The 60,948-nt window shown below is 38.8% G+C and overlaps 2 protein-coding genes across 5 annotated transcripts in view; one reads left to right on the plus strand and one right to left on the minus strand.

Annotated features, from left to right (window-relative positions):
- The window catches only part of LOC129689457 (complement factor H-like), a 109,459-nt gene extending 99,851 nt beyond the window's left edge, over positions 1-9,608 (plus strand). For both annotated transcript variants that reach the window (XM_055624681.1, XM_055624682.1), the window contains one exon: positions 8,928-9,608. In XM_055624681.1, the coding sequence (XP_055480656.1) occupies positions 8,928-9,127 (200 nt within the window). In that variant the 3' untranslated portion in view covers positions 9,128-9,608. The remainder of the gene's footprint in view (positions 1-8,927) is intronic.
- Positions 9,609-32,633: 23,025 nt separating this feature from the next.
- On the minus strand, positions 32,634-59,128 carry F13b (coagulation factor XIII B chain). 3 transcript variants are annotated; one of them, XM_055624503.1, is made up of 12 exons: positions 59,009-59,128; positions 56,228-56,428; positions 53,836-54,021; positions 52,575-52,751; positions 52,053-52,229; positions 49,664-49,843; positions 49,272-49,457; positions 48,078-48,260; positions 42,402-42,602; positions 41,576-41,758; positions 33,759-33,972; positions 32,634-32,901 (listed from the first exon to the last, which is right to left on the minus strand). In XM_055624503.1, exons 1-12 carry the CDS (start codon positions 59,070-59,072, stop codon positions 32,868-32,870), a joined length of 1,986 nt encoding a protein of 661 aa, XP_055480478.1. In that variant the 5' UTR covers positions 59,073-59,128; the 3' UTR covers positions 32,634-32,867. The 3 variants fall into 3 exon arrangements, with proteins under 3 accessions (XP_055480478.1, XP_055480480.1, XP_055480479.1); XM_055624505.1 differs by having other exon boundaries at positions 56,236-56,449; positions 59,009-59,087; XM_055624504.1 differs by having other exon boundaries at positions 56,228-56,449; positions 59,009-59,087.
- Between the last annotated feature and the right edge of the window lie 1,820 nt (positions 59,129-60,948).

Consider the following 60,948-nt stretch of genomic DNA (forward strand, 5'->3'; position numbering starts at 1 on the left):
ATTAGGAGGGTATGGAGGGAGGGGGAGCAGGACATGAAGAGAGAGAGAAAAAAGGGAAGGGGCGCCGAGAGAGAGAGAGAGAGAGAGAGAGAGAGAGAGAGAAAGTAAGAGAGGAGAGTAAGAGAGTGTAAGAGTAAGAGAGAGTGTGTAAGAGAGAGACCACGTGTTGGGGTTGGCCCTTTAAGGGGCACCGTAACCACGGTAACCACGCCTTCCAGGTGTGGGCATCTGGCGGGTGACACAAGATGACATCAGAAGTTGCTGGGTAACCCAGGAGCAGGTTGTGTTCCAAAATACTAACACTTTTGTCTTATCCCCTTTTTTCTATATGGAATGGGCTGTTATGCCTTTATAGCCAAACTTTATATAAACGCTCTTTTATCTTTAGAGTTTAGGCAAACCCTTGGCATTTTGTACCTGGGTTTTTACATGCTGTGGCTCTTTGAATTCTCCCTTTTTCAGACATGACTAACATTTGTCCCTAGTGAAAATGTCTCACTTTCAAAAGTTAAGCCAGCTGCCAGAGTAGTGTGACACCATCTGTCCTTACATAATCCTAAAACTGATCTGAATCCAACCTCTAGTTGGTAAGGACATAACATCCATTAAAAAAAAAAAAAAAAAAAAAAAAAAAAAAAAAAAAAAAAAAAAAAAGAAAAGAAAAAAGAAGTTACATAGATACCTTAAGGAAAAATTTGTCATTTTTTTGTGTTTGCAAGGGGTAATCAGGAGAGGTTTCTGCCCTTACTTTATTGTGTAAATTAGGCTGATCCAGAACTCAAAGGTCTGCCTGTTTCTGTTTCCTTTGTTTGATTAAAGGAATGTGCCCTCACTTTCATATGTAAATATTTCATCTCAAATCCATGTCACTATAACTCAAAACTTTTAAACAAAAATCAAGCAAAGAAATACTAATATTTTAAGTTTTGGGCCAGTTGTGCCAATTTAGGCTGTAACAAGCAAAGCCCGGTTTTATCATTTCTTTTTTTGGAATTTAGTTGTTGTTAAATCATATTAGTGGACCCTTCCAGAAAGAGCTGACAAGCATCTTGCGGCCAGAGAGCTTTGAATTCCAGCCACTATTTCGATCAGGAAGAGCACCCCTTGTATTGTCCACAGCTTAGTATTCCATCACTTAGCTTTCTTCTCCACTTTCTTCCTGAACTTCTGTAGAGAGGACATGGCAAACTGTAATCGCCATTAAACACATTGCAGCTAGGCCCATGACTACAACAATGAAAACAAAGCCAAAAAAAAAAAAAGCTCCAAGCACCGTCTGCTATGGCACTTTCCATTTTGGGTGCCAATTTAGACCTAGCTCTGTCTAAAAGGCTGCAGGTCTCCCAGTGTCACCTCTCCAATCCAAAGAGTCCCCACGTTTCTTCTACCATTACTGATTTTGGTGCTCTGTGAGAGCTAAGCAAGTGGAAAGCAGCAGCCAGCTTTGTTTTGTTAACTCTGCTCTGTTAGTCTCCTGGCGGCTAGCTGTAGGCTGGTTTTGTTTGTTTGTTTGTTTGTTTTGTTTTGTTTTTTTCTTGTGGGCTTGTTTAAGAATTTATCTTAAAGAGACAGTAGGAGACACATTTTGACATGTAAGTTTTAAGGTTTTAAGCTTGGGTTGTTTTACTGGAAGTTTATTCACCCTGCAAAACTGTGAATGATAAAGTATGATTTTAAGGGTGTGGATATATAAATTTAGTTGGGCACCATATATTGTTGTAAACAAAAATGGTGTTAGGCTATATAATGTTTAGTATTAGCCCTATGATTATTATGGTGGTACCATTTAGCCCACTATCACAATCAATAAGACTCAGACACCTGTTTGATTTTATAATTGCCTTATTTACCTTGGACTGGGCAGATATTTCACCTATGCTGTCCCAATAACCCCTCCATCCACCTCCCAGGCCCCATCCAATGCCAACCACTTTAGCCATTTCTTTCTGGGCTACCTTCCATCCATGATTTTATAGGAATATCCAAGCAGTAACCAGATCTTGAGGACCAGTAATTAGCATCAAAATACAAGCCTCAGACCAACCTCCAACAGTCCCAAGAGTAGTCAGAGTGAGAGACCCACAAGTTAATATCTATAATATATACCAAGAGGACCTGTTGTAAAACCACATAGGCCCTGTGCTTGCTCCTTCAATCTTTGAGCTCATATGTGTCTTGCTTAGTTGATTCAGAGAACATTGTACTTTTGGTGTCTTTCATCTGTCCTTGCTCCTACACGCTTTCTGCGTCCTCTGCTGTAGAAGTCCCTGAGCTCTGAGGGGAGGGATTTGATGAAAACCTCCAATTTCACTCTCATGATGTATGGCTGTGGGTCTTTGCATCTGCTGCCAGAGAAAGCATCTCTGATGATACATATAGTCAATTCTTTAGGGCATTTTACATATAGCACTAGGATGGTGCTACTACGTATGTTAGGTGTACATAAGCCTTTGATAATTCTGCTGCACTATCTTTTTTTTGTAACTAATATGTTTAGTCATTTTAATCCTGAATATATGTAGAATTTTATCATATGCTTTCTCTGTAACTATTGAAATGATCACTTATTCATTCCTTGATAACTTATTCATTCCTTGAAGGTGATGCAGTACATTATTAATACATACATACATACACACATATACATATATAGTATATATGTATATGAATACATTTATATCATATATATCCATATGATATATAAGTTGAATTATCCTCAGTTTCTTGGGATGCGATAAAAGTTGATTGTGGTGGATCATCTTTAAGAATTCCCAAGGAAGCACATTTAAAATCTTAAATAAACTTCAAGAAACCAGCAAATAAATTGCCTCTTCAGCTCATTGGCTGATTTACAGTCTCGTTTACTTAGCTTTGAAGTTCTCTACATCTTTATAAATTATAGCTTTTACCCTTGTCTGATGTGTCTATGCTAAAGATTTTCTCATAGTTTGTTTGCTGGCTTTGCTCTACTGAATGCTTCTTTGTTGTACAAAATCTGTCTTGCCAAAGTTCGGCAGTCAACTTCTTTACCTTCAGTTTTCCCAGTTTTGCTAGAATATGGTCTGCAGGTGAGGCATGGTCAGTCACCCAGTGGCTGGCTGCCACAATGGAAGCAAACTCTATTTGAAGGATCTTTGATGTCCATCATCTTCTTTGAGGTAATTTGGGGATTCTGCCAGGAGTGACATGTCTCACTGTAGAAAACAACAACAACAACAACAAAACTTTTTTTAATAATAAAACATCTAGCCAGGCATTAGCACATGCCTGTAATTCCAGCTCAGGGAGGCAAAGGCAGGTGGATCTCTGTGAGTTCAGGGCCAGCCTGCTCTACAAAGCAGATCTGGAACAGCCAAGGCTACACAGAGAAACCTCATTTTTAAAAATAAAATAAAACCTCCCCCAAAAAATAATTAATCATCTTTATTCTATAGATTAATCTATAGTTTATATTATTATAATTATAGATTATATATATATTAATCTATAGATTAAAGATATAGATCTCTGGGGTTTAGACCATCCATCTATTTACAGTGTATCGAATAAGCAAATATTGCTTGTTTTAGCTATTTAACTAAACTAGTAAATAAACATGACCATAAGTTTGATTGACTACTAACTGGCATTCTTTAATTAGCCTAAACAGTTTGTATTAGCAGCTTACAAAAGAACTAAACTTCACATTACATTTTTAATGAGTTACATTTCATTTAAATGAGTTACATAGTCACACTACCTTATACAGGAGTTCAAACAAACATATATACAGTATATTGTAACAAAAATAACTATAAATTTGTTTCAATATAGAATAATATATACCAATGTAAAAATATCTGAGACTAGTAGTTTCTCTTTAGCTTAAAAGTAGATTCAAGAATCTATCCTTTTATCCTATATCCCCCTTTTTTCTTGTCATTCTGTCTCCCCCTTTCTTAACATTAAGTAGGAAAGAAAGGATAGAGGAACAAAAAAGAAAAAGAAGAAAAATTTCCCTGAATCTAAGCTCCTTTATTTTGATAGCTGCCTGGCCAAGACCATTAACAGCTTGCAAACAACCCACCTTAAATGATGACAAGCATTCATCACCCACTGAATGACCATAACAACCCATCCCACATTTTGGGAATCAGGCATTGTTCTCTTAAAATTGCTTCCTGCTGTCTGTGTACTGTTATGCCTGAATCGCACGACCCCAAAAGACCACCACCAGGAGTCGAGTCCATTGCAAAACACATGAGGATCTTTTTATTACAAGCTGCAGCTTTGGCCCACACTTCCACCGCCAAAGCGGTGAGAGGCAAGAGCCCCATGCTCGGGTTAGTTGGGTGATTTAAATATTCTGGTCCCTCCCAGCATGCCCAAAGCAGGGGCATTCAAGCCTGGTAAGCAACTATTGGTCAAGACACAAAAGGGATGTTGCATTTTGAATTGATTGGCTATAGGAAGGTTCCCAAACCATTAGTGGTCTCCCATCCCTTCCTATGGGGGTGGGCCAGTTTCCTAGCAACTGTATCTCTAGTGGGCAGGAAAAGAAGGCAGTAAGGCCAGTTCTTCCCCTCAGGGCATTAAGGATGGACATTTCTCCATTTGTCTAGCCTAAGTTCAGGTTTTTAAACTTTAAAATAATAGCCACTGATTTTTAATCCTTTGGTCTCTCAGTACAATATTCCCTTTTGGGAGCCCTAAGAAAATTGGGATAAATGGCACATCTTGAGAGAGCTAGCTTTATCAATTGTTGTTCGGATGGAAAGGTACAGGGCTTAACTACAATCCTGGCTGGAACTGCCTGTGATTCTGGATGATCTAGCTAGCTATATAGAAGCTTCTTTAGATGAAGATTTTTGAGGAAATACCTGTTGAAGCAATCTGTGGGGCTGAATCGCCTGGGCTACTTGGCTTTGTTGTCTGGGTCTTTTGCTCTGTAAACATATAACCTTTTAAAGGTAATACACATTTTTACATTAACACATGTATGGAATGTGTAGTGTGCAAACAGTTAAAGATGATTCTCTGCTCTTTATTTGAGCAGGTAAAATGCATCTTTCTTTCTTTATATGTTAGTTTGAACACTATAACTAAACTGTATTATAAATGTCCATCCATGCCATATGAAGGGATGCCATGATAAGTCCTGAGGACTCTGTAGCCACCAAGATTTATTGCTATGCAAAGCCATGGTCTCATGCTTCAGCCAGTCTCAGAGCTGTTCCCATGAAGGGGGATCAGCAATTTATGTTTCCTGTTTTGTTGTTTTTCTTAGTTTCTTCATATCTACAGCCTAGATCTTCAGGAGATCTCTCCTGAAAAAAAATCTAATCTTTATTAATTTTTAAGGAATCTATAGCTTTTCTTCTTCTGTTGAAACAAAAACAAAACCTCTCCCACTACATAACACATTTGCTGACTCCCATTCTGGTGCTAGCACATATACAGGATGATCTAATTCAAAATCCAGTGTTTTTCAGCAGTTGTGCTTAGCTGTCTCATTTGACATTTAGAAAGTTTCATTTCCATAGAGCGTAATATCCTCTTTCTGCTCTTTGAGCATTTTCTTTAGAGTCCTGTTAGATTTCTCCATAATTGATTGTTCTGTAGGAATGTAATATATTCTGTTTGTAGGTGGGTTGGTGTTCCCCACCCGCCACTAAGGAGTCCTGTCTAGTTAGAGCATGGCCTCTTCATTCTCCATGATCCCTGCTACTAGATTCACCCCTGTATCCTCCTTGGAGCCTATCCTGTTGTAGGTCTCCAGCTTGTCTCAGAAATGCCCCCTCCCACAGTTTCTCTTCTCTCTGCAAGCTCCCTTCCTGCCCAAGCTCTCCCATATCCACTCCTCACCCTTGTTTCCCTCTGCACAGAATAAGAGAGATTATTCTGTTCTGTCTCTTCAACTATTTTTGATGCCTATTCTATTTCCCCTTCTGGGTGAAATTAAAACATCCTTTCTTGGGCCCTCCTTCATACTTAGTTTCTTTGGGTCTGTGAACTATAGTATGGTTATACTCTTCTATGTGACTAATATCCTCTTATAAGTGAGTACATACCATGTGTGTCTTTTGGGGTCTGGATTTCCTTACTCAGGATGGTCTTTTCTAGTTCTATCCATTTGCCTGCAAATTTCATGATTTCCTTCTTTTTAATAAGTGTGTAATATTCCATTGTGTATATGTATCAATTTTCTTTATGCATTCTTCAGTTGAGGGACATCTGGGTTGTTGCCAGTTTCTGGCTATTATGAATGAAGCTGCTATGAACATAATTGAGCAAATGTCCTTGTATCTTAGAGCATCTTTGGGGTATATGGGCAGGAGTAGTATGGCTGGGTCTTGAGGTAGAACATTTTCCAATTTTTTAAGAAATCTCCAGATTGATTTCCAAAATGATTTATACTTCTAGCAGCAATGGAAGAGTGTTCTTTTTTCTCCCCATCCTCAACAGCATGTGTTGTCACTTGAGTTTTTTATCTAAGTCAGTCTTATGGGTATAAGATGGACTCTCAGAGTGATTTTGATTTCCATTTCTTGATTTGCATTTCTCTGCATGGTACTGGCATAGAACAGACTGGTTGATCAATGAAATTGAATTGAAGACCCAAAAATAAACGCACAGACCTACAGACACCTTATTTTTGACAAAGAAGGCAAAACCATACAATGGAAAGAAGACAGCATCTTCAACAAATGGGTGCTGGTCTAACTGGATGTGTACATGTAGAAAAATACAAATAGATTCATATTTATCACCCTGTACAAAACTCAGGTCCAAGTGGGTCAAAGAACTCAACATAAAATCATAAACACTAAATCTATTAAAAGAAGAGAAAATAGGAATAAGCCTTGAACTCATTGGTACAGGAGACAACTTCCTGAACAGAACACCAACAGCTCAGGCTCCAAGGTCAACAATTAATGAATGTTACCTCATGAAACCGATAAGCTTTTGTAAGGCAAAGAACACTGTTAACAGAACAAAACAGCAGCCTACAGTTTAGGAAAAGATCTTCACCAACCGTACATCTGACAAAGGACTAATATCTTCAAAATACATAAAGAATTCCAGAAAGCAAACACCAAGAAACCAAACAATCCAATTTAAAAATCGGGTACAGAGCTAAACAGAGCATTCTTAATAGAGGAATCTTGAATGGCTGAGAGGCACTTAAAGAAATGCTCAGTGTCATTAGTCATCAGACTCCAATCAAAATGACTCCATCTTCAAAAAGCCAAGCCTGGGCCTCTGCTGCAGTTGCTGAGTTATGGAGCCTGAATTCAGCCTCTTTGTCCCAGCTGCCAGGGGAAGAGTAGCCTTTCCCATCACACAGCAGTCTAGGGTGTGTACCTCCCCTATCCCTGGCCCCTCCTCCGACCCTTTTCCTCAACTGCACAAAGCTTGGGAAAAATCACTGCTCTTAGCACAAGCTGAAGCCAGTCCCCTGTACTGGATAGCATGAGGTTGGTTTCTCTCTCTCTCTCTCTCTCTCTCTCTCTCTCTCTCTCTCTTTCTCTCTCTCTCTCTCTCTCTGTCTCTGTCTCTCTCTCAGATCCTATGCTTGGATTTCTAGCCAAACTTTGAGTACCAAGTGTAGAAAGAAAAATAAGTTTTTTTATAAGCCCATTGAAGCTCCCAAATGATTACATATAAAACTATTAGATTTTTTTAATAATTTATTTACTTTTATTTTATGTGAATTAGTGTAAAGATGTCAGATCTCTGAAGTTACAGACAGATGTGAGCTGCCATGTGGGTGCTAGGAATTGAACCCAAGTCCTTTGGAAGAGCAGACAGTGCTCTTAACCACTGAGCCATCTCTCCAGCCCACTATTAGATTTATTAATAAGCTTTAAAACACTATAGCTGGGCTGGTATTCATCTATTCTAACATAACATACTTGCCTTGCTACTTGCTACCCACGTGCCCCATGTTACTTGCCATCGTAGTCTTGTCTTGGCTGCTTTGCTCCATCAGTCTGTCTTCATGGTGAAGTCCTTATGGTGACCGCCTCCTCTTTTTCCTCAGCTTTCTCCCTGGGATAGGAAGTTCAGCCCTAAAGATTCTGCCCAGCTATTGGCTGTTCAGCTATTTATTAGCCAATCAGAGATGATGGAGAGCAATTTTGACACAACATTGAGCCAGGAGATTCTTCATAGAAATAACAACACAGACTTCTGGACTGCAACCAGATTTCTGGACACAGAAATCAGCATCTGAATACACAGAGCACAAGACCATCCCCAAAACGTTGGCACCCATCTGTAACACTTAGTCCCAGTCTCTCCAGTAGTACATGATCATCTGTGCTGTGACGCAGGGTGCCACACTAGATGTGTTGGTGGGAGACATCCTGACCCAGGACACTACACTCTCCTCCCTTTCTACCAATGTAAGACTAGAAACCAGGGGAGTTGGTGGACACTATGCTTTTCACTTGTCTAGTGTGACAATTTGATAGATTTTACTTTTTACACTATCAAAATAAAATTCATTATGTAGTAATCACTATCCATAGTTACAACTTTGTGTGCAAATGATAAACATTATAAAGGTAGTTATGATTTTTCGTCCTAATCACAGTATTCTCATTGTAGTACTTAACTATAATTATCTCACTGAACCTTAGATCAGAATATCATATACAGGCGAAGCTTCAATTTTTGAACCTTTGCCCAGTACGTTAATCAATGCAGCCAACCGTGAATGTCCTGAAATACAAGTGTCTTATTTCATTGATGTTAGGAATCTTTGTTGTTGAAATTTAATTATCACACCAAACATGTTTTAACATCATTTGCCGTTCAATATAAACTAATTCAATGTGGTGCTTTTATACAGATTTTAAAAACAGTTGGATAAATAATGTTCAAAAGCTGAGTGTCTCTAGATTTATGTATTATTTAATGAACTTTGGTAATTGTTTTTTCAGTTGCATGTGTAATACCAGAAGAAACTATGAGAAAACATAACATAGTTCTCAAATGGAGAGCAAATGAAAAGATATATTCCAAATCAGGAGAGGCTGTTGAATTTGACTGTCAACGTGGCTATAAACCAGCAAGACGATCACGTGCTTTTCGTACAACGTGTATTGATGGTCACATCAATTACCCAACTTGTGTAAAATAACAATGTAATTATTGCTACACTTTATGGATGAACCTTTGTTTGGTAATGGGCATACATAATAGTAATAGAGTTTTAATTTACATTTGAAGTATTGTTTAATTTCTTCTCATAAGTATAAACTTTTGTTTATGTGATGATTAATTTTGAACCTGAAAGGCTGTTACCACAAATGCAAAACCAGGGTATTCAAAAGTTCTAATCCAAAATGTGATGTGTCCTAGCACAAACATCAGTGGCAAAAAGACATGTAACTTCTTCAGTGTCTGTTTCTATCCAGCACAATCTCAAATCTTCATGGATACCTTTTGATCTAAGGTTCTGATTCACAGTAAGTGGAAGAAACATTGTTTCAGTCTTCAAACTATTTTGATTTGACAAATATGTAACAGCAAAAATGTCATATTTAACATTACTAATGAATGTAAATAATTACTACATACTACCTTTTATCAATAAACAAATTTAAGAAACTTTTCGCATATGAGCTTCTAAACAGTAATTTGGTACATTGAAATATTTATGCAGTTATACAGTGGGATTTAAATTTTAACTTGGAACACTATTCCATCACTGTCATAATATTGACATTAAAAGCTATAAATATTCTGTATCACTTAGGGCCTTAGGGTTTTATTGCTGTGAAGAGACACCATGACCAAGGCAACTCTTATAAAGAAATACATTTAATTGAGGCTTGCTTACAATTTGAGAGGTTTGGTCTGTTACCATCAAAGTGGGAAGCATGGCAGCATCCAGGCAGACACGATGCTGGAGAAGAAGATGAGAGAACTGCATCTTGACCTGCAAGCAGCCGAAGACTGTGTGCCACACTGGGACTAGCTTGAGCATAGGAGCCTTCAAACCCTGTCCTACAGTGACACACTTCACCCAACAAGGCCACACCTGCTCTAACAAAGCCACACCTCCTAATAGTGACACTGCCTATGGCCAAACATTAAAACACATTAGTCTATGGGGGCTGTATCTATTCAAATCACCACAAGCACATATTTTTCCCAAATTAATAAAAAAGTAAATATAATAATAATTATAGTCAATTTTATAAAAGTGTATTTGTCTTTAGAGTTAATAGTAGAGTAGCTATTTATTTTTTAATGTTTCTTTTATTTAAAATTTTTTATTTTATTTAAGTTTATTTACTTTACATCCCAAGGGTGCCCCTTCTCTCTTCCCAGTGTCCCCTTCCCCCCTTCTTCTCCTTTCCCTTTTCCATTCTCCCCAGAAATGGATAGCCCGCTGCTCCTTCTACCTTATCATCCTGCCCCAGCACATCAAGTCACATCAGGACTGAGCATCTCCTGAGGTCAGGCCAGGCAGTCCTGCTAGGGGGAAGTGGCCCCCAAACAGGCAATAAAGTAGATGTTAAGAACAACCCCACCCCCCTCCACTTGACAAGTGACCCACATAAAGACCAAGCTACTTAATTGGCCACATATGTGCAGGAGGCCTAGGTCCAGACAATGCATGCTCCTTAGTTGATGTCTCAGTCTCTGTAAGCCCCTGTGGAGCTGGGATAGTTATCTCTGCTGGTATTTTTTGTGAGGTTCCTGTTCCCTCCAGGTTCTTCCATCTTTCCTCCAACACTTCCACAGGACCTCTGGAGCTCTGCCCCATGCTTAGCTGCCAGTCTCAGCATCTGTCTAGATCCTCTGATGGATGGAGCCTCCCGGATTACAGTCATGTGAAGTTCCTGTCTGCAAGCATGGCAGAGCATCATTAATAGTGTCTGGGGCTGGCTCTCTACAGTGGGGTGGATCTCAAGTGAGGTCAATCTTTTAGTGGACATTCACTAAATCTCTATTCCTTCTCTATCCCTGCACTTCTTGCAGGCAGGGTAATTTTTTGGATCAAAGGTTTTGTGAGTGAGTTGTTGTTCCCCTCCCTCCACTAGTCCTGCCTGGCTAAGAGGTGGTCACTTCAGTCTTCATGTCCCTCTTGCCACCCTGTCACAGTCCTCCAGCTTGTCAAAGAGATACCCCCCTCAGTTTCCCTTCTTGTTCCCAACACTCTCGATTCCCACCCCATTTTCCCCACATCTTATTACCACCTTTGTTTCCTTCCCCATTCTATCTTCTACACAGTTCCCTCTCTTCATCCACTTCTGTCCATTCTAGTTCCCCTTCTGAGTAACATTCTAGCACCTTCCCTGGGGCACTCCTGTTCCTAACTTTTTATGGATTGCAACCTTCTGTGGATTGTACTATGGTTATCCTGTACTACAAGTCTAATATCCACTTCTAAGTGAGTATATACCATGTGTGTCTTTCTGGGTCTGGATTATCTCCCTCAGGATGATCTTTTCTAGTTCTATTCATTTGCCTGCCAATTTCATGATTTCCTTACTTTTAGTAGCTGAGTAATATTCCACTGTGTAAATGTGCCACAGTTTCTTTATCCATTCCTCAACTGAGGGACATCTAGGTTGTTTCCAGTTTCTAGCTAATATGAATAAAGCCACTGTGAACATAGTTGAGCAAATGACCTTGTTTTATGGTGGAGCATCTTTTGGGTATATGCCCATGAGTGGTATAGCTGGGTCTTGAGGTAGCACTATTCCTAGTTTTCTGATAAAGCTCCAGATTGCTTTCCAGAGAAGATGTACAAGTTTGCACTTCCACCATCAATGGAGGAATGTTCCCCTTTCTCCACATCCTTGCCAGCACATGTTGTCACGTTTTGATCTTAGCTATTCTGACTAGTGTAAGATGGAATCTCAGAATCGTTTTTTTTTTCTTTTAATTTTATTTTTCTTTTTAGTTACATTTTGTTAACTCTGTGTCCCAGCTGTATCCCGCTCCCTCATTCCCTCCCCAACCCCGCACTCCCTCCCTGGTCTCCTCCCTGCCCCTTTCCAAGTCTACTGATAGGGGAGGACCTCCTCCCCTTTCATTTGACCCTGTTTTATCAGGTATCTTCAGGGCTGGCTGCAAAGTCCTCCTCTGTGGCCTAACAGACTGCTCCTCCCCTGGGGGGGGGGGGGGGGGCAAACAGCCTGCCCTTGAGATCCTGTTAGAAATAGTCCGTGTTCCCCTTACTTTGGAAAACTACTTGGTTACTGAGCTACCACGGGCCACATCCAAGCCGAAGTTCTAGGTTATATCCATAGATGGTCCTTGGTTGAGTGTCAGTCTCAGAAAAGACCCTGTGCCCAGATATATTTGGTCCTTGTAGAGCTCCAATCCTTTCCATATCATACTAACTTCCCTTCTTTCATATGATTCCCTGCACTCTGCCGAGGGTTTGGTTATGAGTCTTAGTGTCTGCTTTGAAACACTGCTAGGTAGAGTCTTTCAGATGCCTTTTGTGGGAGACCCCTGTCATACATTCAATGCACATCCCATTTGTCTTTCTAAATGAGGATTAATCACCTTCGCCTGTGTCCACTTTCTTGATTGTCTTCTTTAGGTGTGTAGATTTCATTATGTTTATCATGTCTTGTAGGTCTATATAAGCGAGTATATACCAAGTTTGTCTTTCTCCTTCTGGGATACTTCGCTCAGAATGATCTTTTCTAGATCCCACCACTTGCCTGCAAATTTCATGATTTCCTCCTTTTTGATTGCTGAGTAGTATTCCATTGTGTAAAAATACCACAATTTCTGTATCCATTCCTCCGTTGATGGACATCTGGGTTGTTTCCAAGTTCTGGCTATTACAAATAAAGCTGCTACGAACATGGTTGAACAAATGTCCTTGTTGTGTACTTGAGCAAATTTTGGGTATATACCTAGGAGTGGTATAGCTGGGTCTTGAGGTAGCACTACTCCTAGTTGTTTGAGAACGCGCCAGATTGACTTCCAAAGTGGTTGAACCAGTTTACATTCCCACCAGCAGTGGAGAAGGGTTCCCTTTTCTCCACAACCTCTCCAGCATGTGCTATCACTTGAGTTTTTCATCTTGGCCATTCTGATGGGTGTAAGGTGAAATCTCAGGGTCGTTTTGATTTGCATTTCCCTAATGGCTAATGAGGTTGAGCATTTCTTTAAGTGTTTCTCTGCCATTCGATGTTCCTCTTTCGAGAATTCTCTGTTTAGCTCTGTTCCCCATTTTTTAAGTGGATTACTTGGTTTGTTGCTTTTCTGCTTCTTTAGTTCTTTATATATACTGGATATTAGCCCTCTGTCAGATAAAGGGTTGGTGAAGATTCTTTCCCAATCTGTAGGCTGTCTATTTGTTTTGATGACAGTGTCTTTTGCTTTACAGAAGCTTTTCAGTTTCATGAGGTCCCATTTATTGATTGTTGCTCTTAGAGCCTGTGCTGTTGGTGTTCTGTTCAGGAAGTTGTCTCCTGTGCCAATGAGTTCTAGGATGTTTCCCACTTTTTTTTTCCAACTGATTTAGAGTATCTGGTTTTATGTTGAGGTCCTTGATCCACTTGGAATTTAGTTTTGTGCAGGGTGATAAATATGGATCTATTTTCATTTTTCTGCATGTGGACATCCAGTTGGTCCAGCACCATTTGTTGAAGATGCTGTCTTTTTTCCATTGAATGGATTTGGCTTCTTTGTCAAATATTGAGTATTCATAGGTGTGTGGGTTTATTTCTGGGTCTTCTATGTGATTCCATTGATCCTCCTTTCTGTTTCTATGCCAATACCATGCAGTTTTTATTACTGTTGCCCTGTAGTACAGCTTGAGATCGGGAATGGAGATACCTCCAGATGATCTGTTGTTGTACAGGATCGTTTTGGAGATTCTGGGTGTTTTGTTTCTCCAGATGAAGCTGAGAATCTTTTTCTCAAGGTCTGTAAAGAATTGAGTTGGTATTTTGATGGGAATTGCATTGAATCTGTAGATTGCTTTTGGCAGGATGGCCATTTTCACAATGTTAATCCTACCAATCCATGAGCACGGGAGATCTTTCCATCTTCTGAGATCTTCTTCAATTTCTTTCTTCAAAGACTTGAAGTTTTTCTCAAACAGGTCTTTCACTTGCTTGGTTAGAGTCACACCAAGGTACTTTATGTTATTAGTGGCTATTGTGAAGGGTGTTGTTTCCCTAATTTCTTTCTCAGCCTTTTTGTCTTTGGTATACAAGAGGGCTTCTGATTTTTTTGAATTAATTTTGTATCTTGCCACTTTGCTGAAGGTGTTTATCAGCTGAAGAAGTTCTCTGGTTGAATCTTTGGGGTTGCTCATGTATACTATCATATCATCTGCAAATAGTGACACTTTGACCTCTTCCTTTCTGATTTGTATCCCCTTGATCTCCTTTAGTTGTCTTATTGCTCTGGCTAGGACTTCAAGTACAATGTTGAAGAGATATGGAGAGAGTGGGCAGCCTTGTCTTGTCCCTGATTTCAGTGGGATTGATTTAAGTTTCTCTCCATTGAGTTTGATGTTGGCTATAGGCTTGCTGTATATTGCCTTTACTATCTTTAGGTATGTGCCTTGTATCCCTGATCTCTCCAAGACTTTAAACATAAATGGGTGTTGGACTTTGTCAAATGCTTTTTCAGCATCTAAGGAGATGATCATGTGGTTTTTCTCCTGCATTTTGTTTATGTGGTGGATTACATTGATGGATTTCCGTATGTTGAACCACCCTTGCATTCCTGGGATGAAGCCTACTTGGTCATGGTGGATGATATCTTTGATGTGTTCTTGGATTCGGTTTGCAAGTATTTTATTGAGTATTTTTGCATCAATGTTCATAAGAGAGATAGGTCTGAAGTTCTCTTTTTTGTTGGATCTTTGTGTGGTTTAGGTATCAAGGTGACTATGGCTTCATAGAATGAGTTTAGTAGCATATAGGCTTTTGTAGCATGACCTAATGATTGTTTGAATTTCCTCTGCGTCTGTAGTTGTGTCACCCTTTTCATCTCTGATTTTGTTGATTTGGATAGATTCTCTCTGCTTTTTAGTTAGTTTGACTAAGGGTTTGTCTATCTTGTTGATTTTCTCAAAGAACCAGCTTTTTGCTTCATTGATTCTTTGAATAGTTTTGTTTCTAATTGATTGATTTCAGCCCTGAGTTTGATTATTTCCAGCCTTCTGCTCCTCTTCGGTGTATCTGCTTCTTTTTTTTCTAGGTTTTTCAGTTGGGCCATTAAGTTGTTTGTATGTGATGTTACGAATTTCTTCTTGCAGGCACTTAGTGCTATAAATTTTCCCCTGAGCACTGCTTTCAATGTGTCCCATAAATTTGGGTATGTTGTGCCTTCATTTTCATTGAATTCTAGAAAGTCTTTAATTTCTTTCTTTATTTCTTCCTTGACCCAGCTGTCATTGAGTAGTAAGTTGTTCAGTTTCCATGTGCGTGTCGGCTTTTTGTTGTTCCTGTTGTTGTTGATGTCCAGCTTTAGTCCATGGTGGTCAGATAGTATACAAGGGATTATTTCAATCCTTTTGTATCTGTTGAGGCTTGCTTTGTGACCAACTATATGGTCTATTTTGGAGAAGGTTCCATGTGGTGCTGAAAAGAAGGTGTACTCTTTTGAGTTTGGGTGAAAAGATCTGTAGACGTCTATTTGGTCCATTTGATTTAGGGATTCTGTGAGTGCTTTTATTTCCCTATTTGGTGTCTGTCTGGTTGATCTGTCCCTTGATGAGAGTGGGGTGTTGAAGTCTCCCACTATTAAGGTATTAGGATCAATGTATGATTTAAGCTTTAATATTGTTTCATTTACGAATGTAGGTGCTCTTGTATTTGGGGCATAGATATTCAAAATTGTGATGTCCTCTTGTTGGATTTTTCCTTTGATGAGAATATAGTGGCCCTCCTTATCTTTTTTGATTAATTTCGGATGAAAATCTATTTTATTAGATATTAGGATGGCTACTCCAGCTTGTTTTCTGGAACCATTTGCTTGAAAAACATTTTTCCAGCCCTTTACTCTGAGGTAGTGTTTATCTTTGTTGCATAGGTGTGTTTCTTGGATGCAACAGAATGTTGGGTCCTGTTTCCGTAACCATTCTGTTAGCCTGTGTCTTTTTATTGGTGAGTTGAGTCCATTAATACTGATAGATAATATTGACCAATGCATGTTAGTTCCTTTTGTAATGGAGTCGATGATCTTACCCTGTTTCATTGCTTGTTTTTTTTTTTCATTTTTGTTGGGATATTATCTGTATGCCCTGTTTTCTTGGGTGAATTCGTTTTCGTTGGATTGGAGTTTTCCTTCTAGTATCTTCTGTCGGGTTGGTTTGCTGTATAGATATTGAGTAAATTTAGTTTTGTCATAGAATATTTTGTTTTCTCCATCTATGGTGATTGAAAGCTTTGCAGGGTATAGTAGTCTGGGTTGACATTTGTGATCTCTTAGAGTCTCCATGATGCTTGCCCAGGCCCTTCTGGCTTTCATAGTTTCTGATGAGAAGTCTGGTGTGATTCTGATAGGTCTACCTTCATATGTTACTTGGCCTTTTTCCCTTGCTGCTTTTAATATCTTTTCTTTGTTCTGTAGATTTAGTGTTTTGACTATGATGTGACGTGATGTGTTTCTTTTCTGGTCTAGTCTATTTGGTGTTCTGTAGGCCTCTTGTATATTTATGGACATCTCTTTCTTTAAGTTGGGAAAATTTTCTTCTATGATTTTCTTGAAAATATTTTCTGGACCTTGGAGCCTGGAGTCTTCTTTTTCATCAATTCCTATTATTCTTAGATTTTGTCTTTTAATAACATCCTTGATTTCTTGGGTATTTTGTGATTGGAACTTTTCTGATTTTACTTTTTCTTTGAGAGAAGTATCAATTTCTGCAAGTGTGTCTTCAGCTCCAGAGATTCTCTCTTCCATCTCTTGTATTCTGTTGGTGATGCTTACTTTTATGGTTCCTGATCCTTTCTCCAAGTTCTCCAGCTCAAGAGTTTTCTCATTTTGTGTTTTCTTTATTGATTCTAATTCTGTTTTCATGCCTTGCACCATTTCTTTCATGTGTTTGAATTTGGATTCCTGCCTCTCTACGATGGACTCTATTTCTTTGTTCATTTCCTTTTTATATGCCACTGATTTTTTCTCTACTTGTGCCTCTATTTGTTTGGCTATGTTTGCCTATGTTTCTTTAAGGTTTTGTCTAGTTCTTCTTTCTTTACCTCCAATTGACTGGCCAACTCTTTGAAAGATTTGTTCATTTCCTCCTTATGAGCCTCAAATAATTGAACAAGCATGGCTTTAAGGTCATTTTCCTGTGCTTCTGATGAATTGGAGTATCCATCGATTTTGGGGTTTGCTGGTGAAGTCGTGATGTCCTGATTTATGTTGGAAGTGTTCTTTTGCCTACCCCTGGCCATTGGCTTATCTGAGACCTTCCCTGTTTGTTTTTGGATTCTGCAGATCAGACTGGTACTGTCTCTCTCTCGAGTCTGGAGAATTCTTCAGGAAGTTGAGAGAGGTCCCATGTCATTAGCATGTGCTGAGGACTAGCTGTACCTGTGGGAGGAAAGTACGCAGGCGCAAACAGAGGCAAATGCAAGCGTGCGTGCGTGCGTGGGTGTGTGTGTGTGTGTAAGTGGGCGTGGGCGTGTGTCTCGAGGGACAGAGTGATGGCTAATGTTGAACCCTTGAGTGTGTGGGAGGGGCTTTGCAATGTATATGTCGCAGGCGCTAGTGATGATCGCAGCGCAATTTCTGGCATTAACTGCCTTAACTCCTCAATTAGACCCACAGAGCAGGAACTTCAATGTTCCAAGTGCCCCTCTGTTTCCCCAAGTGGGTATATGGGTGGGAGGGGGTTCGATGCCTGGCTTCTGTTTTAGAAGAACCCAGGATCAGGGAGCTGCAGATTCTCAAGGGTGCACTCACTTACAGGCAGGTCACGTGGCAGAGATTGGGGTATCTGGGCTCTCTGTTCTCTGGTTTGGCCCTGCTTCTTTGATGTGCTCCACCAGTTCCGTGCTGCTGTCACTGCCAGGTTATGAGGTCTTGCTGCAGCTGGAGATTTCAGGGTGGTCACGTCAGTAGGAATCGGGGTAACCAACCTTTCTGTTCTCTGGTTTGGCCCTGGTTAGTCTTAAACTGGAGGGCTGATGTGCCCCGCCAGCTCAGTGCTGCTCCGCCGCCAGGTTAGAAAGTCCCGCTGTAACTGGAGACTGGGTTGCTAGTCCAGATGCTTTCTGGGAAGTCCTGGGGTCTCTTCACTGTGCTCTCCAAGCTTCAGAGGCCCAGCGCCTGGTGTGTCTAGCTTGTATGGCATTTCTGTCTGGTTTTGGTGAGTATATAGCGTATTCTCTGTCACTGTGGGATTGGGCGGGCCGTACCGTCAGTGACGGCGCTCCTGAGGAGCTAGTATGGCGTCTAGCAGACTCATGCCCTGGGAGGATGGTGCAGCCGCTGCTCGAATCTGGGGCTCTGAGACACAGTACTGCTGGCCTTTGCCGATAAAGGGCTTGGGGCTCTGCCTCAGTGGCTGCAGGCCCCAGGCAGTTTGGTCTGCGCTGAGAAAGTCGAGTCCACTGTGCCGAGGAGGAGGGAGGTCTGGGGGAGGGGAGTGCCGAGAGATCAAAGGATCGTTTCTCACCTTCCCCAAACAAGTCCCTGGGTGACCCGAGACCAAGGTTTTCACCTCCTGAGATGTTCCCTATTGTTTAGAAAGTCTCTCTGTTGTTTCCCTGGCTTCAGAAGTTCTTCCACTCATCAACTCAGAACTTTATCTCTTCCACAGCTCGGAAACTCTGTGTGCTAGTCGCCATCTTGGCTCCGCCCCCGCTCAGAGTCGTTTTTATTTTCATTTTTCTGATGACTAAGGACATTGAGCATTTCTTTAAGTGCTTCTCAGCCATTTGAGATTCCTTTGTGAATTCCCAGTTCATAAGAGAGATTGATCTGAGTTTTTTTTTTTTTTTCTTTATTGGGTCTTTATGGGATTTAGGTATCAGGGTGACTGTGGCCTCATAAAATGAGTTTGACAATGTTCCTTCTGTTTCTATTTTGTGGAATAGTTTGAGGAGTACTGGTATTAGTTCTTTGAAAATCTGGTAGATTTCTCTGCTAAAGCCACCTGGCCCAGGGCTCTTTTTGGTTGGGAGGCTTTTGATAACTGTTTCTATTTCCTTGAGGATTACAGGTCTATTTAAATAATTACCCTGATCTTAATTTAACATTGGTAAGTGGTATCTATCAAGAAAATCATTTATTTCATTTAGATTTTCCAGTTAGTGGCATACAGGTTTTTTTGTTTTTGTTTTTATTTTTTTTTAATTTCACATATATAATATACAGTTACATATAAAATCCTTTATACATGTGTAAATATGAAAAACAATGTAAATCTATATTCCTTTTATTATGCATATATTCACACATATATGTTTTCTAAAATTGTATTTCCTTTTTTTAAATTTTTTATTAATTATACTTTATTCATTTTGTATCCCCCCATAAGCCCCTCCCTCCTCCCCTCCCGATCCCACCCTCCCTCCCATTTCTGCATGCATGCCACTCCCCAAGTCCACTGATAGGGGAGGTTCTCCTCTCCTTTCTGATCTTAGTCTATCAGTTCTCATCAAAAGTGGCTGCATTGTCCTCTACTGTGGCCTGGTAAGGCTGCTCCCCACTCAGGGGAAGGTGATCAATGAGCAGGCCAATCAGATTATGTCAGAGGCAGTCCCTCTTCCCATTACTATGTAACCCACTTGGACACTGAACTGCCATGAGCTACATCTGTGCAGGGGTTCTAGGTTATCTCCATGAATAGTCCTTGGTTGGAGTATGAGTCTCTGGGAAGTTCCCTGTGTTCAAATTATCTTGTTCTGTTGCTCTCCTTGTGGAGTTCCTGTCCTCTCCAGCTCTTACTATTTCCTACTTCTTACATAAAATTCCATTCACTCTGCCCAACAGTTGGCCATCAGGCTCAGCATCTGCTTTGACAGTCTATACTGCAGAGGCTTTCAGAGGCTCTCTGTGGCAGGTTCCAAGGTTGTTTCCTGTTTTCTTCTGGCTTTCAGAGGCCCTCTGTAGCAGGTTCCGAGGTTGTTTCCTATTTTCTTTTTCTTCTGATGTCCATCCTCTTTGCCTTTCAGGATGGGAATTGAACATTTTAGTTAGGGTCCTGTCTTTTGCTTAGTTTTTTAAGATGTACAGTTTTTAGTGGGTTTATTCTATGTTGTATGTTTATATGAGTGAGTATATACCATGCGTGTCTTTTTGCTTCTGGGACAACTCACTCAGGATGATCCTTTCCAGGTCCCAACATTTACCTGCAAATTTCATGATTTCCTTATTTTTCATTGCTGAGTAATACTCTATTGTGTAGATGTACCACAGTTTCTGCATCCATTCTTCAGTTGAGGGGCATCTGGGCCAAAAGAGGCTCAAGTACACAAAAAGGACATTTGCTCAACCATGTTTATAACAGCTTTATTTGTAATGGCATACAGGTTTTTGAAGTACGATCTAATGATTCTTTGGATTTCCTTGGTGTTTGTTGTTATACCACCCTTTTCACTTCTGATTTTATTAATTTGAATACTCTCTTTCTGTCTTTTAGTTAGTTTGGCTATCTTGGTGATTGTCTCAAAAAAAAAACAGCTCTTGGTTTTGTTGATTCTCTGTATTGTTCTCTTTGTTTCTATGTTATTGATTTCAGCCTTAAGTTTGATTATTTCCTGCTATCCACTCCTCTTTTGGTGTGTTGGCTTCCTTTTGCTCTAGAGCTTTCAGGTGAGCTGTTAGGTTGCTAGTATGAGCTCGCTCCCCTTTCTTTATGAAGGCATTTAGTGCTTTGAATATTCATCTTGGCACAACTTTCATTGTGTCCCATAAGTTTGGGTATGTTTTTCCTTCATTTTCATAGAATTCTAGAAAGTCTTTAATTTCTTTCTTTCCTCCCTCCTTGATCGGTGGTCACTAAGTAGAGAGTTGTTCTGTTTCCATGAGTTTGTAGGCCTACCCTTACATTTGGTGCACATATGTTCAGAATTGAGATGTCATCTTAGTCGAATTTTTCTTTGATGAGTATGAAGTGCCCTTTTCCATACTTTTGATTAATTTTAGCTGAATGTCCATTTAATTAGATACTAAAGTGGCTACTCCAGCTTGCCTCTTGTGTCCATTTGCTTGGAAAGCCTTATCCAGCCCTTTATTCTGAGGTAAGGTCTATCATTGTTGCTGAGTGTGTTTCTTGTATGTAACAAAATGATGGGTCCTGTTTATGCATTCATTCTGTAAGCCTATGTCTTTTTATTGGGGAGTTGAGGCCATTGATGTTGAGAGATATCAATGACCACTGGTTGTTATTTTTTGTTATTTCAATGTTGGTGTTGGAAGTGTGTGTGTGTGTGTGTGTGTGTGTGTTGTGTGCCTCCAGTTTGTTGGTTTTGCTGTTGTGGAGTTATTTATTTCCTCTGTTTTCCTGGTGTTGGAGTTTTCCATTTAGTGCTCTCTGTAGGGCTGGGTTTGTGTATAGGTATTGTTTAAATTTGTTTTTAAGAAATTTTCTCCTTTTATGATGATTAAAAGTTTTGCTGGTTATAGGAGTCACAGCTGACCTCTGTGGTCTCTTAGTCTATAATGTCTGTAAGATATCTGCCCAAGCCCATCTTGCTTTTAGAGTTTCTTGTGAGAAGTCAGTTGTAATTCTGACATACATACACATATGTATGTATGTATGTATGGATGGATGGATGGATGGATACACACACACACACACACACACACACACACACGGGATTTATTAGAATGGCTTACAGGATACATGCCAGATAATCCAACAATGGCTGGCTATGAACAGAAAGTCCAAGAATCCAGTAGTTGCTCAGCCCAAAAGACTCTATGTCTCAGCTGGTCTTTAGTATACTCTGTAATCCCAGAAAAATAGACTCAATGAAGGAATGAGGGTTCTAGCAAGACAAGGGCATGGAGAATAAGATTGAAAACACCTTTTTCCACATCCAACAGAAGGTATGGCACAGATTAAAGTGTGTCTACCTACCTCAAGATTTGTGTCTTTCTATCTTAAATTTAAATCAAAAGTGTTTGTCTTTCTGCCTCAAAGGTCCAGACTAGAATAGATTCACCCATTTCAAATGAAGCAAAAAAAAAAAATCTCTCAGAGGTGTGACCTCCATCTCTGGACTGTAATTCATTCCAGATGTAATCAAGTTCACACTCAAGAATACCCATCATAAAACCATCCCTTACCTCCTTATGTCATGATTAATTTTCAAATGAAAATAACAACCATATTGTAATAACATGTAAATATAACTATTCTACATACAAATGCAACTGCATTATGGATTTATAATAGAAGAGAATAGAACATTATGGTCATTCTTTTAGTATCTCAAACTTAAATATGATAACCATTGATACTCTCTTAATTGATATTAAAACATGATAAAGAAATGGAAGAAAAACAGAAATATGTGTACTACTGCATCCTTAACAAATTACAACAGAAGTACTCATGTCAGTTATAACCCTTGTTTCTAAAACTGATCACATGTCCATAGCTGACAGCTTAGTTAAAATTTTATTGCTGTGAAGAGGTACCATAGTCACAGAAATTCTTATAAATGAATATCAATGATTGAGGCTGGCTTAATATTTCAGAGGGTTAGATCATTATCAACATGGCAAAAAGCATGGCAGCTTACAAGAAGACATGGTGCTGGAGATGAGATATCTACGTCTTCCTTTATCTGCAGGCAGCAGAAGGAAACTGTGCCACACCTGGCATAGCTTAAGCATAGAAGACCTCAAAGCCTGTCCCCATCCCGGTGACACACTTCCTTCAACAAGACTATACCTACTACAAAAAGGCCACATCTTCTAAAAGTACCACTCCCTATGGGCCAGGCATTCTAACATATGGTCTATGGGGACATTCCCATTTAACCACCACAGTTGCTATTTCTAACTAAATTCCTTTGGTACTTATTTCATATTTCCTCTACCCTCTGCAAGCATCACAGTTGGTCTTGACCCTTTTCCTGGAAAAAAATGACCCTAAGGTCATTCCTTAAGGGCCTATGCTCTTGTCATTCTGCCTGGATTAGGCTATGGTAGGTTCCCATTGATTTTAATTACAGATGTGGTAACACCAAGAAATGCCCTAAAGGATCTCCGGCACTCCAGACAGAATCTTTCTTCCCTCCATTGTGGGGAAACAATCCAATTTCACCATGGTAACATGGCTCAAGCACTTCTCCTAACACTGTTATTTCTTTCTCAGACTATTTGTTTAAGGACATTAGAAGCCTAAAGCAGCCAAGGGAAGTCTGAATTTCCAGGTCAATAGGATGTTTGTCGTGGCTCCTGTCAGGAGTGTTCTCCACTCTAGGATCAAATCTTCTAGGTCAGCAGAACTTAAGGTCTCAGAAACAGGAAGCAAAATTTTTTCTAGTGAGTTTCCCTTTCCTAACTCTTGATCCTGGACCCATGGACCCTGGCTACAGGAGAAAGCATACTGTATGTTGAATGCATATTCAAATCATATACTGCCTTCTGGAGAACCCTGCAACAACTCTCCAAGCTGCTGCCATGTAATTTGACGCTGTAACTGTGTCTTCAAAAGGCCTTTCATCTTTCTGTCAGCACAGCTGCGTCAGAATGGTGAGGAACATGATAAAACTCGTGGATTCCATGATCATGATCCCAGTTTTTTACTTCTCTGACTTTAAAGTGAGATCCTTGGTCAGATGCAGTACTGTATGGAATGCCATGTTGGTGGATAAGGTGAGTGGAGGTCCATGTTGTCAACCCACACATAGTCTTCATCGCTGCCACCATCTCTACTTCGTTCACGGGCCCACTGAACAATGAGAAAGATGGCTTGAAAAAAGGATGACTGCTGCAGAATGAAACATTCTAGCTATTTAATTCTGGTGCTCCTCCTCACCTGAAGTAACTTTTTGATAAGCATTTACACGGTGTACAAGTTTCTTCACATCCTTTGACCAGTTAAAGACATCTACAGAACTTCTTCCCCAGATGTCTTTCTCACCAATTTTTCGATCATGCTTTTTTCCCAAGTCTGTGACCATCCAACAAATCCATTGTCAACAGCCCATAAATCAGTGAAGAATTACATGTCTGGCCCAAATAAGATGTCTGACTTAGGTACTGCCTGAAGTGCTGCCCAATGGGATGATTTCCCCTAACCTGCTTTCAGGATTGTGCCAGAGAGAGTTTTTAGTGATGCAGCTGTCCACTCTGTCCACTCTGGGTGGTGACTGCATAACATGCAGAACCATCAGTAAACAAGGCCCTGATCTTCCTTTCCTCAGTCAATCAATTATAGAGAACACTTCCATGAAGCTAAAGGCGCATACTTGTCAGCAGATAGCATTGCAAGGGGAGTAGAAACCATTTGGTCAATTTCTCCATGCAATTACTTTGTTCCTCTCTTCAGGACCTGCTCAGACCCAATCATGTATATACCACTTCCATCTCATAATAGATCGCTGCAGTGCACATCCCGCTTTATGACTTGGTGGGTCAGATAACACCCAGCTCATCATGAGATTCCACATTGCGTGATAACTAAGGCCCAATAGCAGGCCGAGAAGCTGTCATTCAAAAGGAGAATAATTGGTTTGCAGATGATAGTAGAGCCTTACTCCAAAATCCTAAAGGCCTCTTCTATGATTCACCTGTAGAGGGCCTGCCAAGTCCTCCAAAAAGCATCTCTGTCTTCCACTGACACCTCAAGTACCACGGCTGGATCATATAGTCCAAGTAGTAGATCAGCCTGCACAGCAGCTAGACAGCTTGGCAAGCCTTCTCTGCTCCAGGCCACACCCAAATCTAGCAGTCACTTGTAATATATGCCAGAGTAATACACCCATGTGAGAAACATAATGTCTCCAGAATCCAAATTGGCTCCTTAAAAACTTGAGCTTCTTTTTGGATGGTGGGAGAGACCAGGTACAACAAAAAAGTTCAATCAAAATTTAGTTGTCGTTTTTTTTTTCTTCTTGTCTCTGCTATGCATATGTGTTACCAATAAGTCCAAAATGTTTACTGCCTCGTGTTCATTTGGTTCAATCAGCATGCCATCAATATAGTGCATCAATGTGATATTTGAAAGAATTGATAACTGAGCAAGACCCCTTCTGTCTGAGACAGTGTTCTATTTATGTGAAGAGATGCTATGGCCATGGTAACTCTTATTTTAAAAAAGCATTTAACTGAGGCTGGCTTACATGCAGAGGGTTAGTCCATTATTGTCATGATGAGAAGCATGGCAGCGCGCAGACAGACATGGGTCAGGAGAGGTCATTGAGAGTTCTACATGTGTATCAGCAGGCAGCAGGAAAAGGGACATTGAGCCTCGCTTGAGTCTTGAAACCCCAAAGCCACCCCCAGTGACACACTTCCTCCACACCTATTCCAATAAGGCTCCTAACAGCAACACTTCTTGTGATCAAGCATTCAAAACTATGAGTCTATGGGATCATTCTTATTCAAAACACTACACCTTCTTTGCCATTTTATTATGGACTGTTAAAGATGATTGAAATATTCAGGTTAATTGCAGATTACCTCATGATTGTATTATTTAAAATATTCTTTAGAATATTTATGATTATGCTTATAATCATGATTGATTACCGGGACAGACTTTATTCGGCTTCCTATATTTGTTTCACAAAATGTTGAGGATAATTAAAAAATGCAAGTTGAAGCTTTTGTTTTATGTTTTTATAGTTAAGCTCAGGATGGGTAACTAAATATAAACACAGTTTTTTAACTCAGCTATGCTTAATTGATAGATAGTCCTCAGACCTTTCAAAAATCTGAGTATGACATTTAAATATTTAATTAAAAAAAAGCTAAGCTTACTGTAACAGAGACCCCAGCTCCTAGCGGTAACCCTAAGTTCTCTAAGAAGATAGATGGGACACCAATGACTTCACCTGGATTATTGTTTGCTAACCACAAGGCAAGGCGGCCTCAATGCCTTGCTGCTGCAAAGGTACAGCCAGAACTGTGGACAAAGAGGACACCTGGAGAATTAATTGTCCCACATTGCCTAAGACAAGGTGAGGTCAGTCTCCCCCATTTTTTCCCTAACAAAAAGGTCCTTCAGATTTTCCAAGCCTGGCAGCCAAAGACAGATACTACACTGGGACTTGTGCCCCCAAATAAGCCATCAGTATCACAGGAGCCTAATGGGATAGCCCTCTAAGTAATGGGTAAGCCTTTGTCATTTAATTGATACATAGTCCATATGGAATACTTCATGCTACTTTCTTCTCAGATTTATGATGTGTTTGAGAACTAAAGACTTATGACATTGCTCCTAGTAATCAACTACCTATGTATTATAATTTTAAATATGTTTTATTGTTCAAAGCTTTAAAATTAGTTGAATTTTGATTTTTTTTCCAAGCCAACTTGTCTCATTTTATGAGCTTATAAGCTTCAAAGAATAGCTTGGATCCACCTGCCACACTCAAATGGACTCTAGATAAGTACTCCTACCTGTTCTTGAAAATGGGAAATTTCCCCTGGTCTTGGAATTCTTCACATTCCCCAATGACAAAGAAATTTTAATTCTGTCCCTAGTCTATATTTGTCTCAACAGATTTTCACTTGGCTGAAAGACTCTATCCAGGAATCACCTATGAACTGCAAGCTGCCGAATGTTGGACTTTCTGAAAGCTGATGCAAACCTGTCCAACTGATGATTGCTCCCTGTCTTTCAACCAGATTAATTGATAAGATGCTTCTGATAAATGCCCCATTGCTCAACCCTTAACTAGCATTTCAGCTTTCTGGACCCCAAATGACAACACCCATATGTCAGCCAGAAGAATTTTCAGAAGAGAATTTGTTTCCCATTGTGTCCCATCTCTGAGTCAAAAAAAGCTCCCTGTTCCTCGTTTTCTGATGTCTAGCCCATTTGCCTTTCTGAATGAAGATTGATCATCTTACCCAGGGTCCTCTTTCTTGCTTAGCTTATTTAGATGTGCAGATTTTAGTGTGATTATCCTATATTATATGTTTAATATCCACTTATAATTGAGTATATACTATGTGTGTCTTTCTGCTTCTGGGATAGCTCACTCAGGATGATCTTTTCTAGTTCCTACTATTTGCCTGCAAATTTCATGATTTCCTTGTTTTTAATTGCTGAGTAGTATATGAACCCAGTGGCTAGCTCTTTGATTATCTCCCTCTGAGGGTGGAGCAGGCTTATTAGGCCACAGAGGAAGACTATGAAAGACAGCCCTGATAAGATGTGATAGGTAGGGGCAGATGGAAGGGGAGGAGGTCTTCCACTATCAGTGGACTGGGGAAGGTACATGGGAGGAGATGAGAGAGGGAGGGAGGGAGGACAGGATTGGGAGGGGCCGAGGGTGAGGCTACAGCTGGGATACAAAGTGAATAAATTGTAATAAATAAAAAATATAAAAATACAATATTAAAAAAAGCTCCCTGGCATTAGGGACAAATAAATGCTTAAGTTTCTTAATAACACCAGACATAACATAACTAAGGACTGCTGGTTCCGTCTAGACAGACCCCAAACCCTTCCAGAACCTTCAGCTAGTTTTCCTTAAGTACAAGAAATGGTTTAGAGTCAATGATTTGACTCTAGGGAAAAACTCAAAGTGCAGAATGAAGGGCTCAAGCAGCTCTGTTGCCATGACAGGTCTTATAAGGTACTTTGGCCTGAGTTTCTGTTTCCTGGAAATGTTCCCACAGTTACTTAGATCATGTTTCTATTTCTCAGAACATGAAACTATAGTTCATGGAAACGAGATACAATAACTCAATAACTTCCCTGAAAATCGGAAACAATAATCTAGTAATCACCTTGAAAAGTCCCCAAGCACTTGACCAATCAAATTAAAGGTTAGTTAGAAACCTTTGCTTAGCTAGTCAAAAGTTTTTGTTACCTGGGCGCACCTTGTTACACCCCATGAAGTATCCCCCTATCCCCTAGATGAGCACCAACCAATCAGTTTTTGACAAGCTTGCTTCTGCTAAATGCGAACCAATCACGTAGCTGAAACTCCTGTTCCTTGCTCAAACCACAGTAAAAACCCAGCTTTGCAGCTGCTCAGGACTCCCCTACCTAATCCACTGCATTGGACAGTGGGGAGTCTGAGCTTTCACCTAAAATAAAGGCTCTTTGTTCTTACATCCTGGTTGTCTTTGGGGTCTGGGCATAACAGTGGGGTAGAATGGAGGGGAGTGGAGTGGAGGGGAGGGAAGGGAGTAAAATTGAGAGGAGAGGAGAGTAGAGTAGATTACAGTACAGTACAGTACATTAGAGCAGCACCTGTTTTCAAGCCATGTGTGGAGCAGTTACCAAGGCTGGAGACCCCTACAAATAATTCCATTGGTTTTAGGGCATTCCCATCAACATTCCTTACTCCATAAGTTCATTTAGAAGGGGGTTCATAAGTATCAATTAAGGCATAGAAAAAAATCCTAGTATTGAAAAATAACAGTTTTACTTATTACCTAGTCTCACCCAAGGTGCCTGGATTTGTTGGTAGTTCCTTGAGTGGAACTTTAAGATGGCAACCTCCTGAAGCTTTGCTCACAAAGACTAGCAATCTGAGCTGAAGGCTCATCTTCCCTTTGAAGATGAACATCATCCTTCACAGTAGTTTCTTTATATGCAGAGGGAGCAGATTTGAGTCCTAATTATTTTAACTTTGATGAGGAAAAAATTTTCAAGCTCCAAATTTCTGACAATTATGGTAAGCATGCCTCTTTAAAATCCTTTTTCTTTAGCCTGTGTTTGTTTCTGAAGCATCTTATTTCTGGGTAGTCCTGTTCTTGAGTCTATAATTGTTTTTTTGTTTGCTTGTTTGTTTGTTTTTTTTCCTGGGCATTTTTGTACACCCTCCATTTTACCTCTGCTATTGTTAACAAAAAAATGCCAAATTTAAAAGTTAACTTGAACAGTGTGACCCTCCACTGAAGCTTGCTCTTAATGACTGGAGGAAATTAGAAACAAACCTCTAGAGATATCTGACTTTAGGAAAAACTAGAATATCCTCTAATTTTTGTAAATTTAGCCAAATTCAGCATTCTTAGGTTTTATTTCAGATACATGTTGATGACTTATTTGGGTCTTCTGAGACATTTTAAGCTTTCTGGTTTAGTTTTTCACTTTTTTCCTCATTTAAAATCATCCCTTACCTTAATTTACTCTACCATCCACTTTCCATTCTCATCTGAATATATTCCAGTTTCTCTTTAACTTTCTTTCATTAACAAAAACATATTCTATGCAAAAAAATTTTATGCTTTTTTTTAACTTGATGGTTCATTTTCTTTTGTTCTTAGAAAAGATTTTTTTTCATGACACAGTAACTGTGCTTGAATGAAACACAGAAAGCTGTACCTGAAACACTGGCAGCATATTACAACTCCTTGACATGCTGCTATTTTTAAATCAAAGGGAGAATAAAAATGTGACACTTATGTCTTCATTTGCATTCATATTCATTCCTTGGGGTTACCTGTTTACTTCATTTCATAAGCAAAGAAGAGGTCATGAATCTGAGAGTGATGGGGACAGACACAGAAGGGTTAAAGGAGGGGAGTAGAAAATGGGATGATGTAATTCAGCACTCCTGTATGAAATTCTCAAAAAGTAAATTAAAAATAAACTAATATTCACTGCAAAAAAGAATATTAACTTTAATAGACAAGTTTTTAAAAATGTAAAGATGAAGTGGTCACAAATTCTGTTATTCCGTTGTTTTATGAACTAGGAACTTTATGGGAGGATCAAGTTTTCATTGTGCTGCTTTGGATACAAAGTGACACATAAGTCATTGCATAAAAAGTCATTATTAACACAGATAGCACAAACCAGAGTGTATTCAGGAGATTCAAAGTAGAAGGGTTCTATTTACATATTGTTATGCCAGGTTCACGGGACCCTCAGAGACCACCAGGAGACAACTCGATGCAATTGCAAGAGAGCTTTATTATGAGAACGATCGAACTCGGGACCCAAGTCTCACTGGTGCAGCAGTAGAGAAGTGGGACCCTGAGCTCTGAGTGAGCAGAATTTTTAAAGGGAAAGTCTGTGAGCAGGGGGTTTCCATGGCAGCAAGCAGGGGGGCACAAGCCTTGGCGTTACAGAACTGGGTGAAGTTTAGCCGGGCAGGGTGACCTTTTCTGAGGCACACCATCACAATGGCTAAGGCATATGATCACAATGGCTATTTTTCTAAACCACATCTGAAACGTTGGGGAGAATTTTCCCACCCGATTCTCAACCGATTCCCATTGATTATTGCCAGGGAGTTTGTCTCTATTTTCTATGATGCATTTATTCTGTTATATTTCCTGGAGGCTGATGCTAGGAGAGTTAACTTTGTTTTCTGCCAGGTGTACATTCTGTGATATTTCCTGGTACCTGAATTCAGTTCCCAGTCAAAATCTTTATTTCAAAATGGAGTTATATTCTGGCTAACTTAAACTCTTCAATATATCTTAGGAGGCCACGAGAATAACTCTTGGAGATCTAAAAGAGGCAATTTTTAATTCTCAGCCAACCTTTTAAAAAGATTAATGTATTTTACATGTATACAGGTCCATGTGTGTGTGTGCATGTGTGTGTGTGTGCGCGTGCGTGTGCGTGTGTGTGTGTGTGTGTGTGTGTGTGTGTGTGTGAATCATGTGCATGCAGAGCCTGCAGAGACCAGAAGACAGCACCATATCACCCAGAATTGTTGTTACAGGCTGCTGTAACTGCCATCTAGACACCATGAACTTTACTCTGGCTCTCTACAAGGTTAGCCAGTATGCTTATCTGTTGAACCATCTCTCCAGCCATATCTTCTCCATTTTTCCTCAAAAGACTCAAGCTGAGTTTTCCTACACTCAATTTTAATATATAATGTCCTCTAAGTGTTTTGATCTCTCTTTTTACAAAGAAAAGGGTAGATATCTATGAAGCCTTAATTTCCTCTTGAAATTTTTAATTTTCTCTGTGAAGAACCAAGCAATACCCTTCTACACTTTGTAATATCCCTGGGTAATCATCATGTTACCCAGGGATCTTTGATCTTTTATCTTTGTCCTACAAAGGTGGTAAATTACCTAAGCAGAGCTTGCTTTTTATATTCTCCTTGATAGAACTTAAAACACAGAGTTCTTTGAATAGCAAATAATGGTTATTGTAACATTATTCTCAACATTACCCATCTAACAGAAGCTATAGCAATGTGCCGGTTTATCTAACTGGATTGAGCTTCTCTAAATTCCTCTCCCCGTTTATCAGCCCTCTCCATTCTCAGCAGGTAAATTGCTCTTTTTTTCCCACAGAAGGATTAGAAACCACAGGGTGTAAATATCCTCATTGTGACCATACTTCACCTTCCCAACAAAGGTCATTCCTGTCTTTGTGCTCTCTGTGTATATCTAAATCTTTTTTTTCCAGAAATTCTCTGCAATATTTTTATGTGATATTTCCACAAAATTTTCTACATGCCATTACCAATTATGTTTAATTATAATGTGCCTATATTTTTTCCATAATTTCAAAGGTTCCCCTCTATCATCTTCTTCTCTTTCTTCATTCATGGCCCCACTTATTGACAGACTCACATTTAAATATTCATTTTCTCGTGCTTTATATTCATTCTCCAACCTACAACAGTCTAAAGTTCATGCAATCATGTTTCCTGTGTGGGAATCCAGACTATAAAACAACATTTTTAGTCTCATTTCTACCTATTTTCCCTGAGCCAACCCAGCTGTTCTCTCTTCATCCCCCTTTATCCCCATTCTTTCCCTGCTCATTAATCAGTGCATGTCTTCCTTTGTGCCATCACTTTATGTATACCCATTCTCAACCATTTCATTCTCTCATTTCTTCAGAATTTGAAATTAAATCAGTAGGTTTTGCAATAACAAGTCAAAATATATAGAATTGTAACTTGGGAGTGGTTAATTAAAGCCATATTAATTACTAAAATCTAAAATCATATTATTAAAAAACTAAAATCTTGAGGTAAATGAACAGAGTATCTGTGCTCTTCTTGTATTAACAGCCAGCCCTAATGGGGACACCATGATCCTGATAATCTGCTACATATCTGTAAGTGAACAGAATGCATATCTAGAAATATAACTCTTATTTGAAAAAGAAGGTAGCAGGGTTGCTATTTTGGGTGACCCACTGATCTAGGTAACTGACATGATCATCTTGTCCACAGAACCGTCCGTTTTGTAATAAGTAATCTGCATGGCTCCAGCAACCACCTGACCTTAAGATATTATGCAGAAAGTATAAAATATTAAAACAGCAAAAGTCATCATTTGAACATGTAAGTAGTACACTATACAATAATTTGATTATTATCCTTTTATCAAATATAAGAGTTATTTTTTAAAGTTCTTTACACTTTGAAAAGTAGTCTCTTTCTAATTATGTAAAGTTACTCTTTCACTGTGTCATTATATCTGTCTTATTTCCAGTGTTTGTCTCTGATATTAATATAAATTTTGTATTAAAGGTAACAGAAAACCTTAATTTTAATGAATATAATGAACACAAATGTGTTTTCCACATACACTCAAGAAAGCAATATAGTCTGACAGGGATCGATAGGAAACAGGAATGATTTGATGAATAACTCATATTTAATAGGTGAAAGACACAATTAAGGTTATGTTAAATGTAAAATCAAGAAAACCAAAATGAGATATATTTTTGATTTATAAATAAAGAAAATATTGAGCCCATTTTCATACATAAGTAAAGCCTCAGGACACTGAACTCAGCACAGTCTTCCTAAAATTATTTTATGCAGGATTCATATGTTGGAATACTCTTTGTCTTTTTCCATTTGTTTTTATGTCCTTAAACCTTCTTGAAAAGATGTACTCCTTGATGAGAAGGGGAAAGGAAAAGGAAAGAAGAGAATGTAAAAGAATATTAATCATAATACAATGCCTACTAAAATTTTGGCAGTTAAGCATTTCATGTGAACAATGTCTTAACTAGGAACCAACGGAGCAAGTAACCATGCTTGAAAAACCATACTTCTGGTTCTATTTGAAAAACTTAATACTGTTTATTTATGTTCTTCACTATATTAATACCAGGTTTATATTTCCTTCATATTATTTGCACACACACACACACATATACACACCACCCCCATTTTCTTGGAAAAGAGGATCCGAGCTGCCAAATATTATACATATGCATTATATTATAATATTATACAAAAATCTTCTACTCTAATTTTACCATGATTAAACATAATAAGTGTTTCTAGGCAAGCATCTTAAGTATTTGTATAGAGCATACGGAATGCATTTTTAAGGCTCTCACAGTGTAGTTCCCAGAGTTACCTCATCATCTACAGCTGCACAAGTATTTCCAAAATTCTGTTATTTTACCAATAAGAAGTGCGCTTATTACCAATAAGAAGTATGATAGTGAATTTTTTCTCATTTCACAAATGAGTCAAATTTTGGACATTTGAATATCATACATACAAATGCATTTGTTTTCCAACTGTCGATGTATCACAGATATAAAAGGTAAACGTCAGCTTGACTCCAGGAAACTCAAAATCTCCCAGTGTTTACTTGAGCTTAAGACATGAAGAAAATATGATTTTCGTTTCTGACAGACATAAAGACAGTAGTGTAGAGCATAATTTTAAAGGATTTATAAAATAGCGAATCTCTTGAATAACATCTGACAAAGAATATTTTGGGTACATCTTCCTTACCCTTCTCTTTGGGTACACCTTGGATATTTCAGCTTTCCGCTGTCACACTGCACTCGAAGTTCAGACCCAGTAATAGATGTCTCAGTTATATACGCATCCCTCTTACAAATAAACTCAATATACTCTCCGTGGAGAATGTGTGGTCTTTTGTCAAAATTCCACTTCAGCTGTAAATGATTCTTATCCATTTCAACAAATGATAGTGTGCAAGGCTCTGGACAAACACAAGAAATTAAGAAGAAAAGTGCAGTGACACATCTTGTACTAGCAGCACTGACAATGCTGCCTGGCCGCAGCAATCCAGAGAGAGGCGAGCACTTCCTTGCTGGAGTCAGAAGACATGTGCTCTGCTAGTCCGCAAAGGAACCGGTGTGACACTCACTCCTGTGGTGCTTGAGTCAAAGAGTACATGGATAGTTATAAAAATTCATTAAAACTACCGTCTATTTCCTTTGCTTATTCATAAAATGTAAGTAAACTGCCTGAGGGGTGTCTCAGTAATAAAACCCTGCCTAACATGGGTAAAACCCTGTCCTGTGTATAATACTCAGCAAACACAAATGGTACCTCATACGCTTCCTTGAATTAATTCACTGCACCTTGGAGGTCATATATACTTCACCACTAGTTAATTTTTAATACACACAGTTGATTGTAAACATAAATTTCATTTGATTGAATTTTTTAAAAGCCAAAATTTTGATACCATGAAAGTATATCATCTATAATATTCCTATAAATATTATATATGATATTTATAAGATAAACCATTAATCACTAACAAGGTGGCAATGTAGAAACAAACTAGATTCTCAACAGTAATCCAAGTGTTCTGACCTATCACATCCAAAACAGTTAACAGTCAACTGTAAATTTCCAGTTAAGGAGTATGAAGTTTAGAGTCTATTTTAAACGCTAAGCAATGAAAGTATTCATGTTTCCCTTCAACTATGTATTAACATAAAGCAGGACAAAAAATTAAAAAACATATATGATAATAGATAAGTATCTCTGATTTCCCCATGACAAAAATAGAATTTTTATATTCTTCAAAAATCAAAATATCTAGCCAGGCGTGGTCGTGCACACCTTTAATCCCAGCACTCGAATGCAAAGGCAGGCAGATTTCTATGAGTTTAAGACCAGCCTGGTCTACAGAATTAGTTTCAGGACAGCAAGGCTATACACACACACACACACACACACACACACACACACACACACACACAACTGTCTCAAAAAAACAGGAAAAAATAAAAATATTTTCAAAGTGGGATTCTGGAGTCTCATTTGGCTCCTTGATGATGTGAGATTAGGGGGAACCTTCTGATGTAGATTTAAGATTTCCAGAATTCCTAAACAACATATCAACTATAGATTGTTAATAAACAGCAAAAATGTTTATTCAGATACTTTTAAAGAATGGACTGAATATTTATAAGCTAAGTGTTATATGAGAGGTACTGCAGTCAATACACTAAATAAAAAGGATTGGAGTCAGGATCTCTGTTGAATAATATTTCAATGAAGTCAAATTGAATTGTAACTTAAACCAGTGTTGAAGTAGAATAAGGTAGAAAATACCAACCATTAGAAACTGATTTATTGATATATTTAGCGATTTACTTAAAGCATTTCTTATATTGTTTATTGCCAAACATGGCTTTACCTCACTACCTGGAAGAGAATGAGCTGGAAAAATAGACGAAATACAATAGGTGATTGCCCTTAGCCACCTGCCCACAAAAGCTTACACCTGTCAGCTGTAACACATGCCTTTGAAGAGCAAAAGTTCCCAAGCTTGCTGCCCCTTACACTTCTGGAAAGTTCCAATGAGCCTGTCTGTGTGTAGTTTTAGAATCTTAGGAAAGAAGTGGGAAACAGTAAGATCTGGAGAGGACAGGAACTCCACAAGGAGAGCAACAGAACCAAAAAATCTGAGCACAGGGGTCTTTCCTGAGACTAATACTCCAACCAAGGACTATGTATGGAGATAACCTAAGACCCCTGCACAGATGTAGCCCATGGCAGTTCAGTATCCAAGTGGGTTCCATTGTAATAGGAACAGGGACTGTCTCTGACATGAACTGATTGGTCTGCTCTTTAATTACCTCCCCCTGAGGGGGAAGCAGCATTACCAGGCCACACAAGAAGACAGTGCAGCCACTCCTGATGAGACCTAATTGACTAGGATCAGAAGGAAGGAAAAGAAGATCTCCTCTATCAGTGGACTTGGGGAGGGGCATGCATGCAGAGGGTAGAGGAAGGGAAGGATTGGGATGGGAGGAGGGAGGGAACCACAGGGGGGGGGATACAAAGTGAATAAAGTGTAATTAATAAAGAATTAAAAAATAAAAGAAAATAAAAGAGTATGAACCAGCTTGCAGTTTTAGACTATAAAACGAGAGTGCAAACTCCACTTGCGATTGAATTCTTTCAGGATCAGTCCTGGCTTCTGTCCATCATGAATGCATCTCTTCTCTTCCACCATCATTGGAGTCTGAATGTTCTTATTCCAGAGAGATTCCCCAAACAGTATTGTTTTATAAAACATGTTTTATGTGAAACTTTATAGATTTTCTGCTTTCACCTATGACTAATTAGCTTATATTAGCAAAATTGTACTAAGACCTAAAAATGTTTTAAATTAAAACTATACATGAAGGCATCTGAGAACTGCCTACAGAGCCAGTGAGTGAAAAGACTAACACAAGTCCATTTGGTGAACTAAAGCTAATATATGCTGTGTTTCCTCTTGGGTCACTTTGTTTTGTTTTTGATTCTCAGCTTGGTTGAAAGGCTAGTTATAAAATAACCAATAACAGCATAAAACAAAGTTTTTGAGAGTCTCACAGAGCTGAAAGCAGAAAGAGAAGTATGTATAGAACTGGAGTTGGTAACTTAAAGGGCCCAGAAGGTAGCAAAATTAGCTTGATTCTCTACATTTTTTTCCCTTCAAGTAGTCAACAGTAGACTGTTGCAGAAAAATTGAGGAGCCATGATAGTCTGGTTAAAAACTGCATCTTTGGCATTCTTGACATATACCATTGTTGGTCTAGAAGGAGGTACAAAAACCAAAGTTTTAACACAGAACCATAGAAAAGAAGCAGCTTCCTTTCTAATTCCAACTGGAGCAAGTCCAACTACCTCAATCCTAACCTTTAGCCATAGAATAAGATCACATAGTCCTAAGTACCTAAATTTGTTCACATATAACATTTAATATTCAATCTTTTGCTATACAAATAATGAAAAATTACCCTGGGAAATAAAGTCCTTCACCATGGTACAGATTTGTGGGGTTTTTTTGGGGGGGATAGGGATACAAAAACAGGCGTGGTAACTATGGACCAAAAGTTGATGTCTGTTGAAAAACTCAGATTTACCAAAGAAGGTTTAAAATGGATGTTCTAGAAATGGAAAGATATTAACTAAAGGACTCATGGTGCCGGAAAGTGCTCTGAAGGCTTCTGGGAGAGAGAGCACATCAGCAGGATTAGCCATCATTCCACTCTGCACACTACAACATAGGTGCTCTGGCATATTAGTGGCATGACTGGAGGTTACTAACTAATAGCTTTCTGGTTGGGTTTGAAATCTGATTCATGGTTAGCATTGTAATCCTGGGTGAAAGATGGCTGAGAAGGTCACAGGCCAGTGAGGAACACAGGAAAACAGAGAAGGTCAGAACATAAGTACAACAGTAAGTATGCAGATGGTTCTAAAAGACTGTTGCATGCCTAGTGGTTGCCTACCAAAACTAGAATGTAAGTCCTTATTGCTGAAAATACCACACATCCTGGAAGCATGATACAGAAAAGCAAGCTAGAACTGAACTGGAAACTTCCTCCCTACTGGTCAGCTTCCATAATCACAGAAGATGCAACGCAGGCTTCTGGGAGGGAAGTCAATGGTCTTATCTAGCTATGAATTCTATGATCTACAAGACCAAGCTACTAAGCAAAATGTGCCAACTAATGAAATAGTGACAGTACTGTTGTCAGGGTACCTAACTACACTTTAAATAGATTTAAGACCCACCGACAAGAGGAAATACATGCCTGGAACAATAAATCTGCTCAAAAATCTATGGCAGTAAAGATCTCATAGGCAAGGGGAACTAAATACTGTTATTTAACTAAGTTGATATAGCAGCAAGTTGCATTCTAACTCTTTATGTTTATATTCAAAGATAAATGCTCTCAGCCAAAAATCAAAGAATCTTTTCTTTCCAGTGAATGTTGTTAACCACAGACACGAACGCCTATGAGGTGCTGAGGTTGGGTGAATGAATGCTCAGTGTTAACCATGTCATTTGTACCATGCCCTCTAAGACCTAGGAAATACAGCAGAATAGGGAGTGGAAAGATTGTAGGACCTGAAAAACAGAGGGAAGAGCTACAAAGGGCACCCCATGGGCAAGGCACAGCTATTGCAATTACAAAGTCACGGCAGCTGCGTGAGTACACAGTGCCTGAACTGAGTACACAGTTTGGCCCCTTCAACAGTGTGGCTGATGGAGGAGGGCCTCTGAAATTCTACCCCTCATTGATCAAATGTTTGCTACTGATAGATCCAGAGAGAGTGCAAATCATTTCATTCAGCTGTGTACCCACTATTGGCTCCCCCAGGCAACAGTAGATGGAGCCAGTATAACGACCACACTAATGGCCCTGGTTAAAGTAACTGAGTCACAAAACTAAAAGTCATGAATCGAGGAAAGGAGCTGCAGGAGTTAGGGGATGATAGGGCTTGGAGGGAGATAAGAAAGAGTTGGGGGGAACAGGGTAATCAGAACACAGCATATATGGGAATGAAATTTTTAAATAACTAAATCACAAAAAAATGAATATTGTCAGACAATAATGCTAACAGTAACTCCAGGCCTTAAGCTGCATGTACATTTCAAGGGCACAGCACACGAATACAGTATTCTAAAAGAAGAAATAAAAAGAATAATCCACATCAGATCTCAGAAACAAAGGTGTCATTATAAAATCTATAATAACAGTTAAGGGAAAACCAGAGAAAAGTATAAGCAAACTTGTAGATGGTAAGATTGTTAAACAAAAAAGGTAATTTGTCCATAAGAAAGTTGAGAGAAAAAAAGAATATGAAACAGGTAGAGTAATTTATGAATGTGGTAAATGACAGCTATTATATAAATATGATTTGAAATAAATCAACTGTACAATGCTTATAGACATACAACGTAGGACAAACCCACTAAAATCTGTGCATCTAAAGAAACCAAGCAAGAGAGAGGACCATAACTAAAATGCTCAATCCCCACCTGAAAGGCAAAGAGGATGGATATCAGAAGAAGAAGAAAACAGGAAACAACCTAGAAACCTGCTACAGAGGGCCTCTGAAAGCCAGAAGAAGAAAACAGGAAACAAACTAGGAACCTACCACAGAGGGCCTCTGAAAGCCTCTGCCCTGCAGACTATCAAAGCAGATGCTGAGCCTGTTGGCCAACTGTCAGGCAGAGTGAATGGAATTTTATGTAAGAAGTGGGAAATAGTAAGAGCTGGAGAGGACAGGAACTCCACAAGGAGAGCAACAGAACAAGAAAATTTGAACACAGGGAACTTCCCAGAGACTCATACTCCAACCAAAGAGTATTCATGGAGATAACCTAGAACCCCTGCACAGATGTAGCTCATGGCAGGTCAGTGTCCAAGTGGGTTACCTAGTAATGAGAAGAGGGACTGCCTCTGACATAATCTGATTGGCCTGCTCTTTGATCACCTCCCCCTGAGGGGGGAGCAGCCCTACCAGGCCACAGTAGAGGACAATGCAGCCACTTTTGATGAGAACTGATAGACTAAGATCAGAAAGGAGAGGAGAACCTCCCCTATCAGTGGACTTGGGGAGTGGCATGCATGCAGAAACGGGAGGGAGGGTGGGATCGCGAGGGGAGGAGGGAGGGGCTTATGGGGGGATACAAAAAGAATAACGTGTAATTAATAAAAAATAAAAAAGTTAAAAAAAGGATTAAATGATATGTGAAAATAATTATACATAATAAAAAAGAAAAAAGAAAGCAAAAAAATAAATAAATAAATTTAAAATACAAATCTAGAAGGTTGAAGATCAAAATATAGAAAATTTCCTGTTGTAGGGGAGGTCAGTGGACTAGGGAAGGAACAAAGATGAGAGAGGAGGCTACAGCCATGATACAAAGTGAATAAATTGTAATAAGGAATAATAATAATAAAGAAAAAATTAAAAACTTCTCTAACAGTCAAGCTAAAGGGGCCAAATCAGCTACTATTTGACTAATACTAGAGAATATAAGAAATGACTCTTGGGAGGGGATGAGGGAGCAGGATACAGCTGGGACACAGAGTTAACAAAATGTAACTAAAAAGAAAAATTAAATTAAAAAAAAAAGAAATGACTCTTGAGAAATATGTTGTAATAGGCAGCATCCTACATTGTACTAAATATGTAAAGACAGAGTAAAAAAATAAATCATGTGTGCTCTTAATAATAGGAAAGTGATATGTTGAAAAGATGGTCACTAGACTACTGTTTGGCTCCAGACAATGGGATTTCAATAAAGTTTTGTTTATTCTTTAAAAAAAAAAGTTTCAAAATCTGAATCTATCAGATAGAAAAGCAGACCTAAAGACAAATAGAAGAGCATAGTATTTTTATTTTAAAAAGAGTGTTGTCTTAAAATAACATAGGGAAGCTATCAATATTTTAACTGCTTTGGTTTTTCTGCATCCAAGAAAATAGTGTGAATCTGGGTGTTTTGGTGTATGCTTGTAATCTCAGCATTGAGAGAGGCAGAGGCAGACAAATCTCTTTGAGTTCAAAGCCGCCTGGTCTACAAAGTGAGTCCAGGACAGCCAAGTCTACACAGAGAAATCCTGTTTTGAAAAAACAAAACAAAACCCAAACAAACAAACAAACAACAGAAAAAAAAAATGAACTTCTCCCTGGCAGGGCTGCCTTGCCTGGTTTCAGGGGATGAAGATATGCTCTGTCCTGATGTGACTTGATGTGCTGAGGAAGGTTAATATGGAGTGAGGGAAGCTTCCCTTTTCTAGGGGGGAAGGGAGAGGAGAAGGAAGAAGGAGAAAAGGGGGGCTGGCTGGAAGGAGAGGAGGGAGGAGACACACTTGTGATGCAAAGCAAATAAAAAAGGAAAATAAAAACATTTTAAAATAGCATGACCATACGAAAGAAAATTGAAAGAATTAAAATGAGAAAAAAAAAAAACCTAACTGTACAAAGAATTACCAGAAGGTCTCTTAATAACTGATAAGACAGAAAACATAAAACCTCGGTTTCTGAGATCCGTTATGAATGATTGTATTCTCTAGGCCTCTAGGAGAGTTGCATATTGTTTTCTCCTTCCACATGCTGAATTACTGTACCATTCCCCCTAATGCAACATGTAGTTTAAGGCCTAAAGGTATTATCAGCAATATCTTTGTCCGACAATCTTTTTTCATTTTTTTAATGATTAATTTAGCAATTTGAAAACTTCATGCATCATAAAATATATTCTGAATATTCTTTATATTGTATTATAGTATCAATCTCACTGGATAATAATTTCTCTATAATTTTATGTTTCATTTATCTTAAAACCTAACATCAAATTAGTATGTGATGCACAGTTTGTGCTTAATAAGCATTTGTAAGCGTAGATGGACTAAAGTTATACAAAACACAGAAGAAAACCAGAAGCCTGTGTTTAAATAGGAGCATCGATAAAACAAGCAAAGGAAACGAAATCTCCTATCAGCATCACCTCACTTCTCAATGGCAGAGTGAAAGGGCTGTTTAGCAGTACATACCTAAACACAGTGGTGGTGTAGTCCACACCCCATCCCTACAAAAGGCCTCCGGAGACCCTTGTAGAAAATGGTTATCCAAACACCGGTATTCTACCGAGGAGCCATTTTCATAGGAACTGGCTGACGAGCTAACTATATCTCCATTTCTTATCACTGGAGGAGCCGCACACACCCCTTTAGATTCTGAAAAATAATTTTACAGAACACAATTGCTACAATGAACGTCCAGTTTTTGATGACTGCTACAAAAATAAAATGAGATATTTCACTAACTTAAAAATATTGAAAATATTTCTGCAATAAACATCACACTACATAATGTATTATCATAGTTAGAATTTCATGTTGTAAAACCTGAATACATATTTACAACTAGCAAATATTAAGGATATTATTAATATTTTCCCTTTTGCTCAAGCCAAAGATGAACATATATAAACATTTCCCTTAAATCATATACCTTCCATATGTATTATCTTGCTTTTGTCCCATTAAAAGAAATAGCCCAAAGATCCAGGGAATAAATAAAATCTCTCACATTCTGCCCTAAGCCCTTTCTTGAGACAAAGGTTCCCAGCAAGTCCTGAGTGAACGGAAGCTTTTCAAGGCTTCTGCATGAGGAACACCAGTCCTCTGACAGTTCTGGGGGTACTTACGGAGCCTCGCCATTTCCTGTCACAACTCATCATGCAGTGGGGATTGCTCAGCTTAGCCAGCCTTTGTGAGCGTGTGCTGACTGAGCTGAGACCTGAATCCCCTCCAACTGTTATCAGAAGATAAGGCTACAGACACTAACTGAGCAACACGTCTAAAGTTAGCCCGTTACCTCTTCTAACACACACGGGGTATCTCATATCTCCTCTATCGCACTGCACGGATACCTCGGACAGTGGGCTTCTTGGAGACAAGCCATATCCCTGTTTACACACGAAGTCTATTAGGTCTCCATGTAAAATCTTGCCCACATGTTCCCACTTCATCTGTATGTTATTCCTGTTCATGTGATCCACATCAATAGTGCATGGCTCTGAAAAACAAAATGTTCTTCTAAAATCATAGGCACGCTGACTAATATGTAAGTAATACATCATTTAAACAAATATTATAATGGGCATCAAAAGTAATATTTTACATTAGGCATTCACCCTTACTAGTAATCACACATCCATGTTAGATGAAGAAACATGTAGAGATACAAACAGGAACTGAGGGTATTTTCTCACTGGCTGTTATATCGAAGACTCATTTAGCTGCAGGTTTCAGCACATAGGCAAGTACAGGAGTCCATGGGGCAAAGGATTACTTACTTTTATAACGTTCCCCTAGAGCGCGGATGCTCTCAGGTAATACATAAGTTTACTGCTGGGGATGCTGACATGAGTTCGGCCTCGGAGGCACCTAGCTGGCAGCATTTAGATGGGATACCTGGACACAACTCAAAGCTGGTTTGGGGTGAGGGCAACAGATTTGCCCCCTAGGAGGGCAGAAATAAGGACGACCATTTTTATGTATCCTTCTTACAGCTGCAGGAGACAGAGACCAAGCAGCAGAAGAGGCACGGCTAGACCTTTGTGGAAGCAGCAGAAGGAAGAGGGTTCAGGGCTTGCTTTCCCAACACAGCGGGGCCTGTTAATTCTTTGTCTCAAGGTTCAGGGCTCATAAATTTCTCAATCTGGTCTTAAAGTATGGGCCCATGATATGACAACATAGATAATATAGAAATTTCATGTTGTGTATAGAAACATTTTTGTTTTGGTCCCAAGTTTGGGATGTGGGACTGATCAGATGGTCCACAGCAGCAGACTATTTGCCTCATGAGGGCTCTGAGAGGAGCTCTTTGCCAGCTGCAGATAGTTTGAATCTGAAGACTCCAGAGAGAGAATAAATGAGCCCAGAGAGTGTGGAGGAGCTCCAAGAAAGAACAAGGCTGCTGCTGCTTCTCCACTTTGGCTTCTGTTGCTGTTGATGAAGTGAGACAAGAGGTTAGAGATCTCCTAAAACGAGGACTGGACTGGCTCCCAGGAAATGAATGACCCTAGCCAGCAGGAAGCAGCTAAGAAAACTGTGCTCCTCTCCTACTAGCCCTTTCTCTCTCTTTCCTGTTTTTGGGATGCTGGAAGAAATTGGAGTGGAGTAGGGAGAAGGAAGTATAAAGAATGTAAATAAAAGAGTTTTGCTTTTTTAAGTATGCCAGCAACTAAAGGACTATATTGAAGAGATATGGAGACAGTGGGCAACTTTGTCCTGTCCCCGATTTCAGTGGAATTGAATTAAGTTTCTCTCTGTTTAGTTTGATGTTCGTTATAGGCTTGTTGTATATTGCCTTTACTATGTTTAGGTATATGCCTTGTATCCCTAGTCTCCCCAGGACTTTAAACATGAATGAGTGTTGGATTTTGTCAAATGCTTTTTCAGTATCTAAGGAGATGATTATGGTTTTTTTTTTCATTCAATTTGTTTATATGGTGGATTACATTGATGATTTTCTGTATGTTGAACCATGCCTAGGATGAAGCTTACTTGGTCATAGTGGATAGTATCTTCGATGTGTTCTTGGATTCAGTTTGTGTTTTAGTGAGTATTTTTTGTGTCAATGTTCTAAAGAGAAATTGGTTTGAAGTTCTCTTTGTTGGATCTTTGTGTGGTTTAGGTATCAAGGTGATTATGGCCTCATAGAATGAGTTTGATAATGTTCCTTCTGTTTCTATTTTGAAGACAAGCTTGAAGAGTATTGGTATTAGCTCTTATTTGAAGATCTGGTAGAATTCTTCACTGAAACCATGTGGCACTGGTCTTTTTTTGGTTAGGAGACTTTTAATGACTGCTTCTATTTCCTTAGGGGATATAGGACTATTTAATTTATTGACCTAATCTTGTTTCAACTTTGGTAAATGGAATCTATCAAGAAAATTGTCCACTTCATTTAGCTTTTAAATTTTTGTTGTGTGTAGGCTTTTGAAGTAGGACCTAGTGATTCTTTAGATTTCCTCAGTGTCTGTTGTTATGTCTCCCTTTTCACTTTTGATTTTGTTGATTTGGAGAGTGTCTCTCTGCTGTTAAGTTAGTTTGACTAATTTGTCTGTCTTGCTGAATTTCTCAAAGAACCAGTTCTTGGTTTCATTGATTCATTGAACTGTTCTCTATGTTTCTAATTTATTGATTTCAGCTCTGGATTTGCAGGTGTGCTATTAAGTTGCTTGTATGGGATGTCTCCAATGTCTTTATGAAGGCAGTTAGTATTTACTAACTTTCCTCTTACCATTGCTTTCATTGTGTGCCATAAGTTTGGGTATGTTGTACCTTCATTTTCATTGAATTTTAGCAAATTTTAAATTTCTTTATTTCTTCTCTGACACAGATGTCATTGAGTAGGGAGTTGTTCAGTTTCCATGTGTGTGTAGGCTTTTTGTTGTTTCTGCTGTTGTTAAGGTCCAGCTTTAGCCCATCATGATCTGATAGAATACAGGGCATTATTTTAATCTTCTTGTATCTGTTGAGGCTTGTTTTTTGATCTACTTTATGGTCAATTTCAGAAAAGGTTCTATGAGGTGCCAAGAAGAAGATATATTCTTTTTCGTTTTGGTGAAAATTGTGTAGATGTCTGTTAAGTCCATTTGATTAATGACATTTGTTAGTGTCATTATATCTCAGTTTGCCTTCTGTTTCAGTTGATTTGTCCTTTGGTGAGAGTGGGTTGTTGATGTCTCCCACTATTAAAGTGTGTGGATTGATGTGTGATTTAAGCTTTATTAATGTTTCTTTTACAAATGTGGATGCCCTTGTATTTGGGGCATAGAGGTTCAGAACTGAGATGACATCTTGTTGGATTTTTCTTTTGGTGAGTATGAGTGTCCTTCCTTATCTCTTTTGATTACTTTTGGTCGAGACTATTTTATTAGCTACTAGAATGGCTACTCTTGCTTGTTTCTTGGGTCTGTTTGCTTGGAAAACCTTCTTCCAGCCCTTTACTCTTACGGAAGTTTATCTTTGTGGCTAAGATGTGTTTCTTGTATGCAGCAGAATGTTGGGTCATTTTTAGACATACATTCTGTTGGTCTGTGTCTTTTTACTGGAGAGTTGGGTCCACTGATGTTGAGAGAGATTAATGACTAGTGACTATTAGTTCCTTTCATTTTGATGTTGATGTGGTACTTGTCTACTTTTAGTTTTGCTGTAGTGAAGTTACTTATTTCCTGTGTTTTCCAGTGTATAATTAGCCTTCTTGGGTTGGATTTTCCTTCTAGTATCTTCTGTAGGGATTTGTGAATAGGTACTGTTTAAATTTGTTTTTGTCGTGGAGTATCTTATTTTCTCCATCTATGATGATTGAGAGTTTTGCTGGGTGTAGTAGTCTGGACTGACATCTGTCTTCTTTTTGGGTATGCATGACATCTGTCCAGGTCCTTCTGGCTTTCATAGTCTCTGCTGAGAAGTCATGTATTATTCTGATGAGTTTGCCATTATATCTTACTTGGTCTTTTTCCTTGAACCTTTTATATTTTTCTTTGTTCTGTACATTTAGTGTTTTGATTACTATGTAGTGGGATGATTTTCTTTTCTGGTCTAATCTATGAGGTGTTCTGTAGGCCTTTTGTATGCTTATAGGCTTCTCTTTCTTTAAAGTGGGAAAATTTTCTTCCATGGTTTTGTTGAAAATATTTTTTGGGGCCTTGGAGCAGGGAATCTTCTTTTTCCTCTATACCTATTACTCTTATGTTTTGTCTTTTTGTGTTGTTCTTGATTTCTTGGATGTTTTATGTCAGGAAATTTTTTAGATTTAACATTGTCTTTGAAGGATGCAAAAATTTCTTTCATTATATCTTCTACACCTGACATTCTTTTCTTCATCTCTTGTATTCTGTTGGAGATGCTTGCCTCTGTGGTTCCTGTTTTCTTCTCTAAGTTCCCCCTCTCTAGGATTTCTTCAGTTTGTATTCTCTTTAATGTTTCCATTTTCATCTTCAGATCTTGAACCATTTTATTTCTTTTACCTATTTGTATTTTCCTGCCTTTCATTCAATTCCTTCACCTGTTTGTTTGAACTTTCCTCTATTTCATTCAGTGATTCAATTTTCTTTCTAAAAGCCACAATCTGTTTAATTGCAACTTCCTATATTTTTTATGGATTTTATTCACTTCCCCATTATCATCTTCATAAGCATAGTTTTAAGGTCATTTTCATGAGTTTCACTTGTGTTAGGGTATCCAGGGCTGTTTGCCTTTGGGTTACTGGGTTCTGGAGATGGCATATGGCATCTCTAGAACAAAAGCTTAAGCTTTTGTTTTTACACTGATTGTGTTTTTACACTGTCCTTTAGACATCTGGTTGTCTCCAGCACTGGTTGGTAGTTTCTGGTGCCTTCTGGAGACCTGGGAGAGGGAGCGGTGCAGGAAAAGTTCTGGGCAGGAAGCAAGATGTTTGAGCAGAAGCCCTCCTTAGATTGGTGGGTATGGTTTCTGACTGGTGGGTTATTTTCAAGGAATTGCTGTGGCTTTCCTCAGGTGTATGATCCTGTGGTCTACCTAGACTCTGCAGGAGCCCCAGGGCTCTCTTCTCACCAGCGGGAATCCCAGAGACTGCTGCCCACAACTGGCTTTCTTGCTCTGAAGTTAATGAGCTGCAGGTGACCAGACACTGTGCTCAGACACTGTGTTTGTTGGGTGCTGCCATCCTGAAGAACCAGGGAGCCCGAAGTTTCTCTCCCTTCTTCTCTAGGGAGAGAAGTTGAGCTTTGGAGTCATCTAGGGTAGTTCCTGTGGCTCCCAGGTGTCAGGAGGCCTGAGGTTAAAGCTGTATGCCCTATTACCCAGAAGGTATTCACCTGCTGGTAAGCACAGCATGCAGACTGGTGGCTAGTCTGCAGGAACCCAGGAACTCTCAAGGATTAGCCAGGTGACTTGAGGTCAGACCCAATTGTTTCCCTCAGGAAACATAGTCACTAGTGTTTTGGGGCCCACAGTTCGGTCTGTTGATCACTGTGCTGTCACTGGGGACCTGCTGATCTGACACAGTGTGAGATCTGTGCCACCATCTTGGATCTCTCCCCAACAATATTTCAAAGAAAGTTATGAGATGTAAAAAAGGTGACCATTTAGTGCAGAAGAAAGTGAATCAAAGTCATCAGCAATGTTCTCTGCTAAAAAAGATGTTCAATTCTCTCCTCCTGATTGTCTAAGGGTGTTACAGATAAGGACTACAGAGAAGAAGTCTGCACCCCTGTGAAACAGCACATGAAAAGGACCTCATCACAAACTTATTCTTAATGTCCCTGGATTGTTTATCAGTTGTGCCCCAAATAACCAATATATGTTATTTATATTTTTTCACAATAAAGTTAATATGCAAAAGACTTATGTAGATCCATACTAGGATGTGACACATCTCCTACTTAAATAAATCAGGGAAATGTATAAGAAATAATTTTTTTTGTTGTAAACATTATTTAAAAAAAAAAAACAACGTACTACCAAAATAAATTCAATTATGTGTTTTCATTCTTACCCAAGCAAACAGGTGGAGATGACCACTTTCCTTGTTCACAGCGAGATGTTTTTGATCCCCTCAATAAGTAATATTCATTGCATCTGTACTCCACCAAAGATCCTGTTGTGTAACTTGCTAGTAACCCATCAACAATAGCACCATTTGCTATGTCAGGTGGAGGCTTACAGTTCTCAATATTTTCTATGAAAAAGGATTGTTTGAAAATTTAGTAAACCCACAATACAGTAACATAGTTATTCAAAACATGGTCTCTCAATATTTGTACTATCACTTGGGAAAATTGTTCCTAAGTTAATCAGAAATAGAAAAGTTTTTAGCTTAAGCATTCTTAAATGTATTAATCAAGAACAAATTTGTGTACATTTCTTCTTTTTTTTGATGGTAAAGTGACTGCCAAGGATGTTCTTAAGTGTTTAAAAAGAACCTAAGAATTTTGGTTCATTCTAAAATTGTACTGAGCCGTACACAATACCATCTTCTTCCTTCTCCTTTTTTTCATACCTATTCTCTAACACACTGATGAAATATATCCTCTCTCCCAGTTCCTCTTTCATGGGATGATTTTTTTTGTATGTAATAAAAGGTAAGCATGGTTGGAAATTTTTTTGTAATATCTAATCAAAACATGAGAAATATGGTAGGAAGGGTGGCTAACAGAAGTGAATATGGCCTCAAGATATCCTTCAGTAAAATGAAACACCAATGATGTGCCCCTTAGAAGGTAGAAGGTTCAGAAAAGTAAGCTGCGAAATTCTAATCAGCAGGATTTACATCGGGTCTAGGAGAGTGCCCTGTATTGACCATAATCCATTGTGTGTGTGGGGGGGGGAAGCAGGTTATACTCATAGTCATGCACTAACCAGACATCCCTCTGCTTGCTTCTTTAATAAAACACATCGCACATAAGTGTGGTCATTTAAAGTGCACAGATCACAGAAGTTTCACAACAGCTTAGCACTAATGCACTTTAAATGATGTTTTTGATTCTGAATTGTTAATTTGCCCTAAATTCTATAGATACATCTACATACTCAAAAATTCACACAGTGGGTCCAGTGGCTCTGTGTCTCTAAATTTTGCAAGCATTAGTTGGCACTAATTTTGGAACTTGGAGGCACAGGTCCATGAACAGACAGATTAAACAGATGAAAGCAACACCATAGGCTGAAATGTTAGAAGTAGCACACCTACCAACACACTCGGGGGGGAGCGTCCATTGGCCACGGTTACAAGTTACTGTACTCGATCCTCGGAGTTGGTAACCCCTTTCACATTTGTATGTCACCTTATCCCCACTGTAGTAGATCTCAGAGTGTGGGTGCACGGTGCCATTCTCAATGGAGGGTGGCTGCTCACAGGCCACCTTCTCTTTTTCTTCTGTGAAAGCACAGTTAAAGAAAGAGACTAACCATAAGCACTTTAGAAGACATTTATTCAACACATAATCAAGTACAGAAAGTAGCCTGTGTAGACTGTGAATAAAGAGAAGGGAAACAATACATATGCATGAGAATGTCACCATAAAATTCATTATTAAATACACAGAATATTAACAAAAACTAATTTAAAAAGATTTTACCAACCAATACATTTCGGAGGTTCTGTCCACTTTCCGTTTTCACAGAGCAGCTCTTCTGAACCCTGAATAATGAAATTAAGTTCACATTCTATATGAACTATTTCTCCATGACGGTAAGTTGTTGAATGTGGTTGAATTTTGGAATTTAGAGGCACAGGTGGAGGAGGACATCGATTTCTTCTTCCTTATGTAAAAATATCAGCCTATTTAGCCATAGAATTTTTTAAAAAGATAAAGCTTTATTGGGGATATTTATGGTGTCAAGCACCATAGAAAACATGGCAGATAGACTTGAGGAACACCCTTGCCTAACTACTGTCTGACACTTCTCCATGAATGGGACATGTCAATTGTTTCTTAAGAAAAGACGATGAACTAGCATGTGGTCCTGTTACAGACACGATGGCCAACATAAATTCACAATGCCATTCTTGCTGAAAGACACTCTCCCCACTGGCTTTGAAGAATCAACCTGCCATCCTGTAGGAGGCCAGAAGGCAAGGGTTAGAGGACTACGTTGGCCAAAAGCCATCCATCAATACTGGCTCAGCAGCCAGATCATGGAAAGCTGTCAACACCTGCAATGGATTTGGAGTATTAGTGCCAAGCCAAGCCTTCAAGGTGGCCCTTACATAATGCAATAACCAAATGAAGCCATGCCCACACCCCTGACCTACAGAACCAGTAAAGCAATACTCCTGGGCCATCTTGAGTACTTTACAGTCGCCATCTCCTTTAGTCCTAAATAAATTTCTCACATATTTCATCCTGCAAAGCAGGATAAAGAAGCTAAGACTGTTCTCTTCCACTGTTACATCCACAACTTACTCTTCTGCGACTAAGTACCCCATTCAGTCCCCTTTGCAATGACACTTATCCTATTTAGGATCCAAATGAATAACTTCAGATGAGAGCCACACCTCAAAACCTACAGTCACTCCTTTAGTTCTTTTGCCACATAAGTTTACTATGCTGGCTCCAGGATTAGGATGAGGATATCTGGGGTTGTAAGTGTATTGCTTAGCACACTATAGTTATACACAATAACTATTAACTATAAAATTACAGACATGTGGCCAATACTGAGTTTGACAGGGTGCAGAACAGGCCGTGCATCTCTCATGGTTTTGAGACAATATGCTACAGACAACTTGCTAATAATTCCCCCCATACATTTACTACAAGGCAGTTGGACTCAACTAGGAAGTTGGTAGACCTTCAAAGCCATTGATCAATACTTGCAGTGCTGTGATAGGTACAGACACTGACACCCATGTCCTGTCCAGACACCTCTTCCTTCCTCTGGCATCTATCTCAATTATGCTTTTGTGTTTTACTTCCATGTCTTCAGCCTGCCTGTCAATAATAGCACTATTTCTTATATTACAGCAGAAATGGGAGATACACACCTTTTGCCTCTCATCCCGCATCAAATCCTCAGATTTCTATTTATTTTCAGAGCCAGTTCAACTATTATCTGTCATGTCGATGGATATGAAAGTGAGAATTCTCTCACGCTGTACTAATCAAAATTGGGAATGTTTACTCATACACTTGTCCTTGAGTTTCCTCTGACACATGCAGCCCTCTGTGCTATGAACTGGCCTCTTCTGAAGGTAGTCAGGGTGCCTCTTTGAACACAACCAGTGATTGAAATCCAATCTTAGCTATTATGTGTCTGGACTGCTCTAACTAGATGGCTGACCACATTTTCTGTTTTTGTTTCACGCTAATATTCTTCTGTTGCGTGCGCTTCCTACTCCACAGTTTTGGAAACGGACTTTTAAACATCAAGAAATATATGGCCAATTAATAAAGTGCCTCACGCAGGCACAGACTGAAAATATGTAACACATATTTTTTTTTAAATATTAAACATAGGGTTGGGGAGATAGTGGGGTTGATAAAGTTGCTTGCCTGGTAAACTTGGGGAGTTAAGTACAATCCCCAGCACCCCTGCAGAAGACAGACACAGTGGAGGTGCCACAAGGGAGGCAGAATGGAGGAACCTGATAGCACTACCTAAACAGACCAACCGATTCAACAAGCTGAGGTTCAATGGGAGGACTTCTGTCCAACACTTAAAAGGAGGGAGACCAAGGGAGGCACTGGGCAGGAACCACTAGTCTCCCATGCACACATGTGCACACACCCACACAAACACGCGTACAAACTACACACATATCTACTCAGATAAGTGCATGCTAAATATAGCACATAATGCTTACTACACAAATGCATACAACGCTTAGTTTCTCCACATAGAATAGTTCATCGACTTGATATGTAGTAATTATTCTAAAAAATAGTTCTGGAATTAGAATTAGATATGGTCATTCAGAGATCATAGAGATTAAAGCTAATTTTCTAAGTATAAAATTTTTCAAAATTACCTTCACAAATGGGAGATTCTGGATACCAGCCAAAGTTATAGCACTGAATTAAATCAGATCCACTTAGATAATAATTTTCATGACAGAAAAATTGAACTACATCTCCTTCTTCATAGGTTTGTTTTACAGGATGAAAATAGCCATTTTCTATTAATCTCAAAGAAGAGCACATTAACTCTAAAAATGAAAGAATAGATCAAAAATAACAAAACATTTAATTTTTCAAATAGTATAATTCACTTCTATTTAAAATACATATCTGGAATAGATATTAAAACAATTGCTATATTCTGCTCGATAAGCTTACTAATATATTTTATCTTGGTAACTATCAGCAGTTTGAATTGAACTGAATTCCAATAGCTACAATGAAGGTTTTCTATTTGAGAGCTTTAAATGACCAATGTCTACTATTCAATAAATTACAACTGAAAGCAAAATTAAGCGACATGGAATGTTACTGACAGAAGCACTTGTATGAGATGAACCTGTACAGTGAGAAAGTTCTCCCTGAGCACCTACTGTGGCACTGTGGCCTAAGGGACCACCCGTGTGCATGGCACTCTGCCTCCTCAGCCTGCTTCCCTGCAGCGCTGGAGTATCCAGGAGCACAGGTATACTGCACTCTGCCCTTCACTTTGAATATTCTCTGCGTCGTCGAATAATTTCCATGATCCAACTCAGGGGCCAAACATGTCTCTGAAAAGGTAAACATTTATTTTATGAACCCTGGTAAGCTTTGTCGATGTCCCAGACTATTAACAAGAAGTCACAATGGGTATCACATAGAATGTTAGCAATATATGGCAAAGTCAACTGATGCAAAATTGAAAACATCACTTTGCCTTTGTCTCTGTGATTTCATTTTCACACTCTTGTAAGCTAACTCTTATCAGTCTTCTACTTTGCAATATTGGTCAACTGTACTTGACCAAAGGCCTCCTTTCAAATGAAGTCCTGTGAAGCTTGTGGGTTATGAGGACTCTGCCACTAGGGGAAATGGCTGCAACTGGCAAGGTGGAGCATGTTCAGACCTCAGAAAGTTCAAAGTTGAGACTGCAGGAGTGAGGACTGCTCCCTCCCTGTCCTGAGGTTGCATGCCCTGGTGCACTTATGAGCCTGCATGCCCTGGTGCAGGACAACCCCCAGGTCTCAAGGTAGTCACAGGTAGTCATGTGGCTGGCACCTGGATGCAAACAGAGAGCATCACTGGCATCCCGGCCACAGCCAATAAAGTACATTCACCCCCAAAACCCCCCCTCCCCAGGGTTCATATAGTACTTGTTTGCCATGGAAGGATCACTAACAAACAAACCAGCACAAAATAGTGTCTAAGAGTTGTTGTTTCATTGGTATAGCTCTGAGCTAAGAGAGCTATAGCACTAAAATCCTTGGAGAAGCCCCTCCCCCTTTGCCCCCAGCTGGACTGGAATCCTGCAGAGCTACCTGTCCTTACTCTGTTCCCCTCCCTCTTGACTAGGAGACTGGCAGTGTCTGGACACCCCAAGAGACAGAACAATATTTTGATTAAGTATGATTTATAATAAATGGAGGGTTTTTTTGTTAGCATTTGAGCACTTTTTTTTACTAGTCCAAAGTAAGATCAGATGAGGCTTGCTGGAATTAAGAATACATGGATTAACAGAACACAAGCATTTGAAAATAACAAAATACTGTCAACTTCTCACACAGAAGAGACATGGTAGAAAATACAGAATAAAACTGCCTCTCAAGTAAAGCATTACCCTTGTAGCTGAAAAACGTTGCATTCTTGTGTATGTACCTTGCTCCTTCCTGCAGGCTGGTTGAGAAGACCACCCATCAGAAAGACACTGGACAACCTCCTCATCTTTTCCTCCAGTGGTTTTGTATCCTGAAGTGCAACCATAGCGCATATTCTCTTGAATTTTGTACAGCACTTTCCTGTCAGCGACATAACCGTTCCTTAGGTCAGGCTTCAGACATTTTTCTGTGTTGTAAAAATAAATGTGTTTAGTTTCATGATGACATTACAATGTCTATCTGCTCAATAATTAAATCTGGATTATATAACTTTACTAAATTGAAAAATTAACACACACACATAATGTTACTCTTAGTTGGAATTTTGAGAAGTAAAATTATTTTCACTCTAGAATTCCTTGATTTAGTTTAATTTGGAAATATCTTACATGCTCTGCATAATGTTCCTTTGGAAATGGATTCCATTTGACATCAACTGTTTTTGTATTTACAAATTTCAATTTTTTTTATTCTTGACACATCTATGTCTGTGAATTTATTTTTTTATTTTCTTTTTTATTTATTTTTACATTTTTTTTCTTTATTAATTACACTTTATTCACTTTGTATCCCCCCTGTGGTTCCCTCCCTCCTCCCATCCCAATCCTTTCCTTCTTCCACCCTCTGCATGCATGCCCCTCCCCAAGTCCACTGATAGGGGAGGTCTTCTTTTCCTTCCTTCTGACCCTAGTCAACTAGGTCTCATCAGGAGTGGCTGCACTGTCTTCTTCTGTGGCCTGGTAATGCTGCTTCCCCCTCAGGGGGAGGTAATTAAAGAGCAGGCCAATCAGTTCATGTCAGAGATAGTCTCTGTTCCCATTACAATAGAACCCACTTGGAGACTGAACTGCCATGGGCTACATCTGTGCAGGGGTCTTAGGTTATCTCCATGCGTAGTCACTTTCTGTATGTATTTCTCCTCTTAACACATCTTCTTTTGGAAAATGCGCTTGTGCAAGTAAAAGTAATTTCTTCTTGATCTACTTGATGTTTTATTCCATTGTTTCATAATGTAATCAAAACATTCTTAATGGATCATTAAATAATTCTAAACTATCTTCCTGTAAAAACTTTATTCATTCATTATTTCAGAAAATATTTTGGTATCAATTTACTGCACAGGATCCAGGAGTTAGCAGTTGTAGAATGACAAAGTCATATATATGCTCCCCAAAACTTTTGAGTTTACAATCAAGTTTTTGGTAAGTATATGCAAAAGTAAGGTACAATATTATAAAATTACCTTCATGTTAGAAATCCCTATAATTTTTATAAACCACATTACTGTAACTTCTTGACAAAGCTATCTAGAAGGGTTAGGAAATTTGTTAACGGTTAATATTAGCACAGACACGTTTAGTAATAGCTGTATGGCACAAAGTTCCTACTGAAGCAATAGTAACTCCATTTTATGCAGAAGAAACAGGTTAAGAATTTTCGCATCATTCTTAGAAGGATGGTGCAGAAAGCACATGTAATCAGTTGACTACAGAGATTCTCTCTTGACCTTTCTCTTCCCATGCCATTCTCTGTAATGTTCTATGTCTTAAGATAGCAAGTTCAAAGAATATGACTTCTCTCTATGTAAAGTGAGATTTACATTATAACTCTGTGTTTATGTTAATAGAAAAAAATGTCATGGTTAAACTCTGGTCTGTCCTGAAATCACAGAATGAGTGGTTATGAAATACTCTGTTTACTAGGTATATTAACCTCAGCTACTACCATACCAAAATTCCTCTTCTAAATGGAAATGACTGAATGTAAGCCTTTTACTCTGGAAAACAGGAATTTGGGGGATTCTTGGCTCAAGACATTTTACCTAAGCACAGGGATGCCAGTGATAAAATGACACATAGTGCCACTAAGCAATACAATGAGGCCATTATGTTACTACTCACAAATTGAAAGCCAGTGTGCAGAAAAACACAGCTTCCAGTAGATAGAGAAATGAGAAGTGGCCATGTAAATGAGTAACAAATAGACACACACACAAAAAAAAATACTAATAATAAAAGAAAGAAAAACAAAACAAAAAATAGCTCATCCTTTATGATGCTAGGTCTTACATTTCGGCTTCCTATTAAAGACTGTGAATATGAGAAGTTCCTCCTTACTTACACTAGCCTTTTACTTGTACAGATGCATCTGTCATTTCCAGTGTGAAAAAAATAATAGTTTTCGACATTTCTTCACAAGGACTATTAAAAACAAAGAAAATGACTTATGGATATAAGTTCATCATTTACTGAATTTCATGGATGGTATTTTACAACAGTAAGTTTGCTGTTATCTATACTAAGTTTAATCACTGTTCACATTTAATATAAATAAACATTTTCTTCTTACAAACTAGTTTATAAGCATTGAGCTGACACCGAGGAATGACTTACTGAAGCACCTTGGCTTTGGAGACCAGCCTTCTGTTGTACACCTAATTTTCTCTTCTTGCTTTCCACTTTCGGTTGCATAGCCAGCCAAACAGAAGAATGACAGTTTTTTGTCTATGCTCATTGGGAAGTAAAAGCTTTTAAATGTATAATAATATTGGGCAATCCTTCCATTTTCCACAGTAGGAAAATCACACTGTTTCTCTGAAATGAGGAAAACTCAAGCTGAAAATGGAAAAACATGTAAACCCATGAAACTTGATGAAACAACATTCCTAAATATTTTTTTTTGCAGATTCTTTAGTTTGCACTTATTTCCATAACCTAAGTTTAGAGGTGATATTTTGACAATCTAAGTATCTAATATCATGCCCTTCCCTCTTTACATAAGCTGGCAATTCTGAACAGTTGTGTCACACAGAGTAGCTAACAGGTGATTTCTTCTTGGAACCTTGTCCTAGCTTTGTAGAACAACACTCTCATAGACACAGAGTGACATCACATATGCATTTTCAACATTTCTGGAAGTCACATTGGTAAGAGTAAAAATAACAATAAAAGCTCAATTCATTTTAATAACAGGTTTTATGTAATCTAATGTCTTGAAGTGTTCTATATTTTTTGTTGTCACTTTAAATCCAGCAGATATTTTGCTCACAGAAGAGCTCTGCTTGGACCAGCTGTTTTCAGTGTGCAATAGATGTAAGCTGACACTCTGTATTGGCAGGGAGTTGATTCCAAGACTCTCTTGTAGTTGCCAAAACCCAGAGATGCTCAAATCTCTCGTGGTGCAGTGATTAAAATTTCCATACAGCTTACACATATCCACCATTTATTTAAGTCATCCCTAGCTACTTAAAAAATAGTATAATTAATGTCTGCCCATCATTTTATGAATGTGAATTCAAATTCAAGTTTTGTTTTTTGGACCTTCCTGGGCTTTTTTTTTTTTTTTTCAAAGATATCCATCTGAAGTTGGATGAACCTGCAGATGGGAACCCAGAGATGCAGGTTGCCAACCTTGTGTGGCTTGTGTCTGCTATATCAGATGGCACAGTTCTAGAACAGATGAGGGTCCTTGAGATATGGAAACTTACACAATTGTGAAATAAGAGGCTTGTCATTTAGAAAAGGGCCATATAACCAATTAAAATAAAAACTTTCAAAGAACAACTTTGAAAACCAGAGAACAAACATTTAGCTTGACTAGTCATTAGAAAATTCACACTCAAGTCACCATTATATTACTGTAATACCACTAAAATGGCTGATAGGAAAATGACAAATTCTTACAGTGAACGAAGAAGCAGGACCCCTCATGCATGAGAAAACATGTTGGAGAGATTAATTCTGTATGGCGACATATAAGAAGTTACCTCATGGAAAGTTACACACTGAGTTCAGAAAGAGAAAGTGTGATTATATCAGATTGGCACTATTCAAAACACTATTAAACTTCAAACAACCTAAGTTCATTTTAATGGCAGCAAGGATAAATGGCACAGTTTAGAGCAGTGGTTCTCAACCTTCCTAATGCTGTGATCTAATGCAGTTCCTCACATTGTGGTGACCCCCAATCATAAAATTATTTTGTTGCTACTGTGATGAATCAGAATGTAAATATTTGATAGGCAGGATATCTGCTATGTGACCCTCCAAAGAAGTCGAATTCCATAGGTTGGCTAGTTTAGACAGCTGTCCAACAGAATGGCCTTGACAAAAGCCCACAATTTTCAAATCATCCTCAAAAGCATAATGGTAAATGCAAGAAGCGAGTTGCATATAAGCCATGTGCCTTGATTGAGGAGGCACAGTAAGCCATGGTAAAGACGTCAGAATGGTCACCTCTGTGTTTTGCTGCCTTAAGTGGAAAACAATGATAGCATCGGTCAGGAGTGAGAAAAATAACAACAAACAAACAAACAAACAAAAACAGGACAGAACCATAGGCACCGTAACACTGTTGGCATCTAATGAAGCATGTACAGTAGAGGTCCCCAAGAATTCTAGTATTTCCCAAACGCAAGCACGAGGAGTTCATCATGGAAAGACCCAAAGTAGCCCTGCTATGGTGAAGAGTGATGATCCCAAGGGACACTGTTCTGGTCAGAAAGGGCAACACCAACCAATGAGCAGACTGTCCTGGGCTATACATCAAATTTGTATATCAAAATTGATATCTCTAAACAATTTGATTTATAGCATTATTTTTGTCAGAATCACCTCTGGAACGTTTTTCTCCTCTAGTACTCTTGTTTCTATAATCAACTGTGTGGCCCTAAAAATAATCACTACTTAATAACTCCAGCCCCCCAAATGCATCATGAGTAGAAATCTTGCTGGTGGTTTTGTTCTTTTTCAAATTTCCCTCATTAAACTCTTGCTATAAGAGGAGAGAACTGAAATCTTGCAAATGTTAGTATTACGCATGAATTCTAGCCTAAAATTATACTTAAGGCAAATACATGAACTCCAAACTACTTTATATTAACCAGAAAAATCCCCTAAAGTAATTAGATCCTGATTCTCCAGGCCTCCAAATCTAAAAAAATAAAGGAGTTGGCTTTGATTGTTCAAGTTGCACTACTAAAAAAATACCACACTTGTTTTGTCTGAAGAAATTTTATCAAAATGTTTAAACAAGTTACAGTTATTTAAAGCTTGTATTACAAATTAGTATATTAAAATGAAATATTAGATTAAAATTCAAATAGTATGACATTTAGACTCTCCATTTTCCATTTATATTTTAGAGAAAAAGAAATACTACTAAATTAACTTTACCTTCTGCATAGAGTTCTCCTGAGATGGTTAGTATAATAAGAAATGGCAAGTATCTCGACCTCATCTTCACCAGTACGTCTCATGAAGATTTTTACAATCCTAAAGGACCCAGGATTTCATTCCTAAGTACACAATACTTCTGACAAAACAAGTTAATAATTACAATGTCTGTCTAAGTGCCTTTGGAACAAGCTAACATTTTAAGTAAAATATTCTCAAATAATTTAAAATAATGTACTGGTAGTAGCTAACAATATTTTTCATTCTGGGTTTTTTTTTTTTAAAAAAAAGAGGCAACAATGCCAATAGCATAAATAATGAATACAGGCTGAATAAGGAAGGGTACCTTTCAAACCAGATTTCCAGCTGTACATTCCTAGGGCAAAGTCCACCTGCTCACTACTGTTTACCAGCTTTGAACAGAGCAAAGGTGAATTTAGGAGCTTGAGGTAATGGAGACCAGTGTGAAAATACATTGTCTGGACTGCAGTCCCCAAAGGCAGAAATGATCTTTTCTCAAACTTTGACAGGAAATTACCAGTAAAGCACAACAGGCTCTGTGTTTGAGCTCTGTGACAAGAGGCCAAATGAATACCATTACAGTATCACTCATCTAGAAGAAAGTTTTGAACGGCCACTATGGGCAAGTCATAATGTCCCTGTCTCCACGGCTCACATGCTTCCTACCTAGGCCTCACTTCTGAAAACTATTTTGTTGCAGAATTAAGGGTCCTACACATAACCATTTGAAAGATATATTCAAAGCATAGCAGTGCCCAGTATTATACTTCTGTTGTGGCCTTCATGTCTTATGTGTGTTATATTGGTTAGGTTCCTTAGCTAACCTATCTTTGAATCTCAAGAGCGAGTCCTAATTAGCAATGGTGCACACTCCATCCAATGCTTTGATGCAGTTACTAGTCTCCTGTTGGTGCTTGTGTGTCCCCACGGATATCCTGGTCTCACTTTGCTATCCTGTGATGCTGATTTTACTGAAGCAGTTTGGAAACTTCTTTGCTTCTTTCTGGGTGGGTGGCCAACATTTAAGCAAGATTGGTTTAGTTCATCTCAAAATATTTGGAAGAACCACCTATGTTACTCTCTAAAAAAAAAAAAAAATAACTCTTTGGAATATTTTCTGTTCTCATTTTCTTATTCAGTTTGAGTCTGTTTTAATTTTTCCAATTTCTTCTTGATTCAGTCTTGACAGGTATTTTACAAGCTTATTTACTTCACAGTTCTGGAAAGCCCAAATGTGTGCTGCTGGTTATCAGCTTATGACTTTTATTTGTATTTGTCTGCCATACCTCCACTTCCTCTCCACTAAATGGAATGTTTTTGTTTCCTTCATTATCAGCCTCCTGTTTGTATACTTAAATCATGTGAGTCTCTCCTAGACAAGAGAAAGGATAATTGTAGTTTTTTTTTAATCCATTTATTTTTAAGAAGATTTTTATGTGTATGAGAGTGTTTCCCTATATGTCCCCTTTATGTTCACCATATACATGCATGCCTGATGTCCACAAAGTCCAAAAGGAGTGTTTCTGGAACTCGAGTTACAGATGGATATAAATGGGTACTGTAAAACAAACCCATTCCTCAGCAAAGGAAGCAAATGCTCACTCCAGTCCCTACTCTATTGTTTTTAAAATCTAGCATTTTTGTCTGTTTTCATTTAAAATAACTGAAAGACATAAATTGCTATGCTGATGGCTGGAACTAAAATAATTATACTGAGGTTACTGACAAACTGTATCAATGCCTGTTCCCTAGCATATGTAAATCCTAGCTTTGACTCTTTCCTATGTCAAAACTAGGAATCTAGAAGAGGGCATGGTGGGGGCGGAGGCCCTTGAGGCAAGGGGGATGTAAAATGAAAGTAAAGAGAAGCAGTACTGGAGACAGAAAGATTCAAGGATGGACAGTGATGGGAGTGGGGA

The sequence above is a fragment of the Psammomys obesus genome, unplaced genomic scaffold, assembly GCF_907164565.1.
Source record: "Psammomys obesus unplaced genomic scaffold, mPsaObe1.curated_primary_1811, whole genome shotgun sequence".
Taxonomy (NCBI): domain Eukaryota; kingdom Metazoa; phylum Chordata; class Mammalia; order Rodentia; family Muridae; genus Psammomys; species Psammomys obesus.

Coding starts and splice junctions, on each gene's coding strand:
- F13b (XM_055624503.1), bottom strand. CDS start 59,072: ATGAGGTCGAGATACTTGCCATTTCTTATTATACTAACCATCTCAGGA. Junction 52,752..53,835: donor AGCCTGCAGGAAGGAGCAAG/GTACATACACAA, acceptor TTACCTTTTCAG/AGACATGTTTGGCCCCTGAG. Junction 41,759..42,401: donor CCCCGTGTGTGTTAGAAGAG/GTAACGGGCTAA, acceptor ATTATTTTTCAG/AATCTAAAGGGGTGTGTGCG.